Consider the following 71,630-nt stretch of genomic DNA (forward strand, 5'->3'; position numbering starts at 1 on the left):
AGTTTTTGTTGAGGAAGAGTTATTTACAGGGTAGTGCGGGCTTTTTGCAAAGTGTCTGTGTACAGAGGGCACAGTAGGGCAGATAGATACATTGCACTGTTTGTGCACGTGAGTGTGTGCATGTATGTAGGTGTATGTCATGTTGTGGTGTGGCGAGCAGGTCAAAGGGGGTGGAGGTGGGGGCAGTGTCAGTATCTTTGGTGTCTGGGGACTTGTTAGAAAGGCCTACTGCTGTGGGGAAGAAGCTGTTCTTGTGGCGCAAGTGTTACACTTTTAAGAATGACGCGATGGCCGGTTCTTGTGTAGCATATTAATTTTCCTTTTTATTCCTGTTGGAACATAAACAAACACAACATCAGTCCTGGCGTCTGTGTATTATTCGTGCGTCTGACGTCTCACTCTACTAGTGACAGGCATCAGTCACCGATACCTTACACTTACAGCGCCCCCTGTTGACCATGTGTTCCAACCATTTAAGACAGAACCAGAAATACTAGAAAATGATAGAAATCACATGAACAAAATTGAAGCAGTAATTTTAACATATTTTAAAGTCTTTCGCTTTTTTATAAGGAGTTTTAATTTTAAATGGGGGGGGGGGCAAGATATTTTAATCTTTTTCATGCCAATGTCTATGAAAACACTCAGTGCCACACTCTCCCCCACAATTTTTAATGTCTCCTGACATTATAACCAAAGTTCTACCAAGGTCGCCAAAAGTGTCTCTGCTCATGATACTGAGTCTCTATCACTTCACAGTGTCTTGCAACCAACGATGGCTTCCGTAGTGTTTCATAGCTCAGTACGACAGGTGGCTGTCTGAGTCTGTATGGGTGTGCTCTTACTGTCTGAGGCGATTCTTCTCCTGCCTCACCACTCTCAGGACCCACATACACTGCTGGATCTAATTCATGTTGTTGAGCCAGCTGTGGCACGTCAGCAACCTCTTCGCTCTGTAGTGGCACATCCACTTCGCTCTGTAGTGGCACATCCTCTTCGCTCTGTAGTGGCACATCCTCTTCTGAAGGTGGAGAACCCTGTTGAGGCCGGAAAGGGTCTGCCTCCGGATTCAGTGATGCTTAGTGGTGCTGCCTGTCTCTGCCAGACCTGAGATGCCACTCGTAGACGCCGCTGTCATCTTGCTCTGAGTAGCTGTCGGATGCTGGCCGCTGCTGCTGGATGGGACATGATGTCCCCTTCCTCCTTGCAGGTCTCTGGACGTTTCTCTGCTGCTGCAGAGTCTGTGCTGCTGGCTGCTCAAGAGGTAGGTGGTCGCTTGGCAGTAACAGATTTCTATGAACCACTCTGTCTTTCCCAATACCGTTCTCTGGGCTGATCTGATAAACTGGGCTGTCATCACCTTTTCTTTCCTTCACTCTGTAGACTTGGCTTTCCCAATAAGATCGGATTTTTCCCTGTCCACCCCTTGGAGTACAGTTTTGGATGAGGACCCAGTCACCTGGCTGAAGGTCTCTGCCCTGCACCTTTTGGTCATAGTGGGCTTTCCCACGGGCCGCCTCTTTGTTTGCTGTCTTAGAAGCAATTTGATATGCTTCTTGCATTGTCTTTTTCCAGTGGCTCACATAGTCCTCATATGTTTCATGGGCATCGTCTCTTTTGAGATTGAACAACAGGTCGATAGGCAGGCGGGGTGAGCGTCCAAAGATGAGGTGGTAGGGGGCGTAGCCTGTTGCCTCACTTTTTGTACAGTTGTATGCATGGATGACTTTAGCCAATGACTCTTTCCAGTCTTCCTTCTCTTTGTCCTCCAGGGTGCGTAACATTGATAAGAGGGTGCGGTTGAATCTTTCTACCTTGCCATTTCCCTGGGGGTGGTAGGGCGTCGTGTGCGAGCCCTGGATGCCTGAAAGATCCTTCAGCCTTGCCATGAGGCTGTTCTCAAACTCTCTGCCCATATCATGGTGCAGCTTGCTTGGGAAGCCGAATTTGAGTGCAAAATCATTAAACACCTTGTCAGCCACAGTTTTTGCAGATTTGTTCTTTGTAGCATAGGCTTGAGCAAACCTAGTGAAATGATCCATGACCACTAATATATACTCATAGCCATGCTTGCATTTCTCCAGATGAAGAAAGTCTATTGAAACAAGCTCGAATGGATAAGTGGTCTGGATGGGTGTTAAAGGTGCTCGGGTCTGTTTACTGGGCTTCTTCTTTTTCTGACACTCACAGACTTGAGTGACAAAGTGCTCTACGTCTTTGTGCATTTGTGGCCAGTAGAACCTTTCCCGAATGAGGTCAAGTGTTCTTTCTGTCCCCATGTGGCCCATGTCTTGGTGCAGTTCTTTAAAAACAAGGGGCTGGTAGACTTTGGGGATAACTAGCTGTTCTCCACGGCCTGTTGTGCGATGCAGCACACCGTCTTCACCCACCTGGATCTTTAACCATTGTTTCAGTAGTATAGCCACAGCAGGGTGCTCTGCCTTTACCTCTGCTCTGCTCGGTCTCTTGTTTAGTGACTTATACCAGAGGACTCTGGATAAGTGTTCATCTTCTTCCTGAGCTGTGCGGATTTGTGCTGGGGTGAGCAGTTGGCCTGTCTCACAGTCCTTTACCAGGCTCAAGGCGCTGATGTGAACAACTCCCACACCCAGGCAAGGGGCTCTCCTTTGAACTTTGACACTCTCCGTGGATGCACTGATTGCGTCGTGACTGACCTCTTTAATACAGTGGCTCATGTATTCCTCGATGTGTCCAAAGGCATCCGAGACAGCCCGTCAGCATCTGAGTTGTTTCTTCCAGGATGATAGCGTATGGTGAAGTTATAATCTGCCAGCTCCGCGACCCACCTGTGCCCTGTGGCATTGAGTTTTGCAGAAGTGAGCACATATGTTAATGGGTTGTTGTCTGTATAGACAACAAATGATGTGGCGTAGTACAAGTAGTCACGGAACCGTTCGCATACGGCCCACTTTAATGCCAAAAACTCCAATTTCCCAGAGTGGAGATGGTACCTCTTCTCTGCAGGACTCAGGGTGCGTGAACCATAAGCTATCACTTTCATTTTACCTTGCTGACACTGATACAGCACCGCACCCAGACCAATTTGTGATGCGTCACAATGCAACACAAATGGCTGGGTGAAATCTGGATATCCAAGGATGGGAGGCTCTGTGAGTGCATCAATCAGCTGGTTTGACACTTCCTGGTGGGCACTTGTCCACTGAATGGGCGTGCGTGATGGTAAGTGTCCTTTCTTTTTCTTTGCTGTGTTCTTATGTCTTACTTTTGGTTGGTCGGGTGTGTGTTCCTCAGCGTCTGGGGCAGTTAGCAGACTGTACAATGGGTGGGCCACGCGGGAGAAGTTGGGGATAAAGGGTCGGTAATAGGAAAGAAAGCCAAGCCTCTGGCGTAGATCACCAACCGTAGCAGGGATTTTCTCCTTCAGAGCCATCACTGGTGCTATCTCCGCGGGGTCCATTGTATAACCTCTGCTGTCACCAGCTTGCCAAGAAACTTCACACTGGACTTGAACAGTTCACACTTCTTTGGCATTAGTTTAACCCCATGCTTTTTGTAGCGCTGGAGGACTAACTGAACATGCTCCAAATGTTCTTCGAAACTGCTGCTGTGTACTAAGTTGTCGTCTAGGTAGGGGAGGCAGATGGTGTCTATCAGGCCCGCTAAACAGTGCTCCATGCTCCTCTGAAATTCTGCAGGTGCTGAGCTCAGACCAAGGGTATGCGTACCCACTTGTACAATCCCCAGGGCGTGATGAAGGCTGTCAATGGGCGGCTCTCTTCATCCAGGAAGCCCTGGTGGTATGCTTTACCCTGGTCTAAAACCGAGAACCATGAGCTTCCACCCAAGGCATCCAACATGTCCTGGATCCTTGGTATAGGATGTCTGTCAGGGGTGGATTTGCGATTGAGCTCTCTATAATCGCAACAGAGACATAGGGTGCCGTCCTTCTTCCGGACACAAACCACCGGCGATGAATAAGGTGAGTGTGAGGGGATGATCCACCCCCTGTTCAGCAGGTCTTGTAGGTATTCTTTTACCTCATTGTGGAGGGGTTTTGGTACAGACATGTAGGTTTTTTGCACTGGTTTGGTGTCATTGAGGGTAATATGCATCTTGAGAGATGGAATGCACCCTATGTCGTTGCTATCAAATGCAAAAGCCTGACACTCTTCGCGCAGCATTTTCTTTGCAGCCTCCTGTTGAACCTTTGTGAGGTGGCCCAGATCTACAGGGGGGTCCCATGATGTTGGCTTCTCTTCCTGTCTGCTATCAGATTGTGGTGCAGATCGTGCTGTGCTGGTTACCCCACTGACCTTGGCTTCCATGCCATCTGTTCTATAAGGTGGTGGGGCTGCTGTGTACACTGTCTTAACTGATTCTAAAAGTCCAATAACTTTATGATGGTCTAGGTAGATCGTGTGGTTGGAGGTGTTTGTCAATGGAATCGGTACATATGGGATTTTCTTTTCTGGGATCCTCACAAGCGCTTCAGTACAAACCACGCCCTCTGGTGCAGGATGAAGGGGATCAGATGAAAACAACATGTCTTCACCCTTACATTGTGCACCCACATGTGCTCTGACATAGACGGTGGTGACTATATTGGCTGGTAAGGGCACCCTTTTTCCACCTGTGCGGGCCACACCACTCTCTGGGTCCCCAGCACTATTCTGCAACAACTTCACAACCCTCTGCGCAGTTTTTACCGTAATCTCGAAGGCTTTACCCACTTGGTGTGCCAGCTGTTGTTTTCCACTTCTGGTTTTCCCTTCATTTCTGTTGATGATGGCTCTTATGACGTTGTAGCCTATAATAGGGTCACTTGCGACTGCAGGGTCACTGGACACCAGTATTGGCACTTGTAGGTGGCTTGTATTGCAGGGGTCATCCTCCAGCCGAAAGCTGACCTCAATCCAACCAATATAGGAGATGGGGGTGTCATTGGCGGCAAGGAGTTCAAGTGTCTCTTCCCCCAGAATCTCTGAGATGGGCCGGATAACTGTATGGGGTAGGTGTTTCTGACGCCATGGGTCATTTATTATACAAGCCTGTGCCCCTGAGTCCCACAATACCTTAACTGGATGATTGTCCAAGAAGCAATTCACTTCACACCTTTCTCTTACAAGGTCAACTAGCTGTGACTGGCATTTAGAGGTTAGATATTGAACTGTTCTTACAGTTACAGGGGTGTCTGCTACCTTTTCTGTGGCTGCTGTTGTGGGCAGAATAGTATGGCTCGTTGAGGCTGTCTTCTTTTGGGACGCTCCATCCTGGACTACCGCTGGTCCCGTCTCGGCAGTCCACTTCCGTTTCCCGACAAAGTTCCCTGCCTCCTGCACCCACGAGAGAAGTGTCCGTCTTGTCCACATTTGAAACAGTGTGGGCAATTTTCACCCACCTTCTCCTCTCTGCACTTTTTACAGCCTCTTTCTCGCTGCCTTGGTCCTGGAGGGCGGTGACTCGTCTCCATCACTGCAATGAACATCTGTTTCATTTCATTGCGAAGCTCCTCCATAATCTGCTGCGTGTTTATGCTGTCCTGTTTAGCCTCTTTTCCTTTGACTGTTTTGACTGCCGCTTCTGACTTGGATTCACTTATTTTAGAGGGGCTCTGAGTGGGTGTGAAATCGGCTTGGGTTTCAATTTGCAGCCCCTGCACTTTAGGATTTTTCGCAGTGGTGAATCTTTTCCACTTCTCTTGTCTCTCATTTTCAAGCTTTGCAGCTTCATTCACCTTCTCAATGAGTTCTTCATCGGTTATTGTCACCTTACTAAGGTAGGGAAAAATCTGAAATTTCACTGAGTCACTCAATAGCCCTGTTTCAATAGAGCGGAGGAACTTGTGCTGAATTGTAGCTTGGCTATACTGGTCGTCAGTTTCCTCATTTGCCACCTTCCATAAGAGTTTCTCCTTCAGCTCAATTGCTCGGAATACAAAGTTCAGGGCAGTCTCTCTCGGCTCCTGAGAGATGTTTATCAGCTGGTTGTAGAGTTCAGTGGAGCTGTCTACTTTGTAATGGCCCTTTAAGATTGTGAGAAGTGTTTGGAGGGTCAGTCCACGTTTGATTTCCAACATGTCCCTCAAAGGAAGTCCTGAACTGACAGCCCTGATGACTGCTTCTACAATCTCAGTCTCTGTGTGTCCTCTTTCTAATCCCAGCTCAATCTGGCGGACTAAACTGAGGTAAAATAATTTTTCTTTTTGGCCACTTTCTCCAATCTGCCCCATAATCTTAAACTCCCTTCTCAGCGTTACCTCAGGCAAGGTGCGGTTTGGCTCTGGTCGGGTTGTGAACGGAGAGGCTATGGGTCTTTGACGAAGGTCATGTGGCAAGAAGTTCATCTCCTCACGCTCTTTCTTGGATGCAGGCTCCTCTGAGGACATCTCCTTGTGAGGCTGGAAACGATTTTGTCTGTCAATAAATGTTAGTAGGTCTGTGCAGTACTGATTTTCATCATCCTCGTTGTAATATATTCGCTATATTATCTGGATGTATCCTATACTGCTAATATATCCATAACAGTGATTTGAGCCGAAGACCAATTCCCAACGTCTTGTCCTCTTTATTGTAGCTCTCCGACTGTTGCAGCAGTCAACATCCGGGGTATATGAGAGCCTAGCTTAACCACCACTAGGTAGCGCTGTTGGTCTACTACACTCCTCCCCCTTAAACTATGAAGTTCCCCTAATAAAATATTATCACTCTAAAACATGCTGATATGGCAAATTACTTTCAGCATCTTTTACTTGGTCATTACAGGTTACACAACCCACTTCGACCCACATTTGCCCATTTACATATCAGTCTAAGGAACTCTTTTTCACATTTTTTTCTGAACAGGAGTTGAACAATTTAGTCTCTCAGGAACTCTTTTATTCAGGAACTCGGCTGATCTTACAAAGACAGTCGTTTTGGAGGTGCCCTCTCTCTCTGAGGGTATCGGCGCTCAACCACCTCAGGGGAAGTGGATGCTCGGTGAGGAGGCGACACGGCCTTGCCCACCGAACCTCGTAAGGGTGTTGCAAGCTTCTCCAGAGCCTGCATCCTTGGAACGGGTGTATCTTCAGGTGAGTACGGGCTAGCACCTATGGCTCCAGGTGTGCCTTCCCCCCCCAAATCCGCAACTGCAGGGTAGGTGTTGCTGATACCCATCTGGTCATCCTGAAACTGAAATGCCTCAGGAGGACTGGAGGGTCGGTCGAACAGCAGATGGTCAATGTGGACTGAACGTCGGTTCACTCCATTCCACACCAGGTAGGTGACTGGTCCGAGTCTCTTTTCCACTGTCCCTTTCGTCCACCTCTCCTTTCCTCCACGGAAGTTTCGGATCAGTACTGAGTCCCCCTCTGACAGATGTCTCAGCTTCGAGGCGGGTTGGTCATGAAAGTCCTTCTGCTTTTGTTGTTTGTCCCCCACCACTCGAGCGAGGTCTGGCTTCAGCAGGCTGAACCTGGTCCTAGGCTGACGTTTGAGGAACAGTTCTGCTGGTGTGCAACCTGTAACGCTGTGTGGTGTGGTCCTGTATGACAACAGGAAGTTGGCGAGCCTGTGTTTCACTGTAATAGTGACGTTTTGTTTCTTCTCATCGAGCAGCTGTTTCAGAAGTGAAGCTTTCACCGTCTGGACTGCTCTCTCTGCGGCACCATTAGAAGCAGGATGGTAAGCTGGCACCAAGGTCTGCTTAATGCCGTTGCTTTTCAGGAATGTTTTGTACTCCAGCGAGGTGAATTGTGGACCATTGTCCGAGACGATCTCCTCAGGAAGACCGTAGGACGAAAAGATGCTCCGCAGCACTTCGATCGTTTTGGCGACGGTAGTTGTGGCCATGGGGATCACCTCAAGCCATTTTGAATGACTGTCTACTAACACTAGGAAATGTTGCTGATCCTTCTCTGCAAAGTCAATATGTAGCCTCTGCCACACTCTCGTAGGCCACTGCCAGCAGTGTAGTGGTGCTACTGCTGGTAGTTTCCTCACACTCTGACAAGATTCACATTGCTGCACTGCACGTTCGATATCACTGTCCAACTGAGGCCACCATAAATAGCCCCTCGCCAAACTTTTCATCCTGCACCCTCCGGGGTGCCCTTGGTGTAGGTCGTACAGTAGTCGTTCTCTGTGTGCTGGTGGGATGATAATTCGAATTCCCCACAGAATGCATCCTTGTTCCACAGACAGTTCATTCCTTCGGTTGAAGTACGGTTTCAGTGTGTCATCGTTGATGTAACTCGGCCATCCAGACCGGGTCAGTTCCAGTACCTTGCATAGGACTGGGTCCTTGAGAGTGCTCTGTGCAATCTCTGTAGCCTGCACGGGTAGCTCATCTACTAATGAGAAATAAAAAATGCTGTTCTCCTCCGCTGTTTTCTCCTTTTCTTTCCCCGGCAGTCTAGATAACGCATCCGCATTTGCATTGTCCGCTGACGTTCTGTACTCTATACTGTAGTCATAAGCCATAAGCCTCAGTGCCCATCTCTGCATACGCAAAGCGGCTAGTGTAGGGATTTCTGACTTGGGTCCTAAGATGGCAAGGAGGGGTTTGTGGTCAGTTATTAAACTGAATTTGCGGCCATAGAGATATTTATGAAATTTGGTCACGCCAAATATTATGGCCAACGCCTCCTTCTCTATCTGACTATATTTACTCTCTGCCTCTGTCAACGTACGTGACGCAAAGGCGATTGGTTTCTCGTCCCCATTTTCCATTATGTGTGACATTACCGCACCTATCCCATAAGGGGATGCGTCACAAGCTAATCTCAGTGGTTTCTGCGTGTCGTAGTGTACTACTACTGAGCTTTTCACTAACTGTTCTTTGGCAGCCTTGAATGCTGCTGCACACTCTGGTGTCCATTTCCATTCGACTTCCTTCTTCAGGAGTTGGTGTAGTGGCTGCAATACGGTCGACAGATCTTTCATGAAACGGCCATAATAGTTTAACAGTCCTAGGAATGACCGTAGCTCTGTGACGTTTGTGGGCTGGGGTGCATTTACGATGGCGGCAACCTTTGTCTCAGTGGGGTGAAGTCCCTCTTTATCTATCAGATGCCCCAGGTACTCTACTTTCTCCTGCATGAAGTCACATTTTGCTCTTTTCACTCTTACCCCGTAGCTCTCCAGTCGGCTCAAAACCTCATCTAGGTTCCTCAGGTGCTCCTCTCTTGTTCTGCCTGTGACTAGTATGTCATCGAGGAAGCAGGTCACATGCTCTAAGCCTTGTAGTATCTGGTCCATCACATTCTGGAACATAGAAGGTGCACTCGACACTCCATATGAAAGTCTGTGATAAACATACAGTCCTTTGTGGGTATTTATTGTTAAATACTTCTCTGAGTCCTTCTCTAATTCAAGCTGTTGGTAGGCATGTGAGAGATCTAATTTGCTAAAGAGAGTGCCCCCAGCCAGTGTGGCGAAGAGATACTCGGCATTCGGTAGTGGATAGGTCTCCTCTTCCACACTCTGATTAACCGTGACTTTATAGTCTCCGCAGATACGAATTGACTTGTCTGATTTGGGTACAACTACTATCGGGGCAGCCCGCTGACTCTGGTCTATCTTTGAGATAATACCAGCTTTTTCCAGCCTATCTAGCTCTTTTTCAACTGTGTCTTTTAGTGCGTATAGCACTGGTCTTGCCTTTCTGAAGACAGGTTTTGTATCTGGCTTCACTTTGATATTTGCCTTAAAGTCACGAATAGTGCCAGGCTCCTCAGCAAATACTGCTTTGTGTCTCTGTAACACTGCCTCTACATCTGTGTTATCACTGCCCCCTGCTGGTGTAACTGAGGATATGCTTGCCCAGTCTAGTTTAAAATTGGCCAGCCAGTTACGGCCAAAGAGGGCTGGTCTGTCACCTTTCACAATCACAAGAGGTAAATCTCCACTCTGGTTGTCATATTTCGCATTGACAGTCACTTGGCCCATCAAGGGAATGTTCTCACCGGAAAAGGTTGACAGACGCACTTTACTTTCTTTCAGTGGCAGGTGTGAGAGATGTTCCTTGTACACTATCTCAGATACCAGGGTTACGGCAGCTCCTGTGTCAAGCTGCATGTCTACAGCGTTTCCTTCTAACTTAATACTGACCTTAATGTCCTTTTTTCCATTACCAACTGTATTCGTGGAGTACACTGTATTCATCGGATACGCACCAAACAGTTCATCCTCATTTCCATCTCCTCTCTCACTTGGACTGTGGTCTTCAGCCACATACTGTGTATGTCCCTGTCTATTTTTAGTTTTACACATTCTTGCTATGTGCCCTACCTTGGAACACTTGTGGCATGTCTCGGTTTTATACCTACATACTTGAGCTGCATGGTTGTTACCTCCACATCGGTAACAGGGTTGGTGCGTTTCTGTTCTCTGTGGTCTAGAGTTATCACTGGTAGGTTGCTTGCTTTTCCACTCGCTGGTGGACGACTTGCTTCTCCACGCACCCTTGCTTGTTCTCTTCTTGTCTATCTTATTCACAGTTGCAGCTCCGCTTGGTTTGCTGGCAAACTCCAGCGTATTCTTTGACGCCATTTCCATAGATAAGGCCAGCTCACATGCTTTTGCAAAAGTCAGATTGTGTTCTGCGAGCAACTTTCTCTGAATAGCCTCCACCTTTAAACCACTAACAAATCGGTCTCTCAGTGCTTCATTTAAATGCTGACCGAATTCACAATGTGTGGACAAGTGCTTTAAAGCAACCACATAATCAGACACTGACTCATTTTCTAGTTGGTTTCTTTTCTGAAATCTAAAACGTTCAGCTATGATTAGTGGCTTGGGTTTATAATGGGATGCTAGTTTCCCGCTCAGTACTGCATACGTGAGGCTACTCGGTTTTTCTGGTATGCAGAGGTTCTTTAGTAGGCCATAGGCTTCTGCGCCTATCACAGACAGGAAAACATTGGCCTTCTTACCGTCCTCCACTTCATTAACGATCATCCATTGCTCCAATCTTTCAAGGGTCGACTCGAAGTCCTCTTTACCTTCCTTGTATTCAGCAATATTGCCGATGAAATGCGCCATGCTCGTGCTTGGCTTGGCTAGCTAGTCTTTTCTTGCTAGCTGGCTGGAAGCTAGCTTGTAGCGTCACGTTGCTTCGTCCGCTTTTATTAACTACCGGGATTACCTTCTCACATTAAAGGTATCCCATCCGTCGTCGCCACTGTAATATATTCGCTATATTATCTGGATGTATCCTATACTGCTAATATATCCATAACAGTGATTTGAGCCGAAGACCAATTCCCAACGTCTTGTCCTCTTTATTGTAGCTCTCCGACTGTCGCAGCAGTCAACATCCGGGGTATATGAGAGCCTAGCTTAACCACCACTAGGTAGCGCTGTTGGTCTACTACACTCGTCATTTTCCTCAATCTCATCCAGCACGCTCTCTGCCATCTTGATGAGCACCCTTCGACTCTGGCTGCGGGGGTCTCCTCCTTTGTCCAGGCCTTCACACTTCATGTACCTACAGATATCTATTAGAGACTCCTGCCCCAGCTGCCATAGGACTGCACTCACTCTATCACGCAGGATCTGGCTGTCACTCATTTTACTGAAGATTGAAGAAGGTTCGACTCTTTGTGAAGGAGGGGGGATTTGGAGTGAATTATCTCTCTTCTGCCTCCTGCTGGCTGGCTCGCCAAAATATGTTACACTTTTAAGAATGACGCGATGGCCGGTTCTTGTGTAGAATATTAATTTTCCTTTTTATTCCTGTTGGAACATAAACAAACACAACATCAGTCCTGGCGTCTGTGTATTATTCGTGCGTCTGACGTCTCACTCTACTAGTGACAGGCATCAGTCACCGATACCTTACACTTACAGCGCCCCCTGTTGACCATGTGTTCCAACCATTTAAGACAGAACCAGAAATACTAGAAAATAATAGAAATCACATGAACAACATTGAAGCCGTAATTTTAACATATTTTAAAGTCTTTCGCTTTTTTATAAGGAGTTTTAATTTTAAATGGGGGGGCAAGATATTTTAATCTTTTTCATGCCAATGTCTATGAAAACACTCAGTGCCACACAAGGTTCCTGTTTTTATAGACCTTAACTTCTTGCCAAGGGGGAGTGTTGTGAAGAGACCATGGGAAAAATTTATAGACCTACATAGACTATGTACACAGAATTCAGACATTATATACACAATAATGTATGAATTCTGTGTACATAGTCTATGTACAACCTCCGCTGTGCCTTCTTGGTGAGGGCACAGCAGAGCTTGTACATACAAGGGCACAGCCTTGAGGGGAACCGGTGCTGATGGTGCAGAAGTGAGGGACGCGTTTCCCCAGCTTCACATGCTGCTTCCTGTCAGATAGGAAGTCAGTGATCCACCTGCAGGTGAAGTCAGGCACATGCAGCATGGAGAGCTTGTCCTGCAGCAGATCCTGTAAGATGGTGTTGAAGGCGGAGCTGGAATCCACAAACAGGATCCTGGCGTATGTTGGTGCAGAGTCCAGGTGCGGGAGGATGAAGTGGCGTGCCATGTTTACTGCATCGTCCATAGGCGAACTGCACAGAGTCCAGGAGTGGGTTGGGGATGGTTTTAAGGTGGGACAGTACAACGTGCTCAAAAGACTTCGTTACCACAGAGGTCAGGGCGATGGGTCTGTAATCATTTAGTACTGTGGGCCTTGGTTTTTTGGGGATGGTGATGATAGTGGAGGTCTTGAAGCATGCTTGTCTTTGGCATGTCTCGAGTGAGGTGTTAAAAATGCCTGTGAACACTGGGGACAGCTGATCGACACAGTGTTTCAGGGTGGAGGGAGAGACAGAGTCTGGTCCAGTTGATTTGCGGGGCTTCTGTCTGTTGTACAGCCTGTTAACGTCCCTCTCCAGGATGGAGAGAGTTGTCATTGGGGTGAGGAGGAGGGAGCCTCCAAGGCGGGCAGTTGTGGAAGGGCCCAGGCCCCTGCTGAGGCAGGGGAAGAGGAGCTGGGGGTCTGGTGGTCTAAATGTTCATTTGTGACTGTACACATGTATCAGCCCATTAGAATCACAAATATGTACAAGTGCTTTCAACAGTCCCACCGAAGAACAATATCTGCCACTGTTCATTTACTTATTCTCTTTGCCAGCTTAATCCAATTCCCGGTTTGCAGGGAGCTAACTGGAGCCTGTCTCAACTGGTACTGGGCAGTGGGAACGAAGCCACCTTGCACATGTCAGCAGTCTGTCAGAGGATCCACACACTTTTTATACCTATGGGCACCTGAGAGTCTATTTCATTTAACATGCATGTCTGTTGGGATGAATCTGGAGCAGCGGAAACGCACGTGAACATGTCACGGAGAGCTCAAGGTTTGAACCCAAGACCCTCTCACTGTATGGCAACAGAGCTAACCACAAAAGCCACCATGACACTGTCCAGTGTTGCAATAAGCATACAACCAAATCCAAGCCAGGCTATTAAGCCAGGCTATTATCCAAGTCAGGCTATTAACTCTTAAATGTGTGTCATTATATGCCTGAATCCGATGAGGACAATGATCTGTCAGCAGTGGTAAACTAGAGCTTAGATGACTGGTTTTGCCTCTACAAGGCTTCCAGTCCGAAGCCCCAGACTGTCTGGGAATGGTGAATGATAGAATGTCAAAAAATACGGAAGAGGAGACCTTGAGTGAGGTAGATAACTCTCAAACGGCATTAGTCGAGCATTAGTCGAGGTAGAAAAGAACACGCATTCACTTTGAATTTTCTCTCGATAGTTAAAAACAGACATGAAGACAACGAGAAGGGTCAGGTGATGACAGTTTTATTCAGTGCAGAGACAGCCTAATAGCAGGAGTCCAGGATGCGCCTCATGCTCATGAACCTCATGCCGCTCATGCCGATGCTATTGAAGTTCCTGTACTCGCCGGGCCTCATGTACACCATCCTGCCCCTGTAGTTGGGCTGCTCGTACATCAGCCAGTGGCCCTCCAGCACATTGCAGGACAGGCAGTTGGACATGCGGAAGCGGTCCATGATGTTGTCACAGTCGTCCATCAGCTCAGACATCTGGCCGCTGAAGTTCTCCTTCTCGTAGATCCTCATCCTGTAGGATCCCCTGTGCTGTGGTCAGAAGAAACACAGCGTTATAGTTCACCATGAGCTTTAACTCAGTTTAGGTTCGTGTAAATTAGAAAGTAGTCAATGCTTCATTAACTTATGATATTATGATATACACACTAATGAATAATTATTCTATGATGTGTTGCTAAATACACCACCTCAGTGTGCTTCTACAATGAATAAGTTAATTCATTAATACATGGTTTTATAACCCTGGACTGGGGTGCAGAAGTGGAAGTATTGTAGTTCAGATGATCTAAATGTATCTAAGACCCCTAACCTTATCTAAGACTATCTTATTTTAAAGAAATCTTATTGAAAAGGGTGTGTTAAGCCCTCACTTATACCATTACAAGCTGAAACATGATGCTTAGAACTTAGAATATGTTATTTCAACTGCTTAATGTGTACAATATCAATAAACAAATAATAATGATTTAATATATTCCTAATTATATACACAACCTCAGGTTTCTACAATAATTAACTATTTAAAGTATCACTTTCTATAGTTATTAAAATCATAATGCTTTAGAATGATTTGTAAATATGACTAAAATATGATTTATCCCATTATCAATATCAATCTATTTATGTGGATATTGGATCATAAACCAGGCTGACTCTGTGCCTGACGGGGTCCCACCCAGAGATGCCCCCCCCCAGTGAATCCAGCAGAACTGCGTTCTTACCATGGGGATCATGCGGCAGGACCTGATGCAGTCGCTCATGCCCATCATGCTCATGTAGTCGGAGTACTCGCCCCTCCTCATGAAGTACTGCTTGCCCATGAAGTTGGTGCGGTCGTAGACCATGAAGCAGCCCCGCTCCACCCTGCAGGATTGACACCTGCTCAGGAAGGAGGACATGTCGGGACAGTCGCTGTTGCACTCATAGGAGCGGCCCTGGAAGTTCCTGTCCTCGTAGAAGATGATCTGAGAGAGAGAGAGAGAGAGAGAGAGAGAGAGAGAGAGAGAGAGAGAGAGTGAGCACACAACAGCTTTGGTAAGCATCTGTCCAGGCAGATAAGGATGTACACCTGTATGCTCAAGTATAAAGTATAAAATGACAGGTAATTTGATTGGTCATTTGACTTAAAAGGAGGAAGCAAAGGACTTCAGTGACATTCTATACTATTTGAACCAACGTTGCTTACATACTTGTCTCTTGTTGTATACACATTTAGATATACAGACTACTGCAAACACATATTTAAGTATAGATATTACCTTTAAAGTTTGGTATTATGTGTTAAGTGCCCCATATGAGCAAAACAGCAGGTCAAATTCCCAATAAGTAAAAACTTACTTGCCACAAAAAAGGTTCTAATTCAGATTCTAATAGCATATGAAACTAAATCTTTATTGTGTCACAGCACTGTAACACAGAATATTCCTGGTGTTTGGTGGGCCATTCCTGACCCCTATTGCTGAAAAAATGAATTTTGTCATGGATTTCTTGTCAAACACCTCCACCTCCCCACAGAGGGCCCCTCTGTACTCCAAACCCTGCTGTGTGTGTGTGTGTGTGTGTGTGTGAGAGAAGAAGCCCTGCTGGTGAAGAGAGAGAGAGCGTTTACCTTGCTCATCATGTTCATTCCAGTAGAGGTCATTTTTGCTGGTCAGTAAGCTGCTGGTGCTGCTGGTGTTTCTGCTGGTGGTGGTGCTGCTGCTGCTCTTGCCCCTGAGCTAAACTGTGCCCTCTACCTGGTTAACCCTTTCCTTTTATACCTGACTGGCCGACTGGCCCATTGTCAAAAGCCCCTGAGCCAGCAACAAGCCATAGAAATACACAGAGCACCGTTGGCTTGTCCCACATTTTCAGGGGCCCCGGCTGCCTCAAAAGTCCTTTCAGCTGCCGTTTCTCATGCAACACAAAGCCTGCTTTGAAAGGGTTAACAATCGACTGTCACACCTTCACATTGTTCATTCAGTGCGACACACACCTGTATGTAAGCAACAATCTTTTTATATGTTTTTAGGTATACTTGTTTAATAACACGCCATTGGTAAATTGGCCAAACTTGGTGCATTGTGGTATCAGTAAAGTTTACCTATCTCTCTTTATCGGTCTGTCTATCGATCTATCTATCGATCTATCTATCTATGCATGCCATAATATAAAATGTAACATGAGATGGGTCAGCTTGAGATGAAATTACTCAGATTTACATACATTTTACAACTTTCATTTCGAAGGAAAGAAATGTCGTTCTTTTACAATGCCATGTTCAACATAGCAACTCAATTAAGGCATCCTATGATAAGTGTTAGAAGTTCTACTCATCATTGGTTTTCCTCATTCTTGCATAACATTACTGATGGGCACTAATAATACTAAATGTGTACAAAACAACCCCAAGGAACCCTCTGTACGAATCTGGAAGTGACCAGTTTCCCCTGATCATGTTACACACACACACACACACACACACACACACACACACACACACACACACACACACACACACACACAAGGAAAGTAAGGTAAGTTGTATGAGCAACTTCATTACAAATACATGTATGATAATGAATACACAATTATCTCAATACAAGTCAAGTCTGTATCATCCATCCATTATCCAAACCGCTTATCCTTCCTCCCCGCGACCCTGAGAGCAGGATAAACGGTTTGGATTTACTTAACTAAATATTTAAGTTATACGTTGGAAAACAATGTGGGAGTTTTATAACTACACATTGTAAGACTACACTTGTGAGGGGGCGATGAGGTTTTAATTGAGTTGTAGCAAGCTTTTAACACATGAAGGCGCTGTGGTACAGCTCGTCCTCCCCGACTTGCCTCTCTTGGTAACAAAAACGATGTTGTCAAACGTTGCTAAGGAAGTTGCTGCACATCGTGCTAACGAGAGACTGTGGCTAAACAACAGCCAACATGGAAATAACGAAATAGCTGGTTAACTGTGATGGTTACCTCTCACTGTTCATCCGCTGTGGGCTAGGCTAAGTGAGCGGTATGGCGACCTGATACAATTTTAATGCATACTTTAGTTGTTATTAGTCAACACGATCGTGCTAACGTTAGCGGCTTGCTAACTTTGCTTGCAGTCTACGTTAGCCAAGCTAGCCTGTAGATCGGCTGGCTTTCAGTTAATAGTCACGCTAAATGTCCTTAACGATAGATTTATAGTTAGCTAGCTAACCGTGTTAATGGCAAGGATATTTTCCCGAAAAAAAAATGAACGTAACGTTAATATTTGAAACTATTAGTTGAAGTGGGAGGCTCGTAATTTCAGCTGCGATTCATTTTAGCTTTGGGCACGCCGGGCCCCCAACATACGCTAGCTAACTTTAATCTAATCAGAAATCAGTCAGGTAGTCTGGTAACAAATAATGTGTCGGATAGTAGACGCGATAACTGTCGTGCTTACATCTCATGAAGCAACCCGTTATTCATTCTCATCGAGCGAGCTACCAGCTCGCCAAGACGGTTGACTCAAATATTCAGCCAAGCTCCTTTTCGGACCAGCTTTTGAACGAGTCAAATTCTAACACCAGCTTTGTCTTCCGGTATCTTAGTGTGGTATGGACTCCTGCTGATCATCCCAGGTCTTGAACATGAGGTGAAGATGACCGAGAATGGAGAAGACAGCCGTCCCGGTCAGGCGTCTGGGACTCTTCAAGGAAGAGTTTCTGGTAAAGTTGATCAACCAGTTGTTAGTGACAGCAGGCCATTCAAAGGCCCATTAGCAGACCCCAAAAACTACAAGGATCTCAACGATGCTCTCAGATCCCCCCATGTTTCCGGAGACTCAGAGGGCAAAATCAGTCCTTACCAGCCTAGCCCGCCATCATTACCTCGGCTGTCAAAGATGGGGAAGAATAGTTCAATGGATGAATCTGTGAGATGCAGGAGGCTAAGAAACAGCCAGGAGAGTTTGAGCGACCCGACTGAGACCGGCTCTTCTACAGACTCCCTTAAGGAGAACGGTGGAATTCCGACAACAGGTGGGTTCAATCTCAGCAGTGCTGCAACCTTCAGGAATAGCCAGGACTCCTCTGTGGGACCCCTCACTGCTCCCCCCACAGGGTCTCCTGCCTCCCGAAGCAGAGGTCACAGTCTCTCTGAGTGCGAATGGAGGCCTGACCAGCAGCACACCAACCACCCTGAACAGCGGGCGAGGTCCTCCAAGGTACGGCTGTCCCCTGTGCAACCCTCAGGGCCGCTGCCTGCGCTGGATAAAAAATTTGCATCAGCCACCTTAAGGGCAGCTAATCGGATTGACAGGGATTGTGTGGATTATGGGAGATGGGCCAGAGGTGGCAATGGGGAGAGGCTGCACAGGAACCTGAGCGACAGCCAGCTCCTGGAAAACATGGTGTTGGACAGCACCTCCGTCAACTCTATGAAGTCCACGTTCAGCGTACTCAACCCCATCAGACCCCAGGATGTGAGAAACAGGTACAGTCATCTCAGGAGGGAGTCATCTGTATTAGGTATATGTGGTGTCATTCCCTGTGAAACTTTTTTTTCTGATGTCAACTCATACCAGTGTAAGAGTAGAAGTCTTTAGAAGTCTTGGAAGTCTTTCCTGGCTAGTTTAATTCCTAAATCACATCTTTTATATCCCCTTTCCACCAACGTGAACCTAGTTCTAGCTCTGAGCTGGTGCTTGTGCCGGTTTGCAGTTGGTTCAACTTGTGAACCTTCTAATAACTGGTTTGTTTTTTCATGGGCTGGCTAGAGAGCCACGTCATTATGTCACTGTATATGTCTGTATACGTCTCTTAAGATGAGGTGAAAAATCAACTGTGTGGATTTTGAATTTTTTACAAATTTGCTTATGCTCCTTCATCATTAAATTCATGTCTGAGAATTTTTGAGGTGACAAACTGCAGATTTCAAATATTGACAGTTTTACGAAAATTGATTGCGAATCAAAAATTTGCTCCAACGTTTTTGGAGTTGAGAAGCTCCACAAACTGGCAAGTTTTTTTAAATGTGGAAAAATGAATGCGGGGTTTCAAATTCACTCTGTCAATGTCGATCAAATAAAGTATGTGCTGATAAAAACGTTTGATTCCTATCAAACTTTGATTTGAGACGTCATTACTGAGTGTTCAGGTGTGCATGCATTATTCAGCTGGACTGATTTGTTGCTGCTGAGTAATGGATCCCCTATTGGTCTTGCTGGTCATGATAATCCTGCCCCAGCCCCTGACGTAAGTGGTTCTTTCAGTAGCAAAGCAAAAAAAAAAAAAAAAAAAAAAGACCAGCAAGAGTAGGTACCGCTCTAGAACCAATTATCCTGGCTGAGAGCCGGTTCTTTGGCTTGTTGAAATGCGAAGAACTGGTTCGGAATTAGGTACCGGCTCCGAACCAGCCCTTGAACTGCCTTGGTAGAAAAGGGGTATTAGTCAGAGACTGGGCCACCCTAGATTTAGATATGTGTGTGCATTTCCTCTAGTGCAGATATTCACTCATACAGAAAGATGTTTGGCACAATTTGTTCGACATACACCACTTTGTCAGGCTGAGGTCTGTCTCGGGTTTCCACCACAGGTTATTATTTTCATTCAGAGTAACTGCTTAGGAGCAAGTATCTAATAAAAATAGTAGTTCAGGTCCATCTGACTGATCCTGCAAAATGTGCAGACACCACAATCTGAACCTTCTGAGTCTTCTACCTATAGGAGTGGTGGTCCCACGGTGTGGGCAGGGCTAATTAGCATAGCGCTACTGTTGCTAGCATGGAAGTGAATGAATGTTAGTAATATTGGCTGGAGGTCTCTCTCTTCCAGAGGCTTCAGAAGGCTAGCTTTGGGTGTGTGTGCCACTTTCTCTCCTGTCAGAGAGAAGGGGAAGGTGGGGGATTGAAGGGGGGATTAACCAGGGATCAGGGAAGATGCTTGTTCAGCACAGCTTTTGACAGCAGTTCGGGGAGATGGGATGGCTCTGTGTACACAAGCAGCCCTATCTTGGGGATAGGCTCAAGCAATCAAGGGATCTTTTTTCCCTCTTGAAACAGTCAATGTAAAATCCTCAAGCAACAGCCTCATTCTCTCAAGTCAAGTTTGTTTGTGTAAACCCTCTCTTGTCAACAGCCCAATTCTGATTTAGTTTAATGCTAGATCCGGTCAAGGGAAATAAGCTGAAATGTTGAAACTGCTTCCCAAGGTAAGGATCTGTCTATCTTCTGGGATTGAGTGAAAACAAAGTAAGACAGTAATGCCATGGTGTTGTAAAGCAAACTTGTGTTATTTTGCAATCCATTGCGCTCTGTTGCTCTTTTAAGGAGCTTTCTGGAGGGCAGTGTACTGGGAAACGGGGCTCTACTGGGTGCTGAAGAACTGGACCGCTACTTCCCTGACAGAAGGGTGGGCATCTACATAGCCACCTGGAACATGCAGGGGGAGAAGGTAGTGGGGCTTAGCTCTATGCCATCCTACACAGCACTACACCAGGGAGGCATGGTTAAGGCCTCCCAGGCTGCATTTCTGTTCTAACCATGTTACTTTAATTTCCAGGTGATTCCAACTAACTTAGATGATCTACTACTTCCAACGGACTCGGAATTTGCTCAAGACTTTTACATTATCGGCGTCCAGGAGGGCTGTCCTGACAGGTGTGGAATATAAACATGACAACATTGTTTGATAGTGACATTGAATTAATGAGGTTGAGTTTTAGTACACTCTAGGCATGTATAGATGAATTATTATAGTTACCGGCTCTGTACATATTCATGTTATGTTTACTTATTGGTGTATGTCTATGTCTCCTACAATTGTAATACTCAATATTTAAGAACTGTACAGTAGAGTCCCAATACATGCAGATATTACCCTTTTTCTTTATCACTTGCTTTTTTGCCCTCTCTACTAATTCCTTACCTAGGTATCTCTGTAATGGATAATGTTAATAATAATATGAATAATTGATAATAACTGATAATGTTAGATCTACATTTTTTTCTATTTTAAAATGATGTGTTCATGCCCTTGTGTCTTAATAATCCCATACACGTGTGTGCATATACGTGTGTGTGTTTTGTGTGCAGGAGGGAGTGGGAGATACGTCTCCAGGAGACTCTTGGCCCATACTATGTCATGCTATATGCAGCGTGTCACGGCGTTCTGTATCTTGCCGTCTTCGTCAGAAGGGACCTTATATGGTTCTGCTCAGGTCAGTCCTGTTTAGCCACAGTTACACAGACCAAAGAAATCGATGGGATGCTGATATTCACACAGCTGTGTCCTTGGCCCTACACATTTTGTACTGATCCACATTGCTATAAAGTCAGTTGAATGTTCAGTTTTGACACAATTGGCTCTATCTTACACCCGATACAAAGTGGCGCCAAGCGCAGCACAAGTGTCTGCTGGTTTCAGACCAACGCAGTTGTCATTTTCACATCCAGCACCCTCGTTGTTGAAATAGCAAATGTACTTGCGCCCATCTGAGCACCCATGGGTGTGTTGGTCTTAAAATGAGGTGTCAGGCGCATTGGTGGGGCACTGCATTGCAGGCAGTGGAAAGCGATTGTGCAACTGACCAACAAAAACCTGGTCTTAAGTCAGTGGTGCAGTATTTTATGTTATTTTCCATAAAAATAAGGGGGAGCTACTACCGCTGGCCATTAACAACCAGGCGGTAGAGAGAGTGGATCATTTCAAATTCCTTGGACTACAATGTCCTCCTCCCTGAAATCGGAAGACAACTTCACCACCATCCAGACAACGCTCACCAAAGACTATTCTTTCTAAGGCAGCTTGTGACATTTGGTGTGTCAAGGGTTGCAATGTTACAGTTCTACAGAGCTGTAATATAAAGTGTGCTCACTTTTTCAGTAACCGTATGGTATGGTAACTGTACAGCCCATAAAAAAAAAACCTGTTAGACAGTCATGTGTGCAGCTTCAAAAATAATTCGCTGTGAACGCCCTTCCATTTCTGAATTATACTATATTCACATTCAGCGGAAAGATTTTAAAACTTTAAAGGACTCTTCACACCCGGCCAACCCCCTATTCAATTATCTCCCTTCAGGTAAAAGACTCCACAGTATCAAGACCAGAACATCTCGCTTCCACAATATCACTTACCCTGCAGCAATCCACATCCTACATGCTTCTCTGATTGTACAAGTATAGTCTGCTTAAGAACATGCACTTTAATTTGTCATTTTGAGCACATGGGACATATGGTTACATTAACTGAATTATAATTGTAACAGTATGTTTTTGTGGACACTCCTTGTATGTATTGTGAGGTTATACACCTATCAGCCAAAACATTTAAACCCGTTAAGTGAATAACATGGCACCTCACAAGGGGTGGGATGTATTATGCAGCAAGTGAACAGTGAGTTGTTGAAGTTGATGTGTTGCAAGCAGGAAAAATGGACAAGCGTAATGATCTGAGCGACTTTGACCAGGGCCAAATTGTAATGGCTAGACACCTGGGTCAGAGCATCTCGAAAACGGTAAGTCTTGTGGGGTGTTCCCGGTATGCAGTGGTCAATACCTACCAAAAGTGGTCCAAGGAAGGACAACCGATAAACCGGTGACAGGATCATGGGCATCCAAGGCTCATTGATGCTCATGCGGCGCGAAGGATAGCCTGTCTGGTCCGATCCCACAGAAGGGCAACTGTAGCTCAAATTGCTGAAAAAGTTCATGCTGACTATGATTGACAGGTGTCACAACACACAGTACATCGTAGCTTGCTGCGTATAGGGCTATATAGCCGCAGACCGGTTAGAGTGCCCATGATGACCTCTGTTCACCACTGAAAGTGCCTACAATGGGCATGTGAGCATCAGAACTGCACCATGGAGCAATGGAAGAAGCTGGCCTGGTCTGATGTATCACATTTTCCTTTACATCATGTGGACGGCCAGGTGGGTTTGCGTTGTGGCACCAGGATGCGCTATGGGAAGAAGGCGAGTTTGCGAAGGTAGTGTGATGCTCTGGGCACTGTTCTGCTGGAAAAACTTGGGTCCTGGCATTCATGTGCGCATTACTTCGACATGTACCACCTACCTAAACATTGTTGAAGACCAAGTACACCCCTTCATGGCAGCAGTATTCCCTGATGGCAGTGGGCTCAGGTGGTTTTAATGTTTTGGCTGACCGGTGTATGTTTACTGTAGTTATCTTTGAGCACACTGAAACAAATTCCACATCAACTGGCAGGTTGATATGGCAGTAAATTATTAAATCTTGACTCATTCTGCTTGTGTGTGCTTTCACTTCGTGCACGAGCAGATCTATTTCCTCAGCAGAGAAGCATTCTTTCCTGCTGCTTGGCAAATCTGCTGCTGAAATAGCAGTCCGCCAACGGTGCAAGTGCACCTGGCTTTTAAAGGGAATGGGAGATGACGCTCTAAATTATTTCACGTTATGCCCAAAAAACACCTATGATTTATCAAGAGACTAAGTACAACCCCTTGAACCATGCGCCTTACTTTGTGCTCAGATTATCCACTGTTAAACTAGCAAAAGTGGATTTGAACATGCCGTAAATGCAGTTACACCATGCACTTTAGACTGTGTGCTTAGATTGTTAAACTATGGCCCCTTGTTTTTATGCGTCTCGTCCGGGGTTCATTGATTACAGCATGTTTTTCTCAGAGAAAAACAAATTACAATGCAGGAAGATGAGTAGGACAATGTTCTATGGTAATAAATTAAAAATACCAACCGCATGTGCTCATCCATAACTAGCATAAAAGTATTTTTCGGAACATGTGAATATCCAGATATAAGCTGTTATCACATTTAAGGGCCAAAGCACAACAGAAGAAAAGCCACTGACTGTCTTATCCACTCTGAGCCTGTCAGTTACATGTGTAAATAAACTAGCGAGCTAGGCTGTGATGTGTGTTCTTTATTCCCACACAGAGGTGGAGCATGCCACAGTCACAACCAGGATAATCTCCCAGATAAAGACCAAAGGGGCTGTGGGAATTGGCTTTACCTTTTTTGGCACTTCCTTCCTCTTCATCACATCCCACTTTACCTGTGAGTGTGATAGCAAGCTTTTGAAAAGTCAAAAATTCAATTGTGAATCAAGTGTGTAACTATTCGCTGTTTTTAAGTGATTAAACGGTTTCCACGTGTGCAGCATGACATTGTCAAAAACACACTAGCGATGAACAAAGAAAATTTGCCAGGATTTACTTGCCATTGGAGGAGTTTGAAAATTCTGATTTCACTGCCCTGTATTACATGAACTCTTTACTGACATGAAAACCTTTCCACCATATGCAAGTGTAAATGTTATTTCAGTATTGTGTTTGTTTTGATACTATCTGTGCATTTCCATTCAGCTTTTATTATTCATAGCTTCAAAATCTGCATTACAGTGCCCCCCCCCCGTTTTTTTCCTCCCCAATTGTATCCTGCCAATTACACCACTCTTACTGAACCGTCCCGGTTGCTGCTCCACCCCGTCTGCTGTTCCGGGGAGGGCTGCAGACTACCACATGCCTCCTCCGATACATGTGGAGTCGCCAGCCGTTTCTTTTCACCTGACAGTGAGGAGTTTCACCAGGGGGACGTAGCGCATAGGAGGATCATGCTATTCCCCCCAGTTCCCTCTCCCCCCTGAACAGGTGCCCTGACTAACCAGAGGAGACGCTAGCGACCAGGACACATACCCACATCTGGCTTCCCACCCGCAGACACGGCCAATTGTGTCTGTAGGGATGCCCGACCAAGCTGGAAGTAACACGGGGATTCAACCCGGCGATCCCCGTGTTGGTAGCCAACGGAATAGACTGCCACGCTACCTGGACACTGTGCATTACAGTATTTTAATGGAAACACAGCTACTGTGTCCTGAACGGGAGTCATTCTCAGTACTATAGAGGTCTGTCGAAAGGTGTTTGGAGAAAGGTTGCCAATAGTTACAAGGGACATGCTGCCACGTGTCTAGGCTTATCAGTATGAGACATTGTAACTCTGAAGCCTCATCTTCCCAAAACAAAATGTCAAACCGGTACAAAGAAAACATCTCCTATGTGTGCTGGTGTGCTGCTGGTGGAGTGTTCAGACTGGTGTCTTGTGTAGAATGTATTTGTAAGAAGTTGGGAATATGGGGATGATTTTGGTTGGCTCTAGGGGGCAATCCAGGATTGGTTCTAGTAGTTTTTACTGTAGTTTTTATAGGCTAAGATTGGTTCTTACATTGATGGTTATGTTGTATATTGTGTTGGAAGTGTACTGTTGTGGATACGAAACTATAATACGGCGGTTGTGGTTTCCCCTGGTAATGACTGGTAAACACAGTCCAGACATGCTGCAATAGGCCACTCTTGGTAATTTCATTCTCTATTGCAACTTTTTATAAAGTTGCAATAGAGAATGAAACTGACCATTCACACAGTGTCAGTACAACCATATGAAAGTTGTGTTCAGAAGCAGCACCGGTGGCGCCCGTTGATTCTAACATTACTCTGTTTCTATTCTAGCTGGTGATGCCAAAATTTATGAGAGGATTCTAGATTACAACAAGATCATTGAAGCCCTGGCTCTACCCAAAGGCCTTCCTGACACCAACCCTTACCGCTCCACAGCCTGTAAGTGTGCCTGCCCTCGAGGCTGGCGGTCCCACTAACAGAAGAACAGCACCCACAGCTCAAATAACAGATTGCAGGGTCGAAACGGATTGAGTTGTTTCCTCAGGGTAACGTTACGGTTTAACGTTATCTATTTACTCTAATGTCTATAATTTGAGACTCATGGGTAATGTTGCCTTTTTCATTTAACACAAATGTTTAATACCTGCTGCCATTTACAGAGATATTTTTCTGTTTTATTATTATCATGTGTGCATGTGTATATCATGTGTGTGTATATATGTGCATGTATATACATACATACATGTGGGTATATATGTATGTGTGTGTGTGTATAAAAATAAGTAGGTGTGAATGTCTGTGTGTGGGCCCTGTGATGGCCTGGTGGCCTGTCCAGGGTGTCTCCCCACCTGCCGCCTAATGACTAATGGGATAGGCTCCAGTATCCCTGTGACCCTGAGAGCAGGATAAGCGGTTTGGATAATGGATGGAATGAGTGAATGAATGGTTGAGTATACTTTTTCAGTTTGTTTTCTACAGCAAGCCCTGTTCTAGTGTTTTGGTCCCTGATCAGTTCCCCTGTGGGGTGTAGCCATAACACATATTGTTATTGTGTTACACTTTTATCTAACCTCTATTTCTATATTCTACTGAAATACGTTTTTTTTAGTAATCTGAGTGAAATGAAAGTAAATTACCCTCTTTTTTTGTTCATATATTTCACCTGTGCTGCTGTAGGTGTTCGTTGCTGTGGCAGCCCACCATTGTCAAATGAATGTAGAGGAAATATGAGCGTGTCCTTGTGACCGATCTTGAGTCCCTGTCAGACGCTGGCACCCAGTAGGATTAAAGTACCTGAACATTACATACTGAATGAAAACATGGCCAGTTCCATTTTACCTTTCCTGTATTTATCTTAAAAATTTGTGAAGCTGCAGGGTTAAGTTTTAGTCCCTAAAAACAACTGACTGTCTGTCTTTTATTTTAACACCAAAGTCCTGTATTCACTCCCTCAGCTGATGTCACCACGAGGTTTGATGAGGTTTTCTGGTTTGGGGACTTCAACTTCCGGCTGAGTAGAGGCCGGCAGGGCGTGGAGACCATCATGAAGCAGACTGTAGGTGACGATATGAGCCCCCTACTGCAACATGACCAGCTTTCCAAGGAGATGAAGGATGGTCAGTGTCCCATAGTCTTCATGAAATAACAACCATGCTCAGGCTGTGAAGTTAGAATGTAGTCAGGACTGTACTCCCTGCATATGTGTACATTTCCATTTTTTTGGATTTCCCCCCCCCAATTTTATCCGGCCAATTACCCCACTCTTCCGAGCCATCCTGGTTGCTGCTCCACCCCTTCTGGCGAACTGGGGAGGGCTGCAGGCTACCACATATCTCCTCCGATACATGTGGAGTCGCCAGCCGCTCCTTTTCACCTGACAGTGAGGGGTTTCACCAGGGGGACGTAGCGTGTAGGAGGATCACGCTATCCCCCCCCGCCCGACCAACCAACCAACCAGAGGAGGCGCTAGTGCAACGACCAGGACACATACCCACATCCGGCTTCCCACCTGCAGACACGGCAAATTGTGTCTATAGAGACGCCTGACCAAGCCGGAGGTAACACGGGGATTCGAACTGGTGATCCCCGTGTTGGTAGGCAACAGAATAGACTGCTGCGCTACCCGGACGCCGTGTGTACATTTCTAAATATGTATCACATCAGTACAACATTTTCATGTGCACTCGTGTACTGAAAATACTTGAACACCCCGTTCAAGTGTAACTCTGCTGTATTGTAGAGGCCCACCAATAGCAGATTTTTAATATGAACTACCTAGAAGTTATCCACTATTCTTCCTGTTTCCTCTCCTCCCATTGCCTTCCCTTGATACTTAGCACCTCAGGTTTTATGCTTTCTACGTGAGCAACACACCAAGTCACACTTCTTTAATGTGCAAACTTATCTGGCTCACAAAAACAGATTCTGAGTATGAAGAGAAGACGATCTTTGGTGTAGATTGGTTGCAGCGTGCTGTTGATTTTCAACCCTGTGCGTGTGTCTCGCTTCCTCCGCAGGTTCAATCTTCAAAGGTTTCCAGGAGGCACCCATTCATTTCTTCCCTACGTACAAGTTTGACCTCGGCTGCGATATCTACGACACTACTTCCAAGCAGAGGACCCCTTCATACACAGTAAGGCGTCGCTTTCTCTCTGTCACCAGTCTCTGGGAAACCACACAGACACTTTTTGTTTGTACTGGTTTGACCTACACCAGCAAATGTCACTTAGAGTACATGAGACAAACTATTTGAGAAGCCATGCTGTGGTAGTTTTTCTTCTTGCGTTTCACTTGATGTCTATTGATCTATCGTCATCAGCTTGCAGTGAATTCAGAAGCATGGATTAAAGAAATCCCCTAAAAACGTTTTATTTACACACAGATTAAGGATATCGTTTGAGAAAATCGGTTGCTCTCTGTCTGCTGCTGCTGTTTGTATGCAAACACAGTCAAAGTTGTGCAACAGTCAAACGTGTCCTCTGAAGAGCACTTTTCCATTTTCTCTGTATCCTGTTAGAAAGTAATATCAGAGGTTATTCTAACAGACTCAAAAACAAATATTTCCTGACATATTTGTTTCTCGTCGTGGTGTCATTTTAAAATAAATCATCATTTGCTTGTACTGGTTCCATGGTTATGATATATTTTTAGTACAAGAGTACAACTTGTGAGAGCAGAAATACAAGTAATGTACTGCCTTACTCATGTTGTCCTTATATTCGTCAACTGAGGTTTCTCTGCTTATGATGAACGAGTGAATGAGTTCAGTTTAATTCACGCTAGTGTAGCTCAGAAGCTCAGTAGTGTGAAACCACTTTTTCTCTGACTGCAGTTGTGTCTTTCATCCCAACATGATGGTCGGGGTCTGATTCTGAAGATCACTTTGCTGTATGCCCACACCTGGTCCTGGACACATTTATTTCAAACTGTGTAGTTAATTTAATGCCCCCCCACACACTTTTTATCACTTTACATTAGACTTCAAAGCGCTACACAGTTCCAGTTTCATCATCAGCCTGACCTCTGACCTCTTCCATATCTGTTATGGGTGATCCAAAACTGCTGTGAACGAAATCACATTTAAAAAAAAAATATGCATCACAATTTGAATAATATATCCAGGTGTCATGGCACTGTTACTTCTACATAAACTCTCATTGGAAGCCACAGGTTCAATAGTCTCTCTCTGTGCCCACAGGACAGGATCCTGTTCAGAAACCGGCAGGTTGATGACATCAGGGTGGTCAAGTACACCAGCTGTCCCTCCATCAAGTCCTCCGACCACCGGCCGGTCATCGGTGTGTTCCAGGTCAAGCTGAGGCCCGGGAGGGACAAGTGAGTCACGTCACCTCACAGCAACCTGGAAAAAAACCAGACATAAAATACAAACATGCTTTGAAATTCACTCTCACTCACACTGAGCACGGTTTGATTTGATGTCGTCTTTAACTGGAGGTTTTACGAGTTTTGTTACCTGCGTTAAGGTCTCAACTTTTGTTTGTGTGTGTGTGTGTGTGTGTGTGTGTGTGTGTGTGTGTGTGTGTGTGTGTGTGTGTGTGTGTGTGTGTATGTGTGTGTATATCTGTTCATGTGGGTGTTGGTGTGTCTGCCTATGTTCGTGCATGTACGTGTGCATATGATAATGTATGCATTTATCTCTGTGTGTGTATGTGCTTGCATATCAGTATTCCGCTTGGCGCGGGGCAATTTGACCGCACCCTGTACCTGGAGGGCATCAAGAGGAGGATCAGCAGGGAGCTGAAGAGGAGGGAGGCCATGAAGAACCAAAGCAGCAGCAGCACCATCTGCTCCGTCTCTTGAGGCTCAGACTGGACTTGTTCCGGACCAGACTGGATCGAAACATCCAGGAAGGTGTAACGAACCCCCTACCCCAACCAGGAAGAGACCAAAAGGGGCATGGGCAGGTGTTGTTTTACCAACACAGGAGCCCAGTACTGTTCTCGGTGACTGAGTAGTGAGTGCCCTCTATTGGGCATCATGGGGAACTGCATGTGCGTCTCTTGGTGAAATGGGGTAAGAGGGTGGTAGCTGTCTGCTGTCGAGGGCAGGGACCTCGAGAGCAGACACGGAAAGACAGAGGTCTACAGACACAGCAGTCTGGGGTTTATTTCCAAAGCCCCGTCAGTACAAACAGGACCTGCTGTCATGGCTTTCTTTCCAGTCACATGCTGCGATGTGAACTGTTCAGACTACCAAGGCTCTGTGCAATTCTTCTTTTTCTAACGTTCTTAATATATTAAACAAGCAAGGTTAACTGGTGGACCATAATGTAACATTTAACCTTTTTTTATTATTCACTGTACATCAAGTGTTGAAATGCCTTGTGAGCTTCATCTGTGATGGAACAGCGTGCCAGTCAGTGTCGTTAAGTCCCGATGACATCATCGGCCTTTCTTATGCCAACGGGTGGGTTTCATACTTTCCGTTTATCCTAGCCGAACGCCGAGCAGGAGGGTTTCCACGTGACCAGAGTTGGGAGCTTCGAAACCATTATGAAAATCAGGAACTATTATGTGGTCTTGAAGCCTTTCAGTCCAAAACAAAACTTATTGTCTACAACTAACAAAGTTACTACAGTGGAACTAAAAGACATGGATTACTGTTTGTTATATGGTATCTTCTTACAAAATACTTCTAACTTGACATACTTTATCAGTATGAGGTAATAATGAGCTAAGTGAGAAAATGCCACAAGGGGAAGTAAAGAAAAAAGTAACACTTGTTCAAGGATGTAATATGTCCGCTGAGGAATGAACTCGCAGTCGCCAACCCGTCTTGCCCCCTGGTTTTATGGTCGCAAGTGTTTTCGAAAATGTCCAGTTCTGTGTTTTGGAGTGAAACCCCTTGTATATCTAAAACATGGTTAACAGAGAGCTATCGAGATATGACCCGTACCTATGTATACCAAAATATACTACTTCAGTACTGTACACTTCTGTCAACTATCAGGGAGAAATGATGGATGTAAAATGAGATGACACTTGAATGCCTTATGCGGGGAAATCTGATAAGACTTGACAACTTGTTGAACACATTCCCTATTTACCTGTTACTGGAAGCGAACAAATACCCGCCTCCATTGTGCGACACGATCGATTGAACATCCTACGGTACATCTAACAAGGCTAAGTAATAATTTGCAGCCAAACAGACTTCATTTCAACGCGTTGCTCATCTCCTGACCAAACGGGGGGTCACGTAACTTCACGTGAGTTGTCTGTACTGTAACTTGGATTGTTAGCTTGAGAAAAATCATGTTCAGTCCTATTTCATTGCATGAAGAGCAATGGCTCAGGTGTACCGGTGAATCATGTACTGTCAGTTACTCTGACACCCCTGCAAAGTGCCTGTGGGTCTTGTTTGTAACTTCCTCAGGACCTCTCACCTGTGTGGTTTTAATTCCCTTTTAACACCCTCTGTTACATTAAAGCCCATAATAATAATAAAAAAAGGAGGAAACACTGGACTTTTAATGGACTTGACTGGACATGTGCAGTATCAGCAGTATTGTGGACCTTGTACAGGACCATTGTGGTGAAGAGGGAGCTGAGCCGGAAGGCAAAGTTCTCAATTTACCAGTCAATCTTCGTTCCAGCCCTCACCTATGGTCATGAGCTTTGGGTAGTGACCGAAAGGGTGAGATCGCAGATACAAGTGAATGAGTTTCCTCCGTAGGGTGTCTGGGCTCAGCCTTAGAGATGGGGTGAGGAGCTCGGACATCCAGAGGGAGCTCGGAGTAGAGCCACTGCTCCTTTGCGTCGAAAGGAGCCAGTTGAGGTGGTTCAGGCATCTGATTAGAATGCCTCCTGGACGCCTTCCTTTGGAGGTTTTCAGGGCATGTCCAACTGGGAGGAGACCCCGGGGTAGACCCAGAACTCGCTGGAGGGACTTACATGTCCAATCTGGCCTGGGAACGCCTCGGGATCCCCCAGGAGGAGCTGGAGGGCGTTGCTGGGGAGAGGGACGTGTGGAATGCCCTACTTAGCTTGCTGCCACCGCGACCCGACCCCGGAGAAGTGGCTGATGATGAGACGAGATGAGATGGACTTGTGTGGCGTTTAAAACTGTTCTCAACACACAAGTAACCTTTGCAAAGTAAGACATTTAAAACATTTTTTTTATTAATGGCTATAATCGTTTGTACACCAGCGGGGTTGTGTGGGGTAACAGACATGGGGACTCACATTCAACATAATCAGGGAAATCAGTGACGTGTGCGTATAACTGCAGACTTATAAATGGTTTTTTGCGATGTCTGTCGTCCAACAAACTAACGCCTCAGTGTATTTACTTGAACACAGAGACAAAGGTGCCCTTAATGCAAAGGAAACTCCATCGCCGGTACTAAAACACGTGCACGCACTGGCGGTCAGCGCCTCCAAACAGGACTCATCACCTCCAGTCTTTAATAAATGAGGACAAATAGAGCACGGTTGCATTTTTGGCCACATATTTCAGACATTCTCACGGTTCTCTAAATGACTTCACGTTCTGTCTAGTAGGTCTATAATGTCCCGCGGGAGACATTTTTACATGTTGCGTGTGTAACGGCATCATTGACAGTTTTGAGCTGTCTTCTCTGGACAAAGACAAGGCTTCGGGTTAAGGTCGGTGAGATCTTCACAGATCAGAGGATGAGCCAGTCGTGGGAAATGGCACTATAAATATATAAAACGTCAGCGTAAGATGACTGCTGGGACATCAGTCCCATCCTCCCTTCCCCTGTTATGTACAAATAAAGCCTGCTTAGGAGGAGGAAGGGGAGACAAACTGCCAGTTACCTTTTCTGGCCAATTTAGCGGGTGACTGAAATCCTAAGACCCATTCTGGTTTCATTCACACACCTAAACATAACCACTCAAAGCTCTGTAACATTAAGAATACCACAAATTGTTTTTTTGTCTTTTCCTCTTATGGGAGGAGGGGTGATCTGTCCCTTTAAAACCAAACTTGTGCAAAGCCAACCCCCAGCGAAGCAGGGCTTCCTTATGGCAAGGAGTACAGACACTAACTACGTGGACCGGGGCTATCAAAAGAAGGTTAAGTTTTCTATAAAATCACCACCACCAACAGATCAGTTGCGATCCAGGACATAGTCCCCTCCTGGAGCGTTGGATGGGTCTGTGCCGGGAGGGAGAACTCGTATTTGGGGGGGGGGGGGGGGGTCTGCATCTGTCCCAGTCCAGCTTATATACAGTGACGCTCTGCCAGTGGCTGACTGGCTAAACTGGTGGTGAAGGAGGAGGATGACTTCATAAGGGGTGATGGGTTTTGCGGGACAGGGGTCTCTATCGGAAGAGGCGGTACATGCGGGGCAGACGTCCGTCTTTGCTGGACAAGGCTGCCTGGATGTGCTCATAGGAGGGCATCTCTGTCAAGTCACCTAGGGCCGCCACGGCGGGCTTGCTGCGCAGCATCTTGGTGGTCACCCTGTTGATGTCACTCGCCGTCACGTTGCCTTAGGAGGAAGATAAGGGCATAAACATCAGTGGTCTCACTACATAGCCCCCCTTTTCATCCTATTTAAAGGGTCAATAGTAGAGATGTGCTACACGCTGACTTTTTCCCCTATCAAACTGTTACTTTGCACTCTGTACAGAAAGATACGCCAAACTCTCCAATTCCCTTTTTGGCATGCCCATTAATATTTGGTAGGCGAATCCTCATAGAAATCTCAGAGGAGGCGCTAGTGCAGCGACCAGGACACATACCCATATCCGGCTTCCCACCCGCAGACACGGCCAATTGTGTCTGTAGGGACGCCCGACCAAGCCGGAGGTAACACGGGGATTTGAACCAGTGATCCCCGTGTTGGTAGGCAACGGAAAAGACCACTACGCTACCCAGACACCAACTTGACTGTAATTTCAGGTGAAACAAATAAATTTGACTTTACTCTCAGAGTGAATGGAGAACATTACTAAATACACTAGCAACTGTCTCTCTCTCTCTCTCTCTCTCTCTCTCTCTCTCGGTAGACCAAGAGAGAGAGGGAGAGAGAGAGGGAGATCCTTCTACCCTAAACTGGAAGTATGTTAACTTTAGAGGAGGCAAGTCTTTCTTGTATTGATCATTTTGGCTGCACATTGGCAAGAAAACTGGCAATACAAATCGCTCGTGTCCATTCGGGCTTCCTGTACGGCTATACTTTGGCAGTGTAATGGCTGCAGGGTAGCTAGCCAGTGCTGCACTGGTAGTGAAAAGGTTTCTCTTCAGCCATTCTCCTAACTCCCAGTTCTCCTCTGGAATTGTGTGAACTTTACATCTGGTAAAAGGAAATGGGGCTAAACAGGAGTGAGCATCAGAGGAGCTTATTTATGATCTGATATTATACAAATACAGGCCACAGTAAGACCAACTGGGTCTCTATCACCACACCAGTAGGGTCAAATACAGGCTCAACTGAGATGAAAATCATACATAGAATTCCTTTAAAGAATCACAACTGATTACAATTTCTTTGTTTTCAAGTTTTCAAAAGTTACGCACTTATGAGTGTGCACAGCTCATGCGGCAGCTTCCTCTTCCCTGTGGAGAGAACCTGGCGACCCACATCCTCGAAGATGACCGGCCGAGACTCCAAGTTCATCATCAGCATGGACTTGAGCTGCGTCTTGGCCCTCTCCAACTCCATCTGGATGTGTAAAGGGAGATGAATTAATCGATTAATAAAATTTAGGTCATCAGCCTCCTGAACCAGATCAGCATTGCGAGTGGCTCACACTGATGCTTCACACAGATAAGAATCTGGCCTCTGTTTCATTGAAAAATTATTTCAAACAGATCGTTGGGCCCGTTCACTCAGACAGGCCTGGGATGTGACTGGTAGAATTGAAAACAGCAATGGCGAGCGTGATGACTGGTAAAGTTGTGTTTATTTTTTGTCATTGCAGCAGGTGGGGAGACACCCTGGACAGGTCGTCAGTCCATCACAGGTCCGACACACACAATCACACCTATTTAGTATAGCCGATTCACCTGACCTACATGTCTTTGGACTGTGGGAGGAAACCGGGGCACCCGGAGGAAACCCACGCAGACATGGGGAGAACATGCAAACTCCACACAGAGGATGACCCCCAAGGTTGAACTACCCCGGGGCTTGAACCCAGGACCTTCTAGCTGTGAGGTGACTGCGCTAACCACTGCGCCACCGTACGTTAACGTAACCACTTTAGGCAAAATATCAAAGTGTTATCTTTTTTACTGAAGAAACCCAAACTCTTCGTAACTATCCAGTCATTGGACCACATCATCTGCAAAATGCAGTCCAGTGATTGGACAGGACAGGATATGTCAGAATATGGGAAAATAGCAGCAGTTAGTTTTGTTGAAGCAGCGAAAACATGGAATGAGTCACGTGATGCAGTCACATGACACAGTCACATGACACACTTATAATTTAGACGCCATCTCTCTCAACTATGTAGACCAATGTGGTCTGCTCACGAAACAGTCCACATACACGAGACACTTTCAAATGCCAGGATTACCTCTCCTGCTGTTCCTGCCATCTGAATGAACTCCCTGGTGATGATTTCCACCATTTCCCGCACCTGGTAAAAAGGGGAAGGTACAGTATGTACGTTAGAAAACCTTTGGACATACTTCGGAAGATGCAGCAGAAATCAAATGTCATTGTGACAAGCCTTAAAGCTCTATACTAATTTTTACAAAATGTATTTCACTGTCAACGTTTTACACTACAGTAATGTTTATCTTTTTTTCTGTGTAGTCCACACCCTTTGTTTTAATATTGGGTTCTACTGCTTTTATCATTTTTAAATGATACTTGATAATGCTACTACTAATATTGATACCACTACTAATTTTTATAATAATAGAATATACATTTGTAATATTGTTGTCCTGGACCTGTTTGTTATACTTCCTTTTTGACCCCCATCTAATTACTTGTGAAACAATTATGACTCTGTTTGAGGTCACAATAAACATTAAGTTCTTCTCTGATTTATTATTAATGGTGGTAGTGCGGTACTGCTCAGCAGAGGTTCTTCTTACCTGTCTGGGGTCCGCACTGGCATGAATACACAGCAGACCACTGTCCTCATAACTGTGATGGTACGAAGTGGCGTTATACATCCAATGATGCCTGACGGAGGAAAGGGAATCAGTATAATCATAACAACCGTAATCAGTCATCGGTTAGCAAAGTTACATAATACATACAAAGAGTTTGACTTGGTAGGTTGCCGGCATGAAGTGCGTTAGACAGAACATGACGTTATAAACATTGAATATTTCTGAGTATCGCTGCAAGGGAAACGAGACATTTTAGGGAATCAGAAGTCTCCTTAATACAACATACAGCACTGCAAACTCATACACTAGTCTCAGGGATGAGGAGACGCTCACCTGTTTAGCACATTCAGGTACAAACGGGTGAACATGCCTTTCCCAGGTCCCCCCGCTGAGAAGGACCCGCCCCCACCCATCATCATGTTTAGCACGGCGAATGGGATGAAGTCGTCCTCCTGCAACCGGCACACAAATATCCTAAATGAAATCTAAACCCCGTCATCATGTTCCTGTACATCCGGTTAGATCAGGTGAAGCTGAAAAGACCCAAACAGAAGCAGATTAATCGAGTTTTACCAAGGTAGCCGTTCAATATGAGTAGCACCCACCAAGAAGGAGCAGCTCTCCAGGCCAATCATGATGTGCGTGAGCTCCGGGATGGGGGTGGGGCCAAGGCTGACATCCGACATGTCCTTCTCCATCTGACGGGAGGAAACCAGATGCTTGTCAGTGCTGTTAAAATCTAGATTAACCGCTCCCTCAGGTGGCTAATGCAATGCTACGCCATGGAATGCTTCGCCCATTAACTCCAACTGTATGAGAAGGAACACCGCCCACAACCTGCTATGATGGAAAGGAGTTGTAATTGTGGTTTCAATGCAACAAAAGCCCCTCCTTTTTTTTGGGGGGATTTTTCCCTTTTCCTCCCCAATTGTACTTGGCCAATTACCTTATTTTCTGAGCCGTCCCTGTTGCTGCTCCAGCCCCTCTGCCGATCCAGGGAGGGCTGCAGACTACCACACGCCTCCCCCGATACATGTGGAGTCACCAGCCGCTTCTTTTCACCTGACAGTGAGGAGTTTCACCAGGGGGATGTAGCATGTGGGAGGAGCACGCTATTCCCCCAGCCCCCCCCCCCCCCGAAGAGGCGCCCCAACCGACCAGAGGAGGCGCTAGTGCAGCAACCACGACACATACCCACATCTGGCTTCCCAACCGCAGACACGGCCAATTGCATCTGTAGGGACGCCCGACCAAGCCGGAGGCAACACGGGGATTCAAACCGGCGACCCCTGTGTTGGTAGGCAACGGAATAGACCGCTACGCTAACCGGACGCCCCCACAAAAGCCCCTCCTTTAAACCAGGGGTTGTCAATCAGGTCCTCGGGTGCCACCAGTGCTGCTGGTATTCTATTCTGCAAGGCAATTTATTACAGTCACCTGCTGTGTCAGTTATTCCAGCTTCCCCAAACAGGGAAGTTTTAGACCTGGAACAACAAGTCATCTATTTAAGGCATCTGTACAAAGCAGCATCGAGAACCATAACCTGTGACACACACTCACATTCAAACAAGTCGGTTACACTTTATTTTAGGGGGTCAGAAATTACGTAATAAGGTGGCAATTATCACGTAATTTCTTAGAAATAAGGTTGAAATTACCTTGTAATTTGGGTTAGGTCAGGGTTAGGGTTAGCTGTAAAATTACCTGTAAAAACTACCACCTTATTACTAGGAAATTACAAGGTGATTTCAACCTTATTTCTAAGTAATTACATGATAATTACCACTTATTACTAGGACCCCCTAAAATAAAGTGTTACCAACAAGTCTTATACAGCCCCCCCCCACCCCATTGTGGATAAGACGACACTGAGACACCTACTGTGTAATACCCTCCCAAATTTGACAAGTCTTTTTTTTTCTTGTTTTTTTTTTTTTTTTTCAATTCCAACGCACCCCCAACCATCTGATTTGGCAAAGAGTTGAAGTTGTCTGACATCACAAGTTACCAAACTTTTTTGGAGACCATTTCCTTTAAACACAGTATTTTTCTTACCGGTTTCCCCATGTTGCAGCCAACTAGAGAAAAATAACTTTTATAACAGGCCTGCTGTCTTTTTAGTGCTGATGACAGCCAAAGAAATGTGAATACATCAGCTGTTGACAGCTTGAATCATAATTTTGTTTTGTCAAACAACACATACAACATGAGCGAGGACTAACCACTCCGATACGATCAAACATGTATTGTTGCCCGCAGCGGTAAGTTCACATCAGTCATTTTTAAAGTTTATGTTGCGCCTAAAAAGACCATACATATATCAAAGTTTTGTAGCAATTTTGCTTTTCGCTGTCTTCAAACTGAAACCCATTAGCGGATCGATCAACTAAAATGTAAAACACACTCTGAGGAGGTGGCAGGGACTAACTAAGCAGAGAAAGGTGTTTAACAAACACAGGGCTCATCCTTCACCTTTATGATTCCCCCGGTGTACTGCGCCACGGACAGGTCTACGTTGGCAGGCGTACTGGCTCCCCACACTGGCCTCACGCCCAGCAGGTACTTCCTGGCACACTCGACCAGCTGCTCGTGCTCGATGCCGACACCCGCCAGCACCATGCGCTCGGGGCAGTAGTAGCTGCGCAGGTAGCTGTGGAGCACGCTCTTGTCGATCTTGTCCACGTGTTCGACTGGGCAGAAGCGAGGCAGGCCAACTGTATTGCCTCGGTATGCTGCCTTTAACAAGAAAAAACAAATAATACCAATAATAAAAAAATTGAACCGAAGAGGGGACGTTCAGGACAAACTCCTCGACCATTACAGACTACAGGTAGACACCAGTATTGCCGGTGTCTATTATTGTGCCCTTCTCAAACTACCTGCCCCCGACATGAAATCCATGATTATGACACATCTGTTTTTAACCTGATTCAAGCATCACGCCCTCTCGGTGGTTGAAGATGCAATTACACTAAATGCACCAGTGTTGTAGTACTCAAGTCCAGGACTCGGACTCGAGTCCAGATATTCAGGACTCGTGACTCAACTTGGACTTGAGCACTGATGACTCGGACTCGAGCATTGACTGCATTCAGACTCAGAAGTTGGAGATGAGGACTCAGACTTGGTAATTTGATAAAGATGTTTTTTTTGTTTTTCTGTTTTTTCTTAGTTTTTTTGTAATAGACCCTAATAATTTGGCACAAGATGTTGATCACTATATTAATACCGTAACATTATTCAATTTGGTGCAAGGGCAGGCCTGTGTATTCCACTTACATGTGGATTCATGTGCATACCCTCATGTTCAGTAACAGTTAGTGCTAATATGCCTACAGAGACGCCCTGACTCAGACTCAACCTTGATGACTCGGACTCAGGTAATGGAGACTTGACTCGGACTCTTCTTTGGGGACTCGGACTCAAACACTGGGGACTCGAGACTCGACCTCGAGGTTCAGTGACTGGACTACAACACTGAAATGCACTTGACATGGCATGCATTCTTAGCTATACGAGTAGAAGATACCTGTTGGCGATGCATAAATCTATCTACTAAGTGCTGACTCTTCTGTAAGTTCCTCTGGATTAAGTCTACACATTGAGGAAGCTGACTTAGTGAGACACTCACCATTAGAAGCACACAAATAAGAGAAAATTAATACATTCTAAAGAAGAAAACAAATATTTTTAGATACTCAGTTCCCAGAAAGTAGCTAGATACATGAAATTATCTAAGTAGGCAAGTAAGTAGAAGAATCTGGGGATGATAAGACTTGTTTCTACAAAGAGTACAGAAAAGTAAGAAATAAGAGTTTCACGAATAGGGAAAAAAAGACTGCATCCAATTTAAAGGTGCTTGTCTGTGAAAGCAGCAGTTGTAGTGTTATGTCATATTAACACTTCACAGTACATCACCAGTCCTTTTGTTTGATTCTCTTCCCTGAAAAAAGTGTCTGAGTGACTGAAGCAGCTATGTAACTTACAGCATGGATCATCTCTGTGAGTAAGGGCTCAGGGTCAGGCCTCATGTTGAGGTCCTCCAGCTCAAAACGCACCGCCATTTTAGTCATCTCGATCTCCTCATCTGTAAGCGCACACATGAAGAGCCAAACTCAAACAGGTGGTCAGGTGATCAGCAGAGTCAGACTTATGATGGTGCCCACGCTGTTGGACTGTTTTGTCCTTCAAAAAGTGAGTGACATGGAGAATCCCAACCCCAAATCACTCCTTCCCTTACCCCAGCCCAGGTCTGCTGCCAGCCCTGCCATAACACTGTCCATCAGCACACATAAATTAATGAGCTCGACCCTTCCCTTCTTCATGGTGCACAATCATGCTCAACACATACACACATATGTACACACTCCAATACAATGATTGACTGATTGAAAGAAGATGGACTGACCTAATAGGCGAGGCTGCAGGACGGTATCGGAGAGAAGACTAACCACTGTGTCCAGGCCCTTCACCTCAGCAGACACAGCATACATGGTGGTATCTCTATCAAGGACACACACAGTCACAACACACGCATGCACACACAACAGCTGAATAAGACACTCCCACCTTGCAAGCGTTTTCAAACCTGAGTCTATTTGCTTTGGTCTGAATCAGGGAACAGACAGGTAGGCTGTTGCCTCAACATGCTAGTTTTGTTACATCTCATTCGGCGAGGTCAAGCTAGTCATAATTTAGAGACAACTGCCACTTAGCAGCTATAATTTACTTCATTTGTTGAAATATGACACAGCCAGCGACATTCTTCTGAGGTAAACAAACATGGAGGCTAAGCATCAGCTACATATAGCTATTTCTGGTATATGACTATGTGTTGCTTCACTCAAGTCAGGTTTTTATACAGCTTTAAACCAGTTACTTTAGGGCTTTAAAGAGGGGACACACTGTTTTCAGACAACCATACAGGAGAGGCCACACTGTAATGAGTGCCTACTGCTTCAAATAAACTCCCAAATAAACTTTCCAATTGCATTTTGGGACTCTACAGGCTCTAACACATAATCGCTTCCTGCTCCTAACAACGTATTCAAGGTTATTTTAGAAACCAAGACTGCTCTCTTAAGTTTTATTTATCATCAACAAAGTTTGCGTGGACAAGAAATAAAACATGGTTTCAGCCTAATTGTTTTGGGCTGCACCAGAGTACGATTGCTGTGTTTTCATATTTCCTGACTAACCAAAAAAAGGGTAATACTGCTGCAGGGATTGAAATAACTTTTCTAAATGCCCCAAAAACAGTCAAAAAGCCCACTTTACATTTGGAACACAGAAACAGACAAGTGCTTTGATAATGATGAAGAGGGTAAAGCACAAAGGAGGGCAGCATACCTTGATGTCTGACAGTCACAGATCCCACCGTGTTTCTCCAGTGCAAGGAGAATTTCATCTTTACTCCCATACTGAGCTGTGGACTGAGGATGCAGATGAATGCCATTAACATCAGACGTATAACACAGTTTGGTGGTGACATTGAAGGAAGTCCTTACTTTCCATTTAACATCACAGACTACACACACAATGAAAATCGCTACAGTTCAGAGTTCTACAGTACTGGTAATATTGAAATTACTATTGCCACTGTGCTATTTGTTTGTCGCTTGTCATAACTCTCTCCCACTGGTATCAATAAGCAAAAGGTGTTCGAGCTCAGAACCCAGGCTGGAGAATTCTACATGTCCTTTTCAAGTCTTTGCCAACCCTCAGGTAGCGCAGCAGACTAATTCAATAGCAACTCAAAGCAGAGGTTCACGTTTCGAACCCTGGTGTTGCCTTCAGCCTCAGAATTCATTACAGGGAGGGAATATAATTGGTCACAGGGCTGCAGCAATCATCACTTTTTCATTAATGAGATGGATTCTGAATACGACGTATCAGCCAATATAGAGCACAGATCCATCAATTTTGCTGAACGGTGCAGATTTAGACCATTAGTTTGAGTTAGTGGGCAAAATAACAGAGATTTTTTCCTCCCAACATTAAAAAAAACAAACAAAACAAAAACAGGTTTCTATGTGCAAAAAATATAGAGTAAATCAAGCCAATTTGCTTTTAATAACGATGTTACACATGACTTCTGTTACTGGATTCTAGTCCTGGGTAAAAATCTCTGATACCAATATACACCAATATCAAATTAATAGTCTAAAAGGAAGCCAATGGTCAATACTGGGTTAAATTAAATGCAGCCAGATACATTTTGTAGCTCAACACACACAGCGCTGCCGAACCTTCATTTACATTTAATATAATTCATGATAACAAAAAAGGATAGTGTTGTGCATTCCTCTCCACTATATGCAACATCTTTCCAGTTCATTCAGTTTTCTGTCTTTTCTATTGCTTATTTCATGTGTCGTTTCTGAGGATTTTAATTATTGTAAGATTCAAATGTATTTCATACCTTGTTTTAAGACTAGTGTAAATCTTTTAGTATTTTCTGAACTGCATACTTAGTAAAAAGGTAAAAAAAAGAATCTATATCAATATTGGAGGCAACAGCGTCATTCAAAATTTACTATCACAAGAAGTCAAATGCCTTTAATTATGGAATAATCAATCACGTTATTCAACATTCCCAAGGAATCCTTACAGACTGCCTAACTTGTGCTCAGAGTGCGAGCTTCATTATCTAGGACTATGTAGCATCTCTACTATGTGACGGTTCACAGTTACTGTAAGCAGTTGCCTTTACAATTATTCTTCATGTCCACATGAAAAGGTAACTACATTTGTGAGAGTTGGGCGGGGGTTAAATCTGGCTAAACATCTGTCACACTTCAAAAACACACACAAAATATATATATACTTACAGAAAAGGCAAGTTTCTCTAAGAAGTGTGCTATTCCACTTGGATACTTGGTTTCATGCCTGGATCCTGAGTTTACTAAAACTACAGAGGAAAGGAAATAATTTAAATGTGATTCGCTGCGTCGAAACAGTGAAGACGGCTGAAATGAACACACACTTGTAGCGTGACGCACTTATGACTTACTTCCAACCGTGCAGAACTGCCCAAATTTGTTTTGGGATGCAACTTTAAGACCATTTTCCAAAGTTGTTATCTTGGTTTCGTATTTCTCTTGGCCATCCACCGATGCAAACACCGGTTTGGGGATCCCAGGCAAAGGCGACGACAGTGAAATATTTGGGTATCCGCCACCGCTGCTGTATTTCCTATAAGCTGCGATTCCAAACCTTGGAGAATACAACATGAAACCCCTTTTACACAACCATTCCCTCGCAGTAACGTTAGTAGAACAACAGTACACAGCAAGGCGGATGAAAGAAAGTCACCAGCTGTACCAGTTTTACTTTTTGGGAACTTGGGCTCGCTTGCCTGGCTGATGCCAGCCCCTCTGCTGGTTTGACAGTGAGCTTGACCATCACTCTAATCATGCTAACGTTAGCAAGCTAACGCGGTGAGGTTAGGAAATAGCAGGGTAACGCCACGTCTGTGACGAAGACACATGCTACGGACAAACGGTGTGCGTAGCGGTGTCTTCGGCTTCTACATTCTGCGATGACACGGATTTAATTGTCCTAAATCAAACGTTTATTACCTTTGAACACGGCTCCAGGTTCTACATCTCGACATGTGCGTCGCCATCTTGGTTTCTCGGTGACCAACTGTTAACCCGGATGAAAATGTCAATAAGCACTTCCGTTCAATGCAAAAGCGAGAAGCGCGCGCGCCTGTGTATAGATGTATATATACATATGTATATAGGAAAATATATCAGACATAGGAATCAATGATAACAAGGATGATAATGGATTAAATCATTCATTCATTAATCATTATAAAAATTGCTAAATGAAGGTGTGAATGTTGGCAGTACAGTTAAAAGGTGTGACATGTATTGAGGCAGTAATAACAACCGTGAGACATGTACAGTGGCTTGCAAAAGTATTCATACCCCTTGAACGTTCCCACATTTTGTCACGTTACGACCACAAACATAAATATATTTTATTGGAATTTTATGTGAAAGACCAACACAAAGTGGCTCACAACTGTGAAGTACAAAGAAAATTACACATGATTTAAAAAAAAATTACAAATAAAAAAATGAAAAGCGCGGTGTGCAAAAGTATTCAGCCCCCTTTTCTCTGAGTGCAACCAATTGCCTTCAGAAGTTGCCTGATGATTGCTGAATGATCGAATGTTGACCTAATGACTAAATAGAGTCAACCTCTGTGTAATCTAATCTCAGTACAAATACAGCTGTTCTGTGACGGCCTCAGAGGTTTGTTAAGAGAATATTGGGGGGCAAACAGCGTCATGAAGTCCAAGGAACACACCAGACAGGTCAGGGATAAAGTTGTGGAGAAGTTTAAAGCAGAGTTAGGCTATAAAAAGATTTCCCAAGCTTTGAACATCTCACGGAGCACTGTTCAATCCATCATCCGGAAATGGAAAGAGTATGGTATTGTATTTAGAAATCACGTCAGGACACAGCGCTGTCGCTCGACACAACCTCTCCGTGGCATTCTTTATTTAGACTGACACAGCATCAAAGGCAGACCCGATCAAACAACCCAGAGCCCGCAGGCATCACCAATCGATCCCAGCACAATAGAACAGCACCAAATCAAATGCAGCACTGTCGATGTGTGCATACATAACATTTCCCCCCCCCCCCCGGCAGGATTTCAAACATGAAAGGTTGACACAAAGTCCTCTAGGTGGCCAGGGCGTAAACGTGTGCGAACAGGTCGCGGGGCGGCCTGAGGCTGGTCAGGCCGAGGTGGGGAGGGAGATGGCAGGGGAAGCTGAGGCCCAGAAATGTCTGGGGCCCGTGTAGGAGCTGCATGAAGCCCCGGGGCGTCTCGCCATGCTGAGGGAATGGCTATGGTTGTGTCACCAGCTGTGTGTGGCGGAGCTGACACCTTCCGTAGACGACTGGCGTGCCACCGAGTGCCATCGCTGAGGAGGTAAGTGGCTGGGCCCAGCTGACGGGTGACTTGGAGAGGAGAGGACCAGTATGAAGCCATTTTATTGTCCCTGTGGGGCCTGCGGACCCTGACCCAGTCTGACACATTGATGTCTGGCACCCTGGTTCGTTTTGACTGGTCAAACCGTTGCTTCATCCGCGTCTGCTGACGAGTGACTGAGGCTCTGACCCCAGAGGGAGGTGCCTGAGGTGTGGAGGGGCGGAGCCTGTCAAGGGGCATGCACAGTTCCCGGCCTAGCATGAGAGAGGCTGGGGAGACGCCTGTGGTCGAGTGCTGTGTGGCCCGATAGTGCAGCAGAGTGTGACGGATGGCCTGCGTGAAAGAGCACCCTTGGGCCATGTGTGCTCTGAGGCCGTTCTTCAGTGACTGGTGAAAACGTTCAACGCCGCCATTGGCCTGGGGGTGGTAGTACGCAGTGCGTATATGACGGATGCCCTTGCTGTCGAGATAAGCAGTGAACTCAGCAGAGACCAGCTGAGGGCCGTTGTCAGTGGTGATGGCCTTTGGGAGGCCCCAGCGAGAGAAAAGAGAGTCCAGGAAGTCGATGATGATCTGTGAGGTCACAGTGCCGGAAGTGGTGAGTTCAGGCCATTTTGAGTGTAGATCGTAGGCGACCACCATGAAGCGTTGGTGGTGGGGAACTCCATGGATCTCACCACAAATGTCCAACTGCAGGTGTTCCCAGGGCTGAGAGGGCCAGGCGAGAGGTTGCAGGGGTGGGGGAGCCTGGTGGCCAGTCTTGCCACTCACAAGGCAGGCAGAACAGTCCTTCACCAGAGCCTCAATATCTCTGTCTATCCCCGGCCACCACACCAGGTCTCGGCAGCGCTGTTTCAGTTTCACAATGCCCAGGTGGCCTTCATGCGCCGTATTCAAAACACGTGCACGGAGAGCAGCTGGGACCACTGTGCAAAACCCACGTGCCACGCAGGTGTCGTTCCAGCAGGAGAGCTCCTGTCTGACTCGGGCGAACGCAGCCAGCTCCTCTGGGACCTTGTGAGGCCAGCCGTTCTGGATGTAGGTGCGGAGCTGGGAGAGGACAGGGTCCTGTTCGGAGGCTGCCCTCAGCTCCTGCAGAGAGACAGTGGCCTGGAGGGGTGTGTGTAGCATTTGGACAATGTCCTTTTCCACACAGTCAGTGTCCGTCTGTGGAGCTGGGGTGGAGACAGAGCGAGAGAGCAGGTCGGCGACAACATTGTCTCTGCCTGGGGTGAACTGCAGGCTGAAGTTGTACTGGCGGAGGCGGTCAGACCAGCGGTGCAGCCTCAGGGGTTTGTGGCCTGTCCCAGATGTGGACAGCAGCGCTGTCAGGGCCTGGTGATCTGTCCTGAGGGTGAAGGAGCGGCCATAGAGGTAGAGGTGCCACCTTTCACAAGCCCAGATACAGGCTAACGCCTCACGCTCACCCACGGAGTACCGCTGCTCGGTCAGGTTGAGGGCACGGGAGGCGAAGGCAATGGGCTTCTCCACACCGTTCTGGGTTTGAGACAGCACGGCCCCTATCGCTGTGGCTGATGCGTCACAGGTCACAAAGGTGGAGCTGGAGATGTCGAAGTGAGCCAACACTGGTGGTGAAGTCAGTTGAGTCTTGAGATCACGCACAGCGTCACTGCATGCCTTTGACCACACCCATGGCTCGTCCTTACGCAGCAGCTGGCGCAGGGGGGCTGTGGTCGCAGAGTACTGGGGAAGAAACCTCAGGTAGTAACTTGTCATACCCAGGAAGGAGGCGACCTGGGCGGCCGAGCTGGGCTCAGGGATGGCCTGAATGGCGTCCACGTTGGATTGTAGTGGAGTTACACCGCTCGCTGACACCCGGAACCCAACGAAGTCGATGGCTGGTACAGAGAGGACACATTTCTCAGCATTGAGAGTTAGCTTTTGCTTGGACAGGGCTGCGAAGACCATGTTAAGGCGCTTGTCGTGGATTTCACTGGTGGGCCCGTGTACCACTATATCGTCCAGATAAATGGCCACGCCCAGTATGCCAGCCAGCACGGAGACCATGATTTTCTGGAAGCAGCTAGGGGCGGAGCTGAGACCGAAAGGCATCCTGGTGTAGCGAAACACTCCTGCATGTGTCACAAAGGCTGTGAGGTTTCGGCTGCTGGGGTGGAGGGGCACCTGTAAGTACCCCTGTCTGAGGTCGAGCTTGGAGAACACCTCAGAGCCATAGAACTGAGCAGTGAGTTCTTCTGAGGTGGGCAGTGGATACTTATCAGGGACCACTGCCTTATTTACTGCACGTAGATCGACGCAGACACGCAGGCCCCCCGACTTCTTCTTAGCCACCACGAGGTTTGAGACCCAAGGTGACGCGTCCACCGGTTCAATGATGCCAGCTTCCAGCAGTTGTTGCAGCTCGGCGGAGACCCCATCACGGAGAGCCAACGGGATGCGGCGCAGTGGTTGGATGACAGATTTCACAGCAGGGTTGAGGAGAGGTTGATGGGTGAAGGCGGAGAGGCAGCCCAGCCCCATAAACAGCGATGGCCACTTCTGCTGCCAAGGTGTGGCGACAGTCAGGATTGCTGCCCCCCTTGTGTCTAAGAGGGAAAACCCCAGAGCGGAGAACAGGTCCAGGCCCATCAGGTTGGCCCCACGGCGTGCCACATGAAAAACTGCATTGGGCACCAGCTTGGTTCCATAGCGGACAGTCACTTGGAGAGAGCCAACCAGATCGATTTTGGAGTCACCATACCCACAGAGGACAGCTGAGGGTGCGGACAGTGGCAGTGAACCGAAAAATTGACTGTAGGTATCAACATTCAGGAGAGACACACTTGCACCGGTGTCCAACAGCAGGGGGATGCACACATCATTAATGTTGACTGTGCATGATTTGAATGACACTGGCCCAGAGCTCACCTTGTGAATGACGGCGGTTGAAGACTGGGGGGTGTGGCCCTCTGACCCAGCCGGGGAAGATCGACAGACGTTGGCAAAGTGATTGTGCTTACCGCAGCTACGGCATGTCTGGCCACGGGCAGGGCAGTTCTGAGCCCTTGAAACATGAGACCGAGACCCACAGTTACCACAGGACTGTTGAGGGCGGGGCCGAGAACGCCGTCGTTGCAGTTGCAAGACGTCCCCAGTGGAGTCGGCGCCCGCCTCGCTCTGGCTGGGTTGCGTCCCGAGGGGCAGCCGTGAGTAGAGGGAGGAGTCGTTGGCAGCTTGACTGGAGGTGGCCACTTGCTGTGTATTTAGCATAGCAGCACACTCAGCTGCTCCCTCAACCTGTAGTGCGATGGTAATTGCTCTGGACAGCAGCAGATCATCTTTTTCCAGCAGGAGAGTCTCACGCACCTTTGCGTTGTTGGTGTGTTCGATTAGCTGGTCGCGAACCATCTCGTCCTGAAGCGCGCCAAACTTGCATGAGCTAGCTAGCCCTCGCAAATTAGCTACGTACTGCCGCACAGACTCACCAGGCAGTTGGTGTCGCTGACGGAATATAAATCGCCGAAGGAGGGCACTCTGTGGAGCAGCGAAATGGGTGCTCATAAGTCCCACAGCTTCGGCAAAGCTTGTGACGTTCCCCAGAGTCCCGAGCACACGATGACCCTCTGCTCCCAAGCAGTGAAGCAACAGAGCCGTCTTCCTAGCCTGGCTCACGTCGTCGAGCCCTGAGGCGATGATGTAATTTTCAAAACTATGTAGCCAGCGAGTCCATGGTACCGGAGGCTCGCCAGGTAACGCCAGGAAGGGGGCAGGTGGTGGGAGAGAGATATCAGCCATCCTCGTCGCCAATATTGTATTTAGAAATCACGTCAGGACACAGCGCTGTCGCTCGACACAACCTCTCCGTGGCATTCTTTATTTAGACTGACACAGCATCAAAGGCAGACCCGATCAAACAACCCAGAGCCCGCAGGCATCACCAATCGATCCCAGCACAATAGAACAGCACCAAATCAAATGCAGCACTGTCGATGTGTGCATACATAACATATGGCACAACTGCAAACCTACCAAGACACGGCCGTCCACCTAAATTTACAGGCCGAACAAGGAGAGCACTGATCAGAGATGCAGCCAAGAGGCCCATGGTGACTCTGGACGAACTGCAGAGATCCACAGCTCAGGTGGGGAATCTGTCCACAGGACAACTATTGGTCGTGCACTGCACAAATCTGGCCTTTATGGAAGAGTGGCAAGAAGAAAGCCATTGTTAAAAGAAAACCATAAGAAGTCCCGTTTGCAGTTTGCCAGAAGCCATGTGGGGGACACAGCAAACATGTGGAAGAAGGTGCTCTGGTCAGATGAGACCAAAATTGAACTTTTTGGCCTAAATGCAAAACGCTATGTGTGGCGGAAAACTAACATTGCACATCACTCTGAACACACGATCCCCACTGTCAAACATGGTGGTGGCAGCATCATGCTCTGGGGGTGCTTCTCTTCAGCAGGGACAGGGAAGATGGTCAGAGTTGATGGGAAGATAGATGGAGCCAAATACAGGGCAATCTTGGAAGAAAACCTGTTGGAGTCTGCAAAAGACTTGAGACTGGGGCGGAGGTTCACCTTCCAGCAGGACAACGACCCTAAACATAAAGCCAGGGCTACAATGGACTGGTTTAAAACAAAACATATTCATGTGTTAGAATGGCCCAGTCAAAGTCCAGACCTAAATCCAATTGAGAATCTGTGGCAACATCTGGAAACTGCCGTTCACAAATGCTCTCCATCTAATCTGACTGAGCTTGAGCTATTTTGAAAAGAAGAATGGGCAAAAATTTCAGTCTCTAGATGTGCAAAGCTGGTAGAGACATACCCCAAAAGACTTGCAGCTGTAGTTGCAGCAAAAGGCGGTTCCACAAAGTATTGACTCAGGGGGGCTGAATACTTTTGCACACCGCACTTTTCAGTTTTTTATTTGTAAAAAATGTTTTAAATCATGTATAATTTTCTTTGTAGTTCACAATTGTGTGCCACTTTGTGTTGGTCTTTCACATAAAATTCCAATAAAATATATTTATGTTTGTGGTCGAAACATGACAAAATGTGGAAAAGTTCAAGGGGTATGAATACTTTTGCAAACCACTGTAGGGAGTTATTGAGCAATAGTGTAAATATGTGGGCCTACAACATTTTTTTTGGGACACTCATCAAAGTATGTGTGCTTTAATTTCCTAATTTAGTTTTTTAAGGTAAAAAGTTTTGAAACAAAGATTTTGAAGATAGTTTTTCTTGACGAGACTTGAATTAGTTGCGGTAGTTGCCAGGTTCATACGTCTGTTCAGTTGTCCAACCACCATAAAAAATTAGAAGAATACTTAAGAATGTATGGTTTTATGAAAATTTAGGGAAGCCTCATCATCATCCCTCTGCTGGAAGAGAATTTGAATCTGTTATCAAACCAGTTGTCTCTAGAGGACACAGAAACAGGGTTTTTCCCCATTATAATGGGTCAATGACACTTCATTAAAATAACATCTGAGATGAATTGGTGTTATTCAGCATTAAACATGAATATTAAGATATCATGGTTCTCTGAAGCAAAACCTTTGGGATCCATATCATTTTCCTCTGTCTATTCAGTATATTTGGGAACTCAAGGTAATCCAATCAATTCTAATTTTATTCTCATTATTTGCACAACATATATTGACACCACACATCTGCACAAGTAAAAGACAAATATAGTTGAATAAAACAACTATTTATAATTTGTTTGCCTGAAGTTCCACTTCTTTCTTTTTTTTCCTCCATATTTCTCCTTTCGCACTAATTTCCTCATTTTATGTCTGTCAGTGCCCCAGCTGCTTTTCTCTTCTTTTCCCCCTTCAACCTTTTCCCTGCCAGCTGACCTGTAAGGGATCCAACATTTCCCGGAAAAAAAACTTCTCTGCTTTCTGTTTTTCTCACAGCCCATCAAAACTTTTTTTTCCTGCATCCCTTGCTCCAGTCCATGTAGCCTAATGCATGAGGAGAAGTGTTTTATGGGGGGGGGGGGTCCTCCTAAGTTATGATAAACAATTTCTAGGTATCCATCATTCCTTTATTCCTTTCTTGTACAGTAGCTTAGAAATTCAATATGTAGATAACCCCCTCTTATAAGTTCGCAGATACTTTTATTTTGTCTAAAGTAATTTTTTTCTACTTTTAGACTCTTGGTCTCTTTCAACTTGTGTTTTTTCTTATATTGTGCATCACCCAGTGTCAAATTACTAGTATGTGCAAGTCTACCTGCTTAACTAGAAAAAACCTGAACTTGAATTTAGAGGACCCGTTCACTGCGTGTTCATCAGTGAGCAACTGTAGCTGATGAGAACGTGGACCCTGATCATCTGCTCCACAACAAAGCAAACCTGTAATCCTGAGATATTGAACGCGGCAAGGTCCAAACATGTCTACATATGGTATGCTTACCAAAGCTTTGAGCTCCACAGGCAGCAGAAATTGTGAATGTTTCCCGATTAATTTCAAAACTTTAGTTGTAAAAATGAAATGTGATCAAACCTTTCTGAGGAAAGTCAGGGAGGTGGGTCCAGTAAGTTATTGTAGTCCTGTTAGCTTTGTGGGTGATGTTGACTTTGAGATGTGATGGCAGTGGTGTGGCAGGCGCAGTGCCCTCATAATACTGTGTTATCCATCCATCCATCCATTATCCAAACCGCTTATCCTGCTCTCAAGGTCACAGGGACGCTGGAGCCTATCCCAGCAGTCATTGGGCGGCAGGCGGTGAGACACCCTGGACAGGCCGCCAGGCCATCACAGGGCCGACACACACGCATTCACACCTAGGGACAATTTAGTATGGCTGATTCACCTGACCTACATGTCTTTGGACTGCGGGAGGAAACCAGAGCACCCGGAGGAAACCCAAGCAGACACGGGGAGAACATGCAAACTCCACACAGGACGACCCCCAAGGTTGGACTACCCCAGGACCTTTTTGCTGTTAGGTGACCATTAACCACTGCACCTCCATGCCACCCTGCTTTTAAACATACATTGGGGGGCGGGGGGAACCCATTTATTGGCTTCCTAGTCTTTTTTTCTCAAATTTTCCTTTGTGGCCCAAACTATCTTTAGACCTCTTTGAAAAAAAAAGGACGAGGAAGCCACTGTCTTATCACTACTGCTAAATGGCATGTAAACGTAGAATATAACCAAGCTCTTAAAATTAAGAGAGAAAAAAACCATATTCTATTTATTCAACTGTTGGCATATTTATATAATTTCATTCATCCATTTTTATTTGTCTTTCTCTATTTCTCTCTCTCTCTTGCTCTCTCGGTCCCTATTTCTCTCTATCACTTTACCTAATCAGGACTTTTCTGGGGCAGTACTTGCCTTGGCAGGGAATGCATAAAAGAACAATTGATCTTGGAGTGTGTCCGACTACCCAATAGCTTCCAGTTTACCATCACTGTATTGACCCTGGTTCTGAGTGGTGTTTCCATTTCCACCGGATTCTGAAACATTTTGGAACAGCGGGAGTGGGACGGCGGACAGACGGTCCATTGCTGCGGGCGTTTTTGCATGAACAACTAGTCTTGGATAGCAACACTGACCGTCATTCTCCTGTACTCACTACCATGGCGCTGAAGTGCAGTAACATACTTTTTTGTCTGCAGGTCACTACGGTATGTTGGCTGATATCGCTGATTCCAAACTGCAGTTCTGCCTATGAGCTCCAGGACACCATCCATGCTCTGAAAGAGGAGAATCTGCACCTGCAGCACCGACTGGAGAATCTCACCCGCGCCTTCAGAGACCTGAAGCATCTGCTCATGGATCAACCAAGAGGTATCAGCATTTTGGTTTGGAAACCGGGAGTTTTTGTTTAAAGTGTTTGACATTTTATGGAGTTGCACCGTCATCCCTGTTGATGCCAGTGTGATTGATGACTTGCTCTGTATGGAAATATATACTGCATGTGATGAGCTGGATTCTTAATTTCTTGAAAATTTCCTCCTGAGCATGAGCAATAATAGTGTATGCTAGACGAAAAGAAACAACTTGAGATACTACAACTGATCATCTCTACAAAAGAAAATCAAGTTTCATACCAAAGGAGAGCAAGTTGTATATTCCATGCTGCAAGTCCTCCCTCGCCAAACAGAAATTAGGCTGAAATCAGTCTTGTGATGTTTCACAAATGGACATTTAACGCCAAAATATCTGCCATTCCACCAAGACTACCAATGAACAAATCCTCTGATTCATCGCTCTTCTTTTCTGTCTTGTGTCCCATGCACTTCATGTCACGCAGTCCCTGGGGGAGAACATGACCGTGAATTCGTGCACGCTTGGCATGAATGGGGTCAACACGGTAAGGTCCATTAGATCCCTTTTGAGGTTCTAGCGAGGCTTGACATTACAGAACAAGTCCGTTGTTGGCGTGGAAAAGATGATCAGATCAGATGAAAGGTTCCTGGGTGCTGTGGGGGAACTGGAATGCCACAGCAGCGGATAACGGGATGCAGCCAGTAGAAAAGAAAGAGGGATTTTGAATATAACACAGGCAATATAACAAGGCTAAAAAATATGTTAGAGGGGCACTGTGTAATATTTATGCTTTCCTGAACCATAAAAGTAGCCTAAATATCATGCTGGGTATCAGCTACCTATCCTGCTCGTGGAGAGGTCAAGCCCTGTGTCTGTTTAGATTTGCTGTTGTCATTCAAAGCAGCCCTACGGTGAATATCAGCATTCAGGTGGGAATCACAGCACATACTGAGCCAATTAGCGTGGTTGCCTCACAGCAAGAAGGTCCTGGGTTCGAGCCCCAGGGTCACCAGCTCATTCTTGAGCAACTACCTCAAAGTTGTTTCTGTGTCAGAATTAAAACAAATAAAATGAGATGAGGGGCGGCACGGTGGCGCAGTGGTTAGCACGGTCGCCTCACAGCAAGAAGGTCCTGGGTTCGAGCCCCGGGGTAGACCAACCTTAGGGGTTGTCTCGGGTCGTCCTCTGTGTGGAGTTTGCATGTTCTCCCCATGTCTGTGTGGGTTTCCTCTGGGTGCTCTTGTTTCCTCCCACAGTCCAAAGACATGTAGGTCAGGTGAATTGGCCATACCAAATTGTCCCTAGGGGTGAACGTGTGCGTGTGCGTGTGTGTGTCGGCCATGTGATGGCCTAGCGGCCTGTCCAGGGTACCTCTCCCCCTGCCGCCTAATGCATGCTGGGATAGGCTCCAGCATCCCCGTGACCCTGAGAGCAGGATAAGCGGTTTGGATAATGGATGGTAGGAATCACGCATAGCCCCTTTAAGTGATAGGACGAGGGCATGGATTGTGTTTGCCTCAACAGATTCCTCCTCTTCTCCAGGCATCAGCTCTGAGATTCATCACCTGCTAGAACAGGTCTTCTGCTCCCCTGACCTCCATGGAGCCGCTGAGCCCGTCTCCACCTCTGCTCCGGTCCTCCTCCTCCTTCTCCTCCTCCTCCTCTCACCGCTCATCTGGCTGAGCCCCATACACCTGTGATGGCTGCATTTCACAGCCACGCTGAGCATCTTGGTGCAAGTGTGACAGAAGAACATGACTGTGGTACACAGTTCATATGAAACAGCAAAATCTGATGTGTGAAAATCCTGTTAGAGAATATCTCTGATTGTATGCCGTCAATTACCAACATCCCAAACTCTGGTTATGTTCAAATAAATGTGTGAAGTTCCATACCAGTAAAATATTTCAGCAAAACAACTGTGGACACTTGTTCTTCATGTCAGCATCTCCATACTCATGACTTCTCCTCTGGTGACTATTTAATAGAGCTCACTATTTTATTTTATCTTTTGGATTGTTTCCCCCCTTTTCACCCAAATTATTTCCGGCCACTCTCCCGAGCCCGCCTGGTCACTGCTCCACCACCTCTGCCGATCCGGGGAGGGTTGCAGACTACCACATGCCTCCTCCGATACATGTGGAGTCGCCAGCCGCTTCTTTTCACCTGACAGTGAGGAGTTTCACCAGGGGAATGTAGCGCATGGGAAGATCCCACTATCCCCCCCCCGAACAGGTGCCAGTGACCAGGACGCATACACGGCCAATTGTGTCTGTAGGGACGCCCAATCAAGCCGGAGGTAACACGGGGACTCGAACCGGCAATCCCCATGTTGGTAGGCAACGGAATAGACCGCTACGCCACCCATAGAGCTCACTATTTAACTGACTCATGGTGAAGGTGTGTCATTTACTACTTGCTGGTTTGCTTGAATAAGTGTGTGTGTGTGTGTGTGTGTGTGTGTGTGTATGTGTGTGTGTGTGTGTGTGTGTGTGTGTGTGTGTGTGTGTATGTGTGTGTGTGTTGGGGGGGTGTTTGAGTGCCACTACTTTAAACCACCCACACGTTCTCAGAGAGAAAGGACGACTCTCACCTCTTGTGTCATTACCGTGCCATTAGTCTTGGCTAAATATTTATGCAGCTGAGACACTAACCTGGATCCTTCTGCTGAGGCAATAGCACGGTCTTTGAATTTCACCTCAGGAGGATTACTGACGGTCGAACCCCGTGCTGCACTGACCCAATACTGCATGAGTACAACTTTAACCGGGGACGTTGTGTTTTTTTCCCAGTGTCTTTTCCAACCCAAATCCCACTGCTGGATCCATAATACTCTCAGGTTACGCTTAACACTCAACTCGCTCTTAACGCTCTTAAGGTCCAGGTGGCCCAGTAAAGTGTTTTACCAGGTGGGTTCAAACCTGATGGCAGCTTCCACAGTCCAATTCCAGTCTCGGGACCTTTGTCACGCCACCATAGACCTTCTGTCTACCTCTACTGAGTCGTCACACTAAATGTTGAAACTGCCAAAAAGGAAAAGAAATAAAACTCATTTAATCTTACATCCATTCCATCATCCAAATCGCTTATCCTGCTCTCAGGGTCACGGGGACGCTGGAGCCTATCCCAGCAGTCACTGGGCGGCAGGCGGGGAGACACTCTGGACAGGCCACTAGGCCATCACAGGGCGCACACACAAACACACACACACACACCTACAGACAATTTAGTATGGCCGATTCACCTGACCTACATGTCTTTGGACTTTGGGAGGAAACCGGAGCCCCCGGAGGAAACTCACACAGACACAGGGAGAACATGCAAACTCCACACAGAAGACGACCCGGGACGACCCCCAAGGTTGGACTACCCAGGGGCTCGAACCCAGGACCTTCTTGCTGTGAGGCGACTGCGCTAACCACAGTGCCACCGTGCCGGTGAACTGGGAGGCCATTTCACGTGAAAAGTGTTTCAGGATCAGTGTTGGGGTGTGTTAGACATGAAGCTGGGTCACCCAGGCTGGGACAGACGGGTGATATGGTGTTCCTCCTTTGGTCGATTTGTGTGTTTGATGTTGTCCTGAAGCGACAATATTACATTTCGTCAACTAAATCAGTCTTTGTCTGCTTAATTAAAATGACCCTCCCTGCATAGATTATAAATCGGCCCATTTGTACTTTAATTTCCATTTGATTATGCTGAATGGATTGAGTAAATAAGTCAATTTACATTTGCAAGGACTTGGTGTGGCTAGGTAGACATGTGGGGAGGCTGGGTGTGCTGCGTGTCTGGGGATATGCTAAACAGACAGCACACACAGGTCTGTACCATCGTACAGCTGTGTGAGAGTCTTACTGTGTCTGGTCTTCTCCCTGTCACGAGAAGAGGACTGTAGTTCTCTGCACCGCAGGACCTCCCTGATTTAAGTCCTGAAGTCAAATATTAAGTGTTGTGATGGAGGGATACTAAGTCTGGTGAAATGGTCCAGTCAGGTGAGATACAGCATCTACTGTTTTCTGATACAAAGCAACGTTATCTGGTAACACTCTGCTTGTTTTTCTGAAAGTGATTGAAGCAGGCGAAACTGCACTGGAGACAAATGGAATTAGGCGGCACGGTGGCCTCACAGCAAGAAGGTCCTGGGTTCGAACCCCAGGCCGTCCCAGGTCCTTTCTGTGTGGAGTTTGCACGTTCTCCCCCGTGTCTGCGTGGGTTTCCTCCGGGGTGCTCCGGTTTCCTCCCACCACCAAAAAGACAGGCATGTTAGGGTTAATACTCCTGCCTGTGCCCCTGAGCAAGGCAGTAGAAAGAAGAACTGGAATTGGTCCCCGGGCGCTGCAGCTTCCCACTGCTCCTAGGATGGGTTAAATGCAGAGGATGAATTTCCCCACGGGAGTTAATGAAGTACATCTTATCTTATTTTAATCACCTGTTGCCACTGGCGGATGTGTTCACTCGCTCTCGGGAACCGTGAGTTTGATACCAAATACGAGACTAAATGACCTTTCAAGATGATGGCAATGATATTGTGTAATCGATTTGACTGTGCTCTATTACTCGGAGCTAGATTTGTGAAAGGCTTGTCCTGAATGGTCCACTATTGATACAGCAGTGATCATTACCCCCTCATTAGCCGACACTGCAGGGGACAGGCTTCGGCCAGCACTTTGCATGTTACACAACCCATTAGCAATTTGACTGCGGTATGGATCACTGTCTGGTCACATGACAGTGTTTAATGCAGTTGTTACAATGTTAATGTAAGCTGGCCTTTTTGGCACAGCTGCTTGGGGGTCTACTAGAGTCCTTGAACAAGACACTCAATCCAGCTCATTTAAATACAGCATGTGTTTGACTTTTCTATCACTGGCATGCTTACGACAATAGCTAATCCACAAATATCCAAACCATGATACTGCTGTTGTAGCTGCCAGAGGTGGGACCAAGTCGTTGTTTTCCAAGTCCAAGTCCGAGTCTCACGTCTTCGCATTCAAGTGCTGAGTCAAAAAAGACAAGTGCCAAATCAAGTCTCGAGTCTGGTCCAAGTCCAAGTCTCACGTCTTCACATTCAAGTGCCAAGTCAAAAAAGACAAGTGCCAAATCAAGTCTCAAGTCAAGTCTGACCAGTCCCAAGTTCTAAACTTTGTGTTTCAAGTCCTAAACGAAGTCATTATGTGTTCTTCATCAAAGCTTTTTAACATTTGTATCTACAAAGCGGCTCTGTAATTATGGAAAAGAAGAGTTGATTGGCTGCACACTTTATAAAAGCATTTTATATTTGGGCTGGGAGAAGGTACAAAGTCTTACAAGTCAAAAGGGTCGAGTCCAACTCGAGTTGTGAGACATTGGTGTTAAAGTCAAAGTCGAGTTGCAAGTCTTTTTCAGTTTTGTTAAGTCAAGTCTAAAGTCGTCAAATTTATGACTGGAGTCTGACTCGAGTCCAAATCATGTGACTCGAGACCACACTTCTGTTAGCTGCTCGGTGTAATGGCGACTCTCAGGTAGGACTCTCCTAAAAAATGACTTTTACATCCTCATCTTAACAGCCAAATGCAGAAGAAGGTTGAAGAGGCAAATCTATTGTGACTGACACAAAGATTGATAACGCACTAAGCTTAGAAGACCTTTCCTGATGGGAAATACAACAAAAGCATAAAGTACACATTACCACATTGTCCATATGTAAGTGGATGTCAGTAGGTTAAAAATACCATGTTCTGATGACTGTAGCTGTAAGTCTTCTGCAGAGCATCACTGGATGCTGTCACAGCAGCTGGACTGTAACGATATCAGTTATTCTCTGCAAGGCTGTTAAACTGTCCAGAGAGCTCATAACAGCAATTTATGCACAGAATTTGAGCAAATATTCAAATGAATGCCAGGATTATTATATTTGATTCATTTTCCCCCATTGGAAAAGTCCTTATACGAGTCCCCATCTAATAGTTCTGTGGGACATTCGCTACTCCTTCAGTGTAGACTGCTATTATGCTTCACTGCAGCTTCTGACTTTGAAGAAAGCAAGATGTTGAAGTGTGTGTGTATGGGGGAGAGGGGGTAGGGTAGTGTAGGGGGATTTGATTGCCACCACTTTAAACCACCCACACGCTCTCAGAGAGACATTAGTCTTAGCTAAATATTGATGCAACTGGGATACTAACCTCAACCATTTTGCCGAGGTAATAGCTTGCACCCTGAATGAATTTCACTTAAGAGGTGGGATTGTTGACGGTTGAACCCCGTGCTGCACTGACCCAGTACTGCACTAGTGCAACTTTAAACAGGGGGACATTGTATTGTGTTTTGTGTGTGTGTGTGTGTGTGTGTGTGTGTGTGTGTGTGTGTGTGTGTGTGTGTGTGTGTGTGTGTGTGTGTGTGTGTGTGTGTGTGTGTGTGTGTGGTGTGTGTGTCCATGCAGCAGGTGTTATGGGCAGTCAGCTGCAGCTCTCGTCCATCTGAAGGCTTTACTTCTGCACAGAGACAGCGGGGCTTCTGGAGGGGCTGCAGACCAGAAGGCACAGCGAGTGACCCAAGACCAGCAGGCTTATCGGCACTATTGGTACGCAGAGATAATCCCTGTGCACGTAAGTTTTACTTCTTCAAAGCGCTGCTCTTCATTCTGGTAATATGCAGCACTACTGAGAACAATGAGTACTGACAAACTGCACCCCTCGCGTGCGTTAATCCCCCCACTTGTCAGTAGGTTTAGCGATGCAGGTGAGAGGGGCACGTGTTTTTAGTATTTTCAAGCGAACATCAAATGTTCTAGGCTCACTGTACATCACACATAGCATGTTGCGTGTGCTCTGGGCAAAATGTTCTGTATTCAGTTATATGCAAATGAAGGCAACGCTGCCAGAAGCGTTGAAGCCGTGTTATCCTGCAGCCCTGCTGGTGTCACGCAAGCCCCGGAAAACCCTGCAGTTGGTTTCCATGTGTGACTGAGAAGTTATTAATAGTGTTTTTTAATGTGGTGTTATAATAGTGTTATTAATGTGGTGTTTATTAATAGTGTTGTTAACATGGTGTTATTAATAGTGTTGTTAATGTAGTGTATTTAATAGTCAAGTCACGTCAAGTCAATTTTAGTTGTATAGCCCAGTATCACAAATTACAAATTGCCTCAGGGGGCTTTACAGCAACACAACATCCTGTCCTTAGACCCTTGCATCGGATAAGGAACAACTCCCTAAAAAAAACAACACCACTCTATTATTAGTGTTATTAACAGTGTTGTCATGTGGTATTATTGATAGTGTTATTAATTTGGTGTTATTAGTACTGTTGTTAATGTGGTGTTATTAATAGTGTTGTTAATGTGGTGTTATTGATAGCGTTGTTAATATGGTGTTATTAATCGTGTTGCTAATGTAGTGTTAGTAATAGTGTTGTGAATGTGGTGTAATTACTAGTGTTGTTAATGTGGGTTATAATAGTGTTGTTAATGTGGCGTTATTAATAGTGTTATTAATGTAGTGTTAGTAATAGTGTTGTTAATGTGGTGTTATTAATAGTGTTATTAATATGGTGTTATTAATCGTGTTGCTAATGTGGTGTTAGTAATAGTGTTGTGAATGTGGTGTAATTACTAGTGTTGTTAATGTGGTGTTATAATAGTGTTGTTAATATGGCGTTATTAATAGTGTTGTTAATGTGGTGTAATTAATAGTGTTGTTAATGTGGTGTTATTAATATGTTATTAATAGTATAGTTAATGTGGTGTTATAAATAGTGTCGTTAATGTTGTATTATAAAAGCGTTATTGTGGCATTATTAATAGTGTTGTAATGTGGCGTTATTAATAGTGTTGTTAATGTGGTGTTATCAATATGTTATTAATAGTATTGTTAAAGTCGTTTTATAAATAGTGTTGTTAATGTGGTGTTGTAATAGTGTTGTTAATGTGGCAAAATTAATATTGTTGTAATGTGGTGTTATTAATATGTTATTAATAGTGTTGTTAATGTGGTATCATTAATAGTGTTATTAATGTGGTTTTATTAATGTGGTGTTATTAGTGTGGTGTTTATTAATACTGTTATTAATGTGGTGTTATTAATAGTGTTGCTAATGTGGTGTTATTAAGAGTGTTATTAATGTGGTGTTTATCAGTAGTGTTATTAATGTGGTGTTTATTAATAGTGTTGTTAATGTGGTGTTATGAATAGTGTTGTTAATGTGGTGTTATTAATAGTGTTATAAATATGGTGTTATTAATAGTGTTGTTAATGTGGTGTTATTAATAGTGTTGATAATCTGGTGTTACTAATAGTGTTATTATCCAGCCATTCATCCATTATCCAAACAACTTATCCTGCTCTCAGAGTCGTGCGGATGCTGGAGCCTATCCCAGCAGCCACTGTGTTATTAATGTGGTGTTATTAATAGTGTTAACATGGTGCTGTTTATAGTGTTGTTAATGGTATTATCAGTGGTGTATGGGGTCATGAAGAACCAGGAAAGAGACAAAGACAGTGGACAATGAAACGTTTTTTTAAACTTGTTACATATTGACCTCGGTCCTGATTTTAAAAGAAATCACTGCATATTAAGGTGGGCCTACTGACTCGTTAACTGTTTGCTTATGAACTACTCTGCATTTGAAATGCCAGCCTTTATAAGCCTGCTTACAAATTATCAGAGAAAAAAACATCCTGTTTACATCTCATATTTATCAAACTGGGGTGGGACGGTGGGACATTGTCCTCAGACCATTACGCATGTCATTAAGATCTTTCTTCAAGGCACATGCACACGCCATCTCTTTCACTTCAGTTGTCAAATCATTTAGTGTGTGTTGCCTGTCTGAAGTAAATACACATGATGTGGGTGTCCGCTAGGCTAGGTAATACTAGTACTCCAACTAACACTGCTACTATTACTAATGATAAAGTAAATATTGAGACTACTTATGAAGCAAATATTACTGATTGCTACAATCACTATGACGGCTACTAGTAATACCATTGCTGCTAATACTATTATCAGTATTTCCACCACTTCTGCTACTTCTGGAAATACTAGTTCAGCTAATTCTGCTTTTACTAATGATACAGTCAGTACAACCATCTCCATCAGTTCTACTCCACCCCAGTTTCTTTGACCCCTGCTCCTGAGCCTGTACTGTTGTAGTTACACCACTGTCTTGTTGTAACTAGAAGTAGCAGTGAATCTACTTCATCTGTGTACCTAAATGTGCTAATTTGACTAAATGGGATTTCTTGTAAAAGTTATTTTCTTTTTATGAAGTCTGAGATGAGGACATTAGTTCAGTGACTTGGTCCATAGGGCCTGGAATGAACCTGATAAATCCATTATCCATCATCCAAACAGCTTATAGAGGATTGAACAATTGCAGGATCCTGGGACAGGGTGCTGGTGGCTTTGGGGGGCTCACAGACTGCCAGGCCCTTGATGTCACTCCCTCGGAAGATGATGTACTCAAAGACTTCATTGCGGGGCGATCGGTCTGTCAGTAGGGTGGTCATCGGTGCCAAAGGAGCGAACTTTGGCGAGAGCCATGGTACAGTTTTCAATGTCGATGGTGTACAGAATGCCCTCGTGTTGGATCTCGGCCTTTGAAGTGAGGAGTACCGGGAGCCAAACCAAAGCGTTTCGAAAAGGTAGTCCCATTCAACCCAATCAAATGCCTTGGCTGCATCTAATGACAAGGCAAATGTTGGAGAACCTGAATCGTGGACAGCACATTGTATGTTGACCAGCCTTCTAAGGTTGTCAGAGCTGTGGCGATGAGAAATAAAGCCCGTTTGGTCCATATTGGCGGCACGGTGGTGCAGTGGGTAGTGCGGTCGCCTCACAGCAAGAAGGTCCTGGGTTCGAGCCCCGGGGTAGTCCAACCTTGGGGGTTGTCCAGGGTCGTCCTCTGTGTGGAGTTTGCATGTTCTCCCCGTGTCTACGTGGGTTTCCTCCGGGTACTCTGGTTTCCTCCCACAATATAGAGACATGCAGGTCCGGTGAATCGGCCATACTAAATTGTCCCTGATAAATCACATTGTTAGCAGGGTTAGCAGGGTTAGTAGAGCAGCTGAGACTTCTTCCAGCTTCGGAGCTAGGAGAGACAATCCTACCAGAATGTCCTGGAGCTACCCTGGATCTCCTCGCAGTTGGCTGTGCTTGCTATACCTTCAAAAGGCGGTATCCAGGGGGCATCGTCACCATCCCTATCCAACCAACTCCTCTCAATTCAGAAGACTCAGTTAGGGTCCAGTCTAATCCAAGGCTCTCTATTGTTCTGCAGGGTTCACTCACCAGGCCATGGATTATAAATCCAGCCATCAGGCCGAGCATCGTAATTTCAGTTACATGTAACCATGACCTCATACTTTTGATCCCCAGCTAGTCTTAAGCTGACTGGTACCGTTGGAGCCTCGCTTTGCTTCTCTCTTTGTCATTAGATCCTATTGGAGAACCTCTTTGCTGCAACCCCCATCAACCAGTAGTCAATCTCGCACTCCCATTTCCACTTACCTGAAAAACACCAGACCCCACAATCACACTGTCCTTTACAGCAATCACACAAACCAAAACCACTTTTGTTTGACATTCATTTTCCCGTAACCTTTTCACCATAGCTTTCCTTAGATCACTCAGCTGCTCCAGATCAAAACTACCCCACAAGAGCTGTTTACCTTCAGTCCTGTGATATTTGATTGTGTGAATTCAGGCCTCGCAAGGAGAGAAGAAGAAGAAAGAAAAAAAAGGTTTGTGTCATTCATACAATGAACGATCCATCCTTACATGGCCATACTGAGGATCATGAAAGCCCATACGATCAGACACGTCTGGCTTTCCTTCCAGGGAGCCAATAACTGGTCTACAGAGTACAAAGCTCCCGCAGGCTTTTTTAATGTCACCCTTCCTCCCATTGAGTGGGGGGGCCACGGCTTCAGCTCTATAAAGTGGCTGGCCATTCAGGGAGACTTAAGAGGACACAGAGAGGTGAGGTGCGACAGCTGCTGTGCCGCAGAATCACCACCAAAAGAGGAATGGGGGGGGGGGTAGCAGACCAGTGTTACAGTAAAGTAGTGCCAAACACATTTGCTGGTGAACAACTAACGACCCATAAAAACCTGTATGCAGTGCTCCCAATACTGTCTCACTGAACCTTTCATGATTTGATGTATAGCCATGTATGTATAGAAATGTATAGAAGGTGGGATTTTATGATGTAAGTGATTTGACTGACAGCCAATAATGATGGCTGGGCATTTTCAGAAGACTACAGTTATCAATATGCTATTGGCTAGTTTGAATTTGGTGGTGGAAAATCACGTTTTCTGTCTCGCTCCCATTCATTGGACATGCATGCTTGCAAATAATATCTGCATGCCTGCAAATATTATCATCGTTATCAGGAAGAGAAAAACATTTTTCTGTAATGCAAAAATATTTGTTTGAGTTTCTAGAACATAGTGTTTAATAGAAATTATGTGATAAGAAAAGAGGTAACAAGAATACAAATTTCTTATTCCATGTGAACTTTAGTCCTGTGATGGCCTGGTGGTCTGTCCAGGGTGTCTCCCCACCTGCCGCCCAATGACTGCTGGGATAGGCTCCAGCATCCCTGCGACCCTGAGAGCAGGATAAGCGGTTTGGATAATGAACAATGAATGAAAAACCTGTATGTGGTGGTATAGAAATGTTTACACAGACATCTAAGACACCTTTATTCACCTCATTCCAGCACCGACGCAGCTGTAAAACAAGTAAGCTGGTGCTTCCAATAGGTAAGATGTTGTGTGTGTGTGTGTGTGTGTGTGTGTGTGTGTGTGTGTGTGTCCAGATGTTTCTAACTCGTACGATGGATGAAGGGATCTGGTGCTCTCCTCACACCACCTGGGGAGCCCTGCAGTAGGATGCACGGCTCTCCTTCCATCCGGGCTCCCCCTCAGATGACCTCCCGCCTCCGGGTGCTGATTCTCTCCTGCCTGCTCTCTATCCAGCCAGCCCTGTCTCAGCTGGGTGAGTAAAAAGGGGGAAACTCGTTGCTTGCTGTGTAGCAGTGCGGCCCTAGCTGAGGTCTTGAATGGCTAAGTAGGCAAAATGGGACTCTTCTCTCTTGGACCATTAGTTGTGTGCTTTTGACACATGCAACTTCATCCCCTGCAAAAAGCATCCCCCCTTTCCAGATTTGCACAGGCATGTCTCTGCAGTAACTGTACGGCAAGGCCGACCGTGTATGACTGCAACACCCCGGTGGCGGATCTGTGAAGCATTGATGACCAATGATTTTTGTGTTAGCAGATTGTCAGTATCACTACTGAGGCGATGCTAATTTCCACACCTCATGTATAACGTGACAAAGGGCTTCAAAAAAAAAACCTTTGCCAGCTTCATCCGTAACCTAGCAACGTGAAGCTTCATGTAGCGCTGAAAAAAGGTGTGATCTGATTGAAGTTGGCACAGCTGAGCTGGATCACATGTTTGGGGAAAACCATGCATGTAATTGTTAGCATGATGAGATATTGTACCGGGAGCAAGTGAACGGACTCAGGGCCGGTTTATGGTACATACGGTCATATTTTGTGATGACTGCAGCCGTTATAGTTTTACAAATGTCATGATTTGCTTTATGAAACGTTTAAAAAATATATAAAAATTGATTCTCTGAAATATTTCAATGATCCGAATCCCCCAGAAAAAAAAGAAGCATACATACAAGGTGCATACATATAACTAGGTGGGCCGGGGTGAAACATGAGGTCAGTAAGCTGGAAAGTCTATTATAAAACATGCATGTACTACATTCATACAGTACATGCATGCATGCAAACATACACATAGGCTTACATACATACATACATATATATATATAGTACATTCATAGCATGAGTATAGGCTGTTCTTAAAGCATGTGGCTTTGCTATGCTATTGTTTGGCAAAATAAGATGTAAGATATAAGATGTAAGATAAAATCCTACAGAATAGAAGTGCAGTGGACTGGTGGGGACATTTGCGGTTGTTAAGCTGAAAAGGTGTGATACAGATCAAGTGACGTAAAATAGAAAGCATCAGAGAGCAATGTGGAAGTTTCTTCTAAACGTTTTGTTGAAAAAAAAAACAACTCATATTTGACCTGAAGAGTTCACTGCAAATACAGATAATAAAACGGATGTCCAGTTGTCTCACTTGTTTCCTCCTCCTCCTCCTTCGTCTTCTTCCTCCTCCTCTTCTTTCGGCTGCTCCCGTTAGGGGTCGCCACAGCGGATAATCCGTTTCCATCTCTTCCTGTCCTCTGCATTTTCCTCTGTCACACCATCCACCTGCATGTCTTCTCTCACCACATCCATAAACCTCCTCTTTGGTCTTCCTCTTTTCCTCTTCCCTGGCATCTCCATATTCAGTATCCTTCTCCCAATATACCCAGCATCTCTCCTACACACATGTTCAAACCATCTCAATCTTGCCTCTCTTCTTTGTCTCCAAACTGCCCAACCTGAGCTGTCCCTCTAATATAATCGTTCCTCATCCTGTCCTACTTCATCACTCCCAATGAAAATCTCAACATCTTCAACTCTGCCACCTCTACCTCCACCTCCTGTCTTTTCGTCAGTGCCACCGTCGCCAAACCATACAACATACGTAGCTGTTGAGAGGGGGAATAGTATTCACATTCTTCAGCCAACTCTGTGTCTGTGTTTTGCCTTATGTGTTGTGGTGTTTGTGTTTGGCTATTTTTGTGCATGTGTGTATTCGTTCGTTCGTTCGTTCGTTCGTTCGTTCGTTCTTTCTTTATTTGGATACACTTCAATGATCCCGGTAGGGAAATTGCGCTCTGCATTTAACCCATCCCTGCCGTGTAGCTAGGAGCAGTGGACGGCCACTGTACAGCACCCGGGCAAGTTCGTCTTGCCATGCCTCGGTCAGGGCACAGACAGGAGTACTAACCCTAACATGCGTGTCTTTTTGATGGTGGGGGAAACCGGAGCACCCGGAGGAAACCCACGCAGACATGGGGAGAACATGCAAACTCCACACAGAGGACGACCCGGGATGACCCCCAAGGTTGGACTACCCCAGGCTTCGAACCCAACTTTGGGGTCATCCCAGGTCGTCCTTGTCTGTGTATCTATGTGTGTACGTAGATATATGCATGTTTGCACCTGTCACAACATACCTGTTTGTGTGCAGTGGTAGAACAACTTCACATGTGGGGGTGTATCTTTTATTGCAGTGTTCTCCACCCGCCCACAAGATGGCGCCGGTGTGCTGGGTGCTCCGCTGGCTCTGCACTGTGCAGTGTATGACTCCCGCCGGCAGAAGGCGGCGCCGGTGCGGTGGGTGAGGGCCGGTGGGGCGCCGCTCCCCGACGACGTCCGGCGAATGGAAAACGGCACGCTGCTCTTCCCGCGCCTGGCGGAAGCTCACCTGGGGCAGTACGAGTGCCGCGCGGCCGCCGCGGTCCACCGGGTCAGCGCCGTCGTGCACGTGGAGGAAGTAGGTCAGTATCAGCGGTCGTCTCAGTGGTTCTTAATCAGGTCCTCAGACCGGTTTCCTCTTCCGCCGTGTAGCTCATTATACTCACCTGTTGCCTGATAACCTCCGCCTTATAAAGGATGGCGCGTGCTCATCTATCAGGACAGGCGCGTGTGAAAGTGTGTGCTTCGTATTTCCCCCCACACCGATAATAAAAAGCTCGACATGTTTCACGTTTCGGGTTTATGTGTCGCCTCTGAAAGCCAGTTTACACTAATACTGAAACGCTTGTTTTGCTGGCTCAACACGTGGGTGGGAAATAAAAGTACTTGGAGAAAGCAGAGTGCAAACCCAATGAGAGCAGACTCCAGGTGTATTGGATGGGCAGCGTGTCCACTAGAGCAGTGGTTCTCAACCTTTTTGGGGTCCTGGACCCCCTGCGTATTTTTGATCTAACCTGAGGACCCCTCCAGCTGATCTTGGGGGAGGGAGGTTGCAATTTGATAGAAACAGTAGAAACTGCATTTTAAATTGCATTATAGCATTTATTCACTCTGGGGCAAAAATAAGAGCTTTCAGTTGTAACTTAGATATAACAAAACAGAATTCTTATGCAGTAACTTTCAGATATATGTAACAAAACAGAATATGTATTCAGTAACTTTCAGATATATGTAATGTAACGGGGGCAGTCCTATGCTGTTCTCTGCTGGTCAGCCTGCTGCACGCCCGTCACTCTCATCATTAGCTCTGCGTTGTGTTCTATTTTCGGTGGGGTCCCAGGTGTTGTGGGGGCCCCTCAGTCTCTCATCATCATCATCATCATCATGATCAAGGAAGGAGGGGGGACACACAGGACTCTATTTGGCTCACCTTGCCATTTATTTTGGTTTCAAACCCTTCGACAAACGTCCAGTCCTCCAGCGGGAGCGGTGTTTCTTACGGACGTGGGGGTCGAAGTTCAACCACTGCCCGGACTTCACTCGTGTGCGTTAGAAGGAGAAACCGTCCACGGGACTCCGATGTAAGAAAGGATAAACAAGTATTTTATCCCACAGCTTGCAGTATCTTCTTACAGGGATACTCAAGGTTACGTTCTCCTCAACCAGCAAAACTGTCCTACGGTAAGAAACACGCGTGGCTCGGCTCGATCGCTGCTTGAGACTCCTCCCACAAAACAAAAATGGCCTCTCCCGCGTTCCCTCTTCCGTGTACCCACAAGACCTCTCTCTTAAAGCGACAGTACACGTATATGACGGTCGTTGTAAAACATACATAAAAGTAAATAATGACATAAAATAAAATGTAGTAAACACAAATAACAGCACACAGACAGGATTTGGTGATATTTCATACTCAAACAAAATAAAATAAAAACATTAATTTTAACCTGGTTACAGTAACAACAGAATTTTTATGGAGTAACTTTTAACAATGCAAACGGGAGCGAGATCTCTTATTAAAATACAATAAATTACGCTTGTGAAACAGATGTAATTAGAGAAAAAAGTCCTGTTACCCTTTATAGTTTAGGTAGATAAAGCTCCCAGTCACATTTGAGTAAAATAATCCTATTTCTATAAATGTCATAGGATCTTTTTTTTAAAGATATTTTATTTTCACGGACCCCTTGCAATTACACCATGGACCACTAGGGGTCCGCGGACCCCCGGTTGAGAAACACTGCACTAGAGTAGAGCGGGTCAGTACACAGCAAGGCGGCGTGCAGCGGGACTGGAAAGAGTAAACGTGTGCAAATGGCAGGTGGTGAGGTGGAGAACAGCAACCATACTGAGGCAGCAACTGCAAGCTGTTCACAGGAAACTTGTGCAAGCAGCAGTAACCACGACGGACACCATGGAAATAAAATGGTTGGTTTTTTATATCTAGACGACCCTTCCTCACACCAAAACTTCAGACCAACTTCACGGATGTTTCTTATTACTAACCTATGAGAGAATGCCATGGGCCTGTAGGTCTGAACGTTGCTGATTTTCAGTGCAAACAGGTTCCTACTGAAAGCTGTTAATCTTTATCAGCTTTTAGGACAAAGCCAGGCCCAGATAGCAAAACTGCTGTGGCCCGGACCCGTCCCACACGGACACTTTCATCCAGCCCACATACCACGTGGCATGATGGCACTTGGGCGGTCCGCTCCTGTTTGCCAGATCTTGGTCGGAACCGAGCCACAGCAATGCTGCATGTGCCACATATTTGCCAAAGGTGGCCCATATTTATTTTGTGATATTTGGGCCATATTCACCATTTACCCCACAGGCCACTTCAGGGTCACGTCCAGATCACATATTGCCGAGAGCACCGTATCTTTGCTAAAAAAGGCCCACATCTGATTTGGCATATTTGGGCCATATTTGCTGTTATACATGTGGGCCACTTAGTTTAGTTTATTGATTATTTGACAGGGACAACGCATAATTTTACAATTGCACCAGAGTTAGCCGGCAGCTAATTTGCATCTGCAGTCCCTGGGCAGGCAAACAAAACAACAATTAATACAGAAGTAAAAACATAACGATACATAAGAAAACTATTGAACAGGTAGACAAAGAACAATCAAGACAAAATAAAAACATGACAATACATCAGAAAACCAATCTCAAAAGTTACAAGAACAATCTGATCTATTTAAGACAGTGGGTATAAATAGCAATCTGGCCTATATGACAACAACATAATGAATATGGATTTCATCTATTCAGCAACAATAAATATAATCAGTAAACTGACCTGAAACATCAATAAATAACGTTGTAAAACATACATAAAAGTAAATAATGACATAAAATAAAATGTAGTAAACACAAATAACAGCACACAGACAGGATTTGGTGATATTTCATACTCAAACAAAATAAAATAAAAACATTAATTTTAACCTGGTTACATTCACCCCCCCTGAAATTCACCAACATCCTGACAGTAGGATAAAAAGAGAAAGAGGAAAGGAAAAGCCCATCACTGACTACTGGCACAAGTGAAAAGAAGGACCTAGTCCTCCAGTCAACTTAGGAGCTACCTTGGTTACGAGGTCCAGAAAATAATGAGGTTGATCAAGTCTCAGAATTCCCTTAGATCAATGTGACGCCTGATACGCCACACCATGCACTTGGCCCAAAACAACCCTGTCTGATAGACACCTAATAACTCACATTAAACTAGTTTGAATGACTCCAACCTCCATCAAAGTTCAAACCCTCACACTCCGTAGAAATGGCATCTGAGCCATAGATTCTATTAACCTGTTCACTGACCTCACCAACCTCCCTGTGCGTGTCCTAACCCGACCATCGCTCTCTACTTGTGTGCGTGAGACAGTGCGAGCTGCAACATCTGTATCGAGTGAGGGTGGTGCCCCTGTGTGCGAATCAGTGTGAGATATAACATCTACATCGAGTGAGTGGGATGCCTCTATGTGTGGTGCATGTGTGTTGTGTGGTGCGTGTGTGTTGGGTGGAGACTGAGCAGTGGCCCCCACAGGACTGACTACCAGACTAGACGGAATGAACTCTTCCGCTTCTGCCCACTCAGATCTAGGTGAGTCTCCAAGTGATGAGACTGCTAGCCCCACTGCATCCCCTGAGACCGTCAGGCCATCTGCACTGTCCTCCTCATCGGACTCTGCGCAGTCAAACAACTGACTGGTTGTACTGGACTCCTCACCCTGATCTAACTCAGGAAGGGGCAAGAAGTTGACCTCCAACAAACGGTTCCTGTGCACCACCCTGGTGTGCCCCTCTGCATCCTGAATCTTGTAGACGTGGATATTGGGGTTGACACTGACAACCGTGTACACTCCGTTCTCCCATTTGTCAGCCAACTTTCTCTTCCCTCGCTCACTCTGGTTCGCAACCAAAACACGATCCCCGACAGACAGGACAGTGCCCTTGGCATGTCTGTTGTACTGTCGCGCCTGATGCTGCTGCTCAGCCGTGGAGTGCTTCTGAGCGATCTCCATTGCACTCCTTAGACAGGAAAGCAGAGACTGAGCATAAGAGTCATAATCAACAACGTGAGGGTCATGCAAAACTTGCCTGAACATAACATCCACCGGCAGTCTTGGGACACGCCCATACATCAGGAAGAAAGGCGCGTAACCCGTGGTCTCGTGAACAGTGGCATTGTACGCAAGCGTGAGAGAATGGATCTGCTGAGGCCACTGTTGCTTCTGCTGAAGCGGAAGGGAACAGAGCATATTCCCCATCGTGCGATTAAACCGCTCTGTCCCGCCATTACCCATAGGATGGTGGGCCGTCGTGTGGGACTTCGCTACACCCGCCAACCTGAGAAGCTCTGCAATCAGGTTGCTCTCAAAGTTTGTGCCCTGGTCAGAATGTATTCTCTCCGGAAACCCGTAAACACAGAATACATGATCCCGGAGTTTCTTGGCGACCTGCTTCGCTGTCTGATTGGCGCAGCGGACCAGAAATCCATACACACAAGCTGCATCGGTGCGGAGGTTTTAATGCTCTCCAGGGGCGCGCAAGCAGCTGGCTCTGGGGTCTTCCCAAACACACATCTCCGACAGCATCTGACATATGCTCTGATATCCCTCTCCATGTCAGGCCAATAAAAACGCTGCCTTGCAAGAGAGAGAGTACGGTCCTGGCCCTGATGACCAGCGTGATCGTGGATGCCAGACAGTGCCTTGTCTTTCAGACTCAGAGGTAAAACATACTGAGACCTCCTCTGCTTGGACACTGGGTCCTTTGTCACCCTGTACAAGACACCATCATTGACTTCCAACTT

General features: G+C 45.8%; 3 protein-coding genes across 3 annotated transcripts; 1 reads left to right on the top strand and 2 right to left on the bottom strand.

Annotated features, from left to right (window-relative positions):
• Nucleotides 1–13,769: 13,769 nt before the first annotated feature.
• LOC130116068 (gamma-crystallin M2-like) lies at nt 13,770–15,774 on the bottom strand. The gene is made up of 3 exons (XM_056284038.1): nt 15,628–15,774; nt 14,741–14,983; nt 13,770–14,048 (listed from the first exon to the last, which is right to left on the bottom strand). The coding sequence occupies exons 1-3, from the start codon at nt 15,658–15,660 to the stop codon at nt 13,770–13,772; spliced, it is 555 nt and encodes a 184-aa protein (XP_056140013.1). The 5' UTR covers nt 15,661–15,774.
• A 1,116-nt stretch (nt 15,775–16,890) lies between these two features.
• inpp5e (inositol polyphosphate-5-phosphatase E) lies at nt 16,891–29,474 on the top strand. The gene is made up of 11 exons (XM_056290194.1): nt 16,891–17,022; nt 17,588–18,470; nt 20,305–20,428; nt 20,537–20,634; nt 21,070–21,194; nt 23,914–24,033; nt 25,485–25,592; nt 26,609–26,770; nt 27,671–27,786; nt 28,852–28,988; nt 29,339–29,474. Exons 2-11 carry the CDS (start codon nt 17,638–17,640, stop codon nt 29,472–29,474), a joined length of 1,959 nt encoding a protein of 652 aa, XP_056146169.1. The 5' UTR covers nt 16,891–17,022; nt 17,588–17,637.
• Nucleotides 29,475–31,779: 2,305 nt separating this feature from the next.
• pmpca (peptidase, mitochondrial processing subunit alpha) lies at nt 31,780–43,344 on the bottom strand. Its single transcript, XM_056288387.1, has 13 exons — nt 43,298–43,344; nt 42,730–42,932; nt 42,548–42,627; nt 41,067–41,149; nt 40,126–40,220; nt 39,704–39,804; nt 38,190–38,453; nt 36,323–36,415; nt 36,051–36,169; nt 35,697–35,787; nt 35,168–35,230; nt 34,164–34,308; nt 31,780–33,132 (listed from the first exon to the last, which is right to left on the bottom strand). Exons 1-13 carry the CDS (start codon nt 43,342–43,344, stop codon nt 32,963–32,965), a joined length of 1,554 nt encoding a protein of 517 aa, XP_056144362.1. The 3' UTR covers nt 31,780–32,962.
• Between the last annotated feature and the right edge of the window lie 28,286 nt (nt 43,345–71,630).

This window comes from Lampris incognitus, chromosome 1, assembly GCF_029633865.1.
Source record: "Lampris incognitus isolate fLamInc1 chromosome 1, fLamInc1.hap2, whole genome shotgun sequence".
NCBI classification, from domain to species: domain Eukaryota; kingdom Metazoa; phylum Chordata; class Actinopteri; order Lampriformes; family Lampridae; genus Lampris; species Lampris incognitus.

Excerpts from the sequence above, each read along its gene's own strand:
- LOC130116068 (XM_056284038.1), bottom strand. The coding sequence starts at position 15,660 with ATGACCTCTACTGGAATGAACATGATGAGCAAG. Across the intron at positions 14,984-15,627 it reads GAATGAACATGATGAGCAAG|ATCATCTTCTACGAGGACAG; the intron begins GTAAACGCTCTC and ends TCTCTCTCTCAG. Across the intron at positions 14,049-14,740 it reads CCTGCCGCATGATCCCCATG|CACAGGGGATCCTACAGGAT; the intron begins GTAAGAACGCAG and ends TTCTGACCACAG.
- inpp5e (XM_056290194.1), top strand. The coding sequence starts at position 17,638 with ATGACCGAGAATGGAGAAGACAGCCGTCCCGGTCAGGCGTCTGGGACT. Across the intron at positions 20,635-21,069 it reads CAGGAGGGCTGTCCTGACAG|GAGGGAGTGGGAGATACGTC; the intron begins GTGTGGAATATA and ends TTTTGTGTGCAG. Across the intron at positions 25,593-26,608 it reads CCCTTACCGCTCCACAGCCT|CTGATGTCACCACGAGGTTT; the intron begins GTAAGTGTGCCT and ends TCACTCCCTCAG.
- pmpca (XM_056288387.1), bottom strand. The coding sequence starts at position 43,344 with ATGGCGACGCACATGTCGAGATGTAGAACCTGGAGCCGTGTTCAAAG. Across the intron at positions 40,221-41,066 it reads TGTGACTGTCAGACATCAAG|AGATACCACCATGTATGCTG; the intron begins GTATGCTGCCCT and ends TGTCCTTGATAG. Across the intron at positions 33,133-34,163 it reads TGAGCTGTGCACACTCATAA|GCAACGTGACGGCGAGTGAC; the intron begins GTGCGTAACTTT and ends CTTCCTCCTAAG.